At 41.0% G+C, this 72,089-nt stretch overlaps 2 protein-coding genes and 1 pseudogene across 5 annotated transcripts in view; all 3 read left to right on the top strand.

Moving 5' to 3' along the window:
* Positions 1-10,139, top strand: part of Atad2 (ATPase family AAA domain containing 2) — a 79,052-nt gene extending 68,913 nt beyond the window's left edge. Inside the window, 4 exon segments of the mRNA XM_008838007.3 lie at positions 649-1,035; positions 4,967-5,100; positions 7,589-7,717; positions 8,906-10,139. Of these exon segments, the coding sequence (XP_008836229.1) occupies positions 649-1,035; positions 4,967-5,100; positions 7,589-7,717; positions 8,906-8,950 (695 nt within the window). The 3' untranslated portion in view covers positions 8,951-10,139.
* Positions 2,123-2,771, top strand: LOC108491084 (annotated as a pseudogene).
* Positions 10,140-34,381: 24,242 nt separating the features above from the next.
* Zhx1 (zinc fingers and homeoboxes 1) lies at positions 34,382-70,162 on the top strand. 4 transcript variants are annotated; one of them, XM_029565873.1, is made up of 6 exons: positions 34,382-34,722; positions 45,361-45,473; positions 51,417-51,522; positions 55,173-55,254; positions 60,639-63,478; positions 68,307-70,161. In XM_029565873.1, exon 5 carries the CDS (start codon positions 60,854-60,856, stop codon positions 63,473-63,475), a length of 2,622 nt encoding a protein of 873 aa, XP_029421733.1. In that variant the 5' UTR covers positions 34,382-34,722; positions 45,361-45,473; positions 51,417-51,522; positions 55,173-55,254; positions 60,639-60,853; the 3' UTR covers positions 63,476-63,478; positions 68,307-70,161. The 4 variants fall into 4 exon arrangements, with proteins under 4 accessions (XP_029421733.1, XP_029421732.1, XP_008836225.1 ...); XM_029565872.1 differs by lacking the exon at positions 55,173-55,254; XM_008838003.2 differs by lacking the exons at positions 51,417-51,522; positions 55,173-55,254 and having other exon boundaries at positions 68,307-70,162.
* Positions 70,163-72,089: the final 1,927 nt, after the last annotated feature.

The raw sequence follows: 72,089 nt of genomic DNA, 5'->3' as shown, positions 1-72,089 counted from the left end.
TTAATGGTTGAGTCATCTCTCCAGCCCCTCCATATAGATTTTGACAAATATATTTGTTCACAAAGCCCTTGGATTGTTCTTAAGTTCCACTTTTTTTTTTTTTGTCTTTTTGAAGCAGGATCTCCCTGTAGCCCCAGCTGTCCTGGAACTCACTTTGTAGACCAGGCTGGCCTTGAACTCACAGAGATCCACCTGCCTCTGCCTCCCAAGTGCTGGGACTACAGGTGTGCGCCACCACGCCCAATTCCACTTCTTTATTGCGTCCCAACATTCAGCCATCTTCTAAGTCCTGTGAAATCTTACTTCTTTAACTAAGGTCTTTGAAATTTATCCTATATTCTCTCTTTCTAATTTAATAATTAACGATAAGTATTTCAACTTGAATCAAGTCATTATGTGTTCTAGGCTTTGTCCACATCCCCGTCTTCTCAGAGGACTCCACTCATGTTTCTGCATTTCAGCCATACAGAAGTGCCCTGGGTTCTTTACCATCTGGTGCAATCTTAGCATGTGTTTGTGTCCCGTTCCCTGCCGCCCTCCACTCCCCGACTCCCCTTAACTCTTCTTTCTTAGAGTTTAAACAGTTGTTACGTGGTCTTTATCTAGTTTTTTGTTTGTTTGTTTGTTTGTTTTTTCAATTTTTTGAAGCTCAATCGAAGAGGAAAATTCATAAAAAATCCAAGTGGTATATAGGCAACAAAACAAAGCGAAGGAAAATTTCACAGGCAAAAGATAGCCAGACTGCAGTGAATAATCAGATCAAGAGTGACACAGAAGAAACTCAGACTACAAGTGTAGAAAACACTGAACTTGGAAACACAGGAGAGTCTTCAATGGAAGAAAATGAGAAGCAAAATGCCTCTGAAAGAAGAATAGACTTGAAAAATAATTCAAGTACTTCTAATAACATTGAGAATGAACTCAAAGAATCTAAGAAAACTACAACATGTACACAATTGAGAAAAGATGTTGATTGCAATGGAGATGATTCTAACTCCCAGATCATAGACATTCCTGATGAAACTGAAACAAAAGGTAAGTCCCATTTAAAAGATGTTTTACAATAATTCCTAAACAACTGATAATATGCCAGTTCATTGGTTTTTTTTGTTCTCTTTGAGAGTACAAATGTTAACTAAGTAGAAAAATAGCATTATGTTAACCTTTTCAGCTAGTGTTGCCTTGGATGTACTTCGGCATTGAACACACCTGGATTGGAGCCTTTAGTCCACTGCCTAGTAGCTTGTGACTTTGAGCAGTGCAATTAACTTGTCAGCCTGTTTACTCATCTGGGGTACTTAGTTGCTGGATAATGGGACATTTTGCAGACTAAAAGAAAAAAATTCATTTAAATCCTATAGCCCAGGGCCTGTTTATGTAGCTTAAAACACCTCCAGGATGCTCTATCATTTTTAAGCAGATAAACAGTATCTTATGATTTCTTGCTTAATGATAGAGAAGAATTTTTATCCACCCCTATTATTCTTTAATCCCTTATGACTATATTACCCCAGTGATATTCTCCCCATGTTTTCCATTTAGAAAATTTCATTTGGATCTTGAACATCTCTTTTTTAAAACTGTAAAAAGCTAAACATTTAGTCATTAAAGCAAAAGGTTGGTAATGAGATCAAAATTTTATTTGATCAAAAATGAGTATCAACTAAGGTGGTTTGTTGTGGGTTTTATTTTGTGTGTGGGGGGGTAGGTTATGTTGATTTGTTTTTTGTTTTTGAGGCAGGGTATAGTAGCCCCAGCTGGCATCTACTCACTGTGTAGACCAGGAAGGCCTGGCTCTCATAGAGATCTCCCTACCTCTGCCTCCTGAGTGCTGGAATTAAAGGCATGTACACCACCATGCCTGGCCTTGACTAAGTTACTGAGACTGGGTGTTTGGGTGTTTGGTTTTACTTTCTGAGCTACAGCCACAGCTCTAACTTAGATAATTTTGCATTTATATGTAACTTTAAAAAAAAAATTTTTGAGTATTATTTCTTTTTAGAAAGACCTTTTTTTGGTTGGAATAAAATTATTCCATCTATGCTGGACATGGTGGCACACGCCTTTAATCCCAGCACTCGGGAGGCAGAGGCAGGCGGATCTCTGTGAGTTCAAGGCCAACCTGGTCTACATAGTGAGTTCCAGGACAGCTGGGGCTACAAGAAGACCCTGTCTCAAAAAGACCAAAAATATGAAAATGGTTCGTTACTCTCTTGACCCAGAAAACTCTACGAAATCATGCAAATCAAGAGGTTCCACCCTTCATGTTCACTTTAAGAACACACGTGAAACTGCCCAGGCCACCAAGGGTATGCATATCCAAAAAGCCACCAAGTATCTGAAAGATGTCACTTTAAAGAAGCAGTGTGTGTCATTCTGGCATTGTAACGGTGGAGTTGGTAGTAGGTGTGCCCAGGCCAAACAGTGGAGCTGGACACAAGGTCGGTGGCCCAAAAAGAGTGCTGAATTTTTGCTGCACATGCTTAAAAATGCAGAAAGTAATGCTGAACTTTAAGGGTTTAGATGTAGACTCTCTGGTCATTGAGCATATCCAGGTAAACAAATCGCCCAAGATGCACCACAGAACTTACAGATCTCATGGTCACATTAACCCATACATGATCGAAATGATCCTCACTGAAAAGGAACAAACTGTTCCTAAGCCTGAAGAGGAAGTTGCACAAAAGAAAAAGATATCCCAGAAGAAACTGAAGAAACAAAAACTTATGGCACGGGAATAAATTGAGCATAAAATAAACGCAAATAAAAGTGAAAAAAAATTATTTCATCTATAAACAAGGTATTTTAACATAGTATTTTTTTAAATGAATATTAAATCAGGTGAGTTAGACCGTATCCCAGATGTAACAAAGTGAAAGAAGCTGAGTGTGGTAGCCACGCCTTTAGTCCCAGTACTTGGGAGGCAGAAACAGACAGGTCTCTGTGAGTTCCAGGCCAGCTGGGGCTACAGAGAGACCTTGTCTCAAAAGGACAAAAATAATAATAAGGTTGTTACATACAGTGGTTAACTTGCAAATGATCGTTTGGGCAAACAGGAATCATGACATTAGAAAATGAAGAAAAACTAGCCATCTACAGTCTAGGGAGGTGATGAAGACAGTTACTAGGTAGATGCTGAGAGGCAGTTAATGCATCAGACCTTCTCAGATATAAAGCTAATTCATACTTTCTAAAGTATGTTTCCATGGTCACCTTCCTTTCCCATGATTATAACCAATGCTCTGCCAACAGCAACATCGTTTGTTGGCTCCACACCTTGACCTTTGTCCAGATGTCCATTGTGCACTCACCACCAACATTATAGACTGTCTCTGTTCATTCTGTTGGTGTAGTGCTCTACAAGATGCCCATGGCCAGACTACTTGGCATTGCAGTAGCCACTAATAGTGGTCTCCTGGCAGCAACTATTATATATCAGTTTATGCACATAGTTCTGCCTACAGACCATCTTTGAACCTATTGCCCAAAAGGCCTCTATTTAGAGAGACAGGTTCTTGCTTAGATAACAAATAGGATTCTTATCCCTGTCCTGCTTCTTAGAACTTTAGAAGTCTCTTTATACCCCTTGCAGCATGTTCATGTTCTTCCCCTCCCCTCTTTTCCCCTCCCCTCCCACTCTGTTTTATTGAATTTTTTTGTAGTGAGATCTCACTATGTGACCCAGGCCACCCTAAACTTCTGTATCCCAGGCTAGCCTTCAACTTACAGTCCTGCCACAGGCTTCCAAGCTGGGGTAGAGCATGTGCCACCAGCCCAGCTTACTCAGTTCTCTTACCCTCAGTTTTTCCTCATCTTTCAGAGAATAAACTGTTCTAAATCAAAGATCAGAAAAAAATTCTTTTTTATATTATTTTATGTATATGAGTATATTGCCTACATGTATATAAGTGCACCCGTGTTGGACAGTGTTGATAGAGGTCAGAAGAGGGCATCAGATCCCCTGGAGCTGGAGTTATGAATGGTTGTTAGCCTTCATGTGGATGCTGGGAACCAAGCCCAGGTCTTCGGCAAGAACAGCCAGTGCTCTTAACTACTGAGCCATCTCTGTAGCCCCCAGAAAACTCTTTAAAAGGCCAGATACCAGCCATTAAATACTTTAGGCTAGGTAGGGACTGTTATGTCTTCTTTGTCACATCTCGTCAGCCCTTGTTGGGAAAGGTAAAATGCACATGGTTCTGTGAATCTTTCCCAGCACTTGAATTCTGTGTCTTGTTGCCAAGATAGGCTGATCTGTTGAGGAATGCTCTTGGATTTGGGGCGGGGGGTGCTTGTCTTCCTTTTTTTGAGCCTTTGTAATTTCATCATACAACAGTTCTTAATAAAATTTAGACCCCATTCCCCCCACCAGACCTCATGTATTTTGCCATACATGTTAATGCCTATTCATTCAGGTATTTGTACCCAAATGTCCTTCAGTGTAAATTTCACCCACTGGAGTCTAGTCAGCCCATCTTCTGATTGTATGTAAGTCATACTCTACCTCACCCAGCAATCAGTCTCCAATAGTTCTTAGTATAATGCCAGCCCACCACCTATTTCTCTCCTCCCCTTTGAGCCCTTCTTTAATTGAATTGACATGGGTTCTGTGCTCAGTGCCACCATTGCCACAAGTTCACATGTGCAAGCTTCAAGTGGCCTGGAAGCCTCGTCCCTGTGTTCATGGTTTTTTTGAGAAAGGGTCTTACTGTGTAGATCAGGCTGGCCTTGATCTCACAGAGATCCACCTCCCTCTGCCTCCTCAAGTGCTGGGATTAAAGGCATGTGCCACCACACCTGCTGTACATTATTTTTTAATGTGAATAGTATGTCATGATCTTAGAACAGAAAGATTAGCTCAGAATTATTGTTACGTCCTAAGGACATATTCTCGGTGATTTCTGTCTAATATTTGTCTTAGGCATTATGTCTGTGAACCAAATACTAATTACTTACCTTCCCATTTTAGAAACGTGTGTTCTGCGAATGACTCGAGCTAGACGTTCCCAGGTAGAACAGCAGCAGCTCATCAGTGTGGAGACGGCTCTGGCAATTCTCTCTCAGCCTACCCCCTCACTTGTTGTGGACCATGAGCAATTAAATGTATGTAAACTGCAGTTAATGCTTTCACTAGTCACATCATCCTCAAGCCATGTATTGTAGACCGAGGATAGGCTGGCTACATAGGAATTCCTCTAGCTTCCTTTTCTTGCTCTTCTTCCCTTAATCACATGTAAGACTTTGTATTTGAGGATCTGTGGTAGGAACCAGAAGGAAAATAACTAAATGATTCTGATTTGCGGCTTCCTTTTCCCTACCAATTCCCCTCAGTTGAGGCTTCATCACTGTGTAAATAAAGTGACACTCTTGTGGGTCTTATTGTTAAATTGAATTCTTTGTATCAGATATGTAACATTTGACACTATTGATAGCTTTCTTTCCTTAATTCTTCTATCCTTATACCATCTTTGCCTTCACCTACATTGATGATCTTCTCAGGGGGTAGATAGGGTGGTTTGACTTACTATTTTCTCTACTTTTTTGTCCTATTGGGCCATTTCCTTTGTAAGAAGGGCGATTGTGCCTCAGATGCCCTACTAACACCCCTAAGTCTTCACTTGAGTATGTTAAAGTTGCTTGAAGAGAACTAATTTATTTTCTTTCCTCATCAAAATAAAATTTGGGGACTGGGGATCTACTTCTGTTGGTCCACTGCTTATCTAGCATGCATGAACCCTACTAGCCCTGCATAAAAATGGGTATGGTGTCACATACCTATAATCCCAGGGCTCAGGAGGTAGAGACAGGAAAAGCAGAAACTCAAGGTTATCCTTAGCTACATAAGGGAGTTTGAGAATAACCTGGGCGCAGAGCTACTAAGAATGTGATATCTGGTCGGGGGTGGTAGCACATGCCTTTAATCCCTATAGCATCTCTGATTTCAAGGCCAGCTTGGTCTACATAATGAGTTCCGGGTCACCTGGGGCTATAGGGAGACCCTGTCTCAAAAAGACCAAAAAAAAAAAAAAAAAAAAACCCAAAGACTGTGATGTCTGTATTTGTTAGAGAAAGCAGCCATATTCTTTGAGCAGTTTCTTCAAAAAGAAACATCTGAAAATTTTTACTTATTATGAAATGAAGTCCTTATAAATTTCATGGTTATAAAAATAGGGCCTTTGTATAGTTCACTATATTTGGGGTTAGGATTAGTAATTACTGTTTCAGTAATTAGTTTTTATAAATGTTACAGTTTTATTCTACTAGGTATATAGGCGTATATCATTTAGTCCATTATAAGCAGCCGTTTATTGAGACTACATCAACTTGTGTATTCTCTGATAATATAACCCACCAAGAGGGACTATAATTATGCAATGTTTCCATTAGACAAGCAGTAAAACAGTGACACTTTTATGAGTGGATAAACTTGCTATGGACTAGTTTGCATAAAGACAGTGGTTGGAGGTGACTAATGTATTGATTTCTAGGTTTTCGCATATTTCTAAGTTACTGTTCCTATTTTTTTTTAATGTGTATGAATGTATTGACTGCATGTATGTATGTGCACCCATGTCATGCAATGCCCACAGAGGACAAAAGAAGGCACTAGATCCCCTGGAATTGGAATTGAGGACAGCTGTTAGCTGCCATATGGGAACTGAACTCAGATCCTCTTCAAGTTCAACCAGTGCTCTTAACCACTGAGCCATCTCTCCAACCCTCATTCCTTATTTTTATGACCATTACTTAACCATTGCAGTTGGTTTTTACTTACTCTGATATCACAGCTTTGTAGGATCACACTTCAAGAATTACAGAAATCAAAACAGGCATTTTGGCTTATACCTGTCCTAGCCCTCAAGAGACTAAGGTTAGGAGGATTTCTACAAGTTTAAGGCTAGTCTGGATTATTTAGTGCGCTCTGGGCAGCCTGGGCTACAGAACGAAAGCCATTTCAAAAAATGTGAAGCAGGGCTGGGCATGGTGGCGCACGTCTTTAATCCCAGCACTTGGGAGGCAGAGGCAGGTGGATCTCTGTGAGTTCAAGGCCAGCCTGGTCTACATAGCGAGTTCCAGGTCAGCTGGGGCTACAGGGAGACCCCTGTCTCAAAGAGAAAAAAAAAGTGAAGCAAAACCAGAAACCACCAAATCTACCATTTCAGTCCTAAGAAAAAGCACCAGATGGAAACACTGTTTTATAAGAACCCTGAAGTGGCAAGGTAGTTTACCATTCATGCAGTTACCTTTTTTGGTTTCACATAATGAAATTCCTTAAAATATACTTAGTCTGCCATGATGTACACCACAGAAATGTTCTGTTAGTCTAATTTGAGGTTACCTGTAGAGGTTTGTGGATACAATTGAAATTGGCAGCCTCCACTGTAGGTTTTAGAATGAGAGTTGCTCAAGGCAAAGGCCAGTGTAGGAGAGTGCTGACAAAGTAAGAGCATTTCAGCTCCTCAAGTCTCCGGCTCTCAGCAGTGGCTTAGTCTACCCACACTGGCTTTATGATAACAGTTCCAAAGCATTCAGAATAAATATCTGTCGTAAGGAATTAATCTTACATTTGTAAACACTCCTTTTCTTTTAGAAGCTTTTGAAGACTGTTGTTAAAAAAAGTCAGAAATATAATATATTTCAACTGGAAAATTTGTATGCTGTAATCAGCCAGTGTATTTATGAGCATCGCAGGGACTATGATAAAACAACACTTATTCAGGTAAAAACTTTTATGCTCTTTTTGCCACATAATATATCTGTTCATTGTAAGAATTTAACTGATGATGTGAATTTATAATTTAAAGACCAGCTGAGGTATGCTGACACACACCTGTAATCCTGCCACTTTTCAGTGTCAATGAAACTGAAAAATACCTTTTGTTTCAATAAGGGTATGTAGCTCCTTTTAAAATAGCTTTTTTTAAAAAAAAATTTTATGTATATGAGTGTATTGCCTGTATGTTTGTAAGTGCACTGTGTCATGCAGTGCCCTTGGAGGTCAGAAAAGGTTATTTAATTCCCCTGGGACTGGATTTAAGGACAGTTGTTCGCTGGGAACCAAGCCTGGGTCCTCTGCAAGAGCAGTCAGTGCTCTTAACCATTAAGCCATCTCTCCAGTCCATGATAGCTTTTATTTTTAAATGTGTGAGTGTTTTGTCCTCCGTGGTGGCCAGAAGACAGTGTCAAATCCCCTGGAACTGGTGTTATGGATGGTTGTTAGCCACCATGCTGGGAACCAAACCCAGGTCTTCTTGCAAGAGCAGCCAGTGTTCTTAACCACTGAGCCATCTCCAGCCCTCTGAAAGATTTTTTTTTTTTTTTTTTTTTTTGGTTTTTTTGAAACGGGGGTCCCCTTTTCCCCCCAGCTGCCGTGAACCCATTAGGTAGCCCGGGGTGGCCTTAACCCCACAGAGCCCCCCCTGCCTCTGCCTCCCAAGTTCTGGGATTAAAGGCGTGCACCACCACGCCCAGTTTGAAAGATAAATTTTTAAGCCAGGTGTGATGGTGTTATCCTAGAACTTGGGGGCTGAAGCAAGAGACTCATCACAAGTTTAAGCAAGTCTAGTAATATAGTAAGACCTTGTCCTCCAATAAATAAATAAGCCTACTTGTCTTTACTTAACCTTACTTTATAGAAGGTCTTAGAATATTAATTTTTTTAAAAATTTTTTATCGGCACCTACAAAAAAAGTTACTTGCTGTATACCCACTATATATATATATATGTAGATATATAGATACTTATGTTCTCTAGAATGTGGAATACTATTATTAACTAATACTACACCAGTAATTGATCAGATACTTACATGAATATTAATATCATTAAGGGTATTTATTGAAAAAAGCAATGAAATGTTTTTAGCTTTTTTTCATATTAACTATTTTCTTTCTGCCCTTTATATAGAAAATGGAGCAAGTGGTAGAAAACTTCAGTTGTTTCAGATCATGATGTCATTGCAGCAAGTGTTTTTATATTCAACCATATTAAATTCTCTGACATGTCTGCATAACTAATGGAAGATGAAATCCTGCACCTTTGAGGAAAGGCTAAAAGGAAGAGATAACTGATGAACAAAGCACTGTAATAATAGATATAGTTGAAGTTTTGCCAGAACTTAATAAAGCTGTTTTGATAACTGATATTTTATGGCATTTACAAATAATTTGGCAGCATTGACTTTTTTTGTCATTTGAAGCACTTAATTTCACCCCTTCTAGTAGGTTTTTGTATCAACCTAGAAACATGTCTGTTGTGTCTTCACCATCTTTTCTGTCTTCTTTGTGGACCCTTTTTTCTTTGCTTTAATGCCTTTCTCCCACCTGCCTGTGGCTTCCTTTGGCTCTGTACTTGAAAGCCAGAATTCAAATTGTGATTTGCAGGAAGGCCTCAATACAATATTGTACTTAAATATCAAAATTAACGTTTTAGGTAAACATTTTTATAATTCTAATTTGAGTTAATAAAGATTTAAAATTTTTGGCTTACTTTTGTAATTATATACACAGCAAACATATTAGAAGCTAGTTTTTGTATTTGAAGACTTTCTACCATTGTGTTTAGATTATATTCTATAAATACCTTTTATATGCATACGTAAGACTATAAATATAAATTTTGTATTACTGATACCAAAAATATACTTCTTAAAGCCATTTTCTTCCATACAATATTTGTGGGTAGGGCATTCAAGCATCAGTTTGCAGAATAGCTTCTGTTGGAAACCTCGTTGGAGAGAAATATAGAACAGTCGTCTAAAGTTTGATATTGTGGTGTTTTCTTAGTAATGGTGGTGGTAGGGATTGAACCCAGGGCATAGTGCATGCTGAGCAAGTGCTGTACCAGTAAGCTACACACTTAGCTTAAGGTTGTAAATTTTAATGCAGTTTGAAAATGGAACTGCCTTTCATTTATTATCTGGATATTTAAAGCTTTCCAGAATTCAGTAATTTAGATACCTTAATTAATAAATGCTGCCTTATGTTATACCTATAAAAAGTGCCAAACACAAATAACATTTAAATATATGCATATTGTGGAAGATAATATGTGTGCAAGTTAAGGGTATACCTGTCATCTTAGCACTTGAGAAGCAGAGGCAGAAAGATCAGGAGTTTGAGGCCAGCCTGCCTACGTGAGACCTTGTCTCAAAAAAGCAAAACTAAAACCAAAAAAAGGAGAGGGGGCACATATTTATGCATACTAATTTTTATTTGAGTCTATTATAATTTATTCCAGATGCATCCTTTCATTTTGTACATTTTGTGTAATAAATTTTAAAGATGAAAACTCATTTGCCTCTAATTCTTTTTTTAACGAAACATTATTGTGTATGTGTGTGCCAAATCATACGGAGGTCAAAGGGCAACTTTGGAGTCTGTTCTCTCCCTGCTTTGTATGGGTTCTTGAAGTCAAATTCAAGCCATCAGGATTGTGGGCTAAGTGCCTTTAAAATTAATTGAAAATAGGGCTGGCTCAGCGGGTTAAGAACACTGGTTGTTCTTGCAGAAGACCCGGCTTTGAATCCCAGCACCCACATGGCTGCTAACAACTGTCCATAACTCTAGTCCCAGGGATTCTGACAGCCTCTTCTGACCTCTGCAGGCATTGCAGGACACGGGTGCAGTTACCTACACCCAGGCAATACACTCATACATATAAAAAAGTAATGAAGGTTTTTTTTTTTTTTTAATTGAAAATAAAGCCAGGCATGGTGGCTTACTTGTAATATTGGGCCTTGGGAGGATATAGGCAGGAGGATTGCCACAAGTTCAAGACTAGCCTGACCTATATAGTCATTCTGGGGTGGCAAAGCCCTTAGTAGTAAGACTGTCTCAAACACAAAAAAAATGTAATGCAAAACAAATACAAGTGCTCTTTCACACATCACTGCCTAATTTAAAGTGCTGTGGACTTGCCAGATACCATGGCATGTGCCTCTCACCCCAAGTACTGAAGGCTGAAGCAGGAGGCTCACTTAAGCCTAGGATTTTGAGACCAGCCTGAGAGCACACACCTTTAATTCCAGCACTTGGGAGGCAGAGGCAGGCAGATCTCTTGAGTTTGAAGCCAGCCTGGTCTACACAGTGAGTTCCAGGCCAGCTGGGGCTACAGGGAGACCCTGTCTCAAAAAGAAAAATTGTTTGATAAATGTATGTAATTAAATTGCCATCAATACTTGAATTATTTATATGGTTATGGTGTCATCCATTCTTAAGAGACTACAATGTTTGACCTTTCTGTGACATTGCAGATTTTGAGAGTGATCATCTGCATTCTTTTATTGCTTTCAAAGTCCTGTAAAAAGTCCCAAAGCTGGGGCTGGAGAGAGGACTCAGTGGTCAGCAGCACTGACTGCTCTTGCAGAGGACCCAGGTTCAGTTTCCAGCATCCACACAGCAACTAACAACCATCCATAACTCCAGTTCCAGGGGATCCAATGCCCTCTTCTGACTTCTGTGGACTTTGTACATGATGCACTTACATACAGGCAAAGCACTCACACATACAAAATAAAAGTAAAATTTTAAATCCCAAATTAAGCCAAGTATGGTGGTGCATGTCTTTAACCCCAACAACTTGAGAGGCAGATACAGGTGGCCCTCTGTAAGATCAAGACCAACCTGGTCTACATTGTGAGTTCCAGTCCAGGTGGGGCTCCAGGGAGACCTTGTCTCAAAAATAATAAAATACCATAGTTAGTGCTTAGGGATTAAGAGCAGGTACTGCTCTTCCAGAGAACCCAAGTCCAATCCCCAGCAACCACAGAGTGGCCCAGAGCTACCTCTGAATTCCAGCTCCTGGAAGATCAACACCTCTAGCTTCTAGAGACACTTGGACTCGTACACATTACCACACATTTTTTTTTATTTGAAAGTGTTTTTTTGTTTGCTAAAAGGCACACTATTTAGAACAATTAAAGAATGAATAGTCCATAAAGGAAGTTAAGGAAGCAATTCAATTTGTAATAGTTTTTGTTGCTATGACTAAATACCTGGAAAGTAAGTAAAGATTCTGGCTCACAATTTTGAAGGTTTTAAACAATGATTAGCTGGCTTCATTGCTTTGGAGTCTGTGGGAAGGCTGCTCACCTCCTAGCTGTCAGGAAGCAAAGTAAGAACCCCAGATAGTGATGTCCTATTTGGAGGCTAACCACAAAGCTACACTAATCAAAGCAGTGTGGTACAGGAATGAGGACACAACTCCATGGGACAGATTTGAAAGTCCAGAAGTCGGCCAAAATGTGAGTTGTACAAAAGTGCCCAAGTTCATGAACTAGGAAAAGGACAGTTTTTCCAATGGGGCCAGGACGACTGTCCAGGTGCAAGTCAAGTTGGGCCTTTGTTTCGAGTCATAAAAATAAAATGAATCAAAGGCCTTATTTCAAGAGCTGAAACTACAATACCTTGATGAAAATGGGCAAAACTTCATGAACTTTGATTCCGCAATCATATATATTAGCACCAGAAACCAGGGGCAGAGATTTTTAGAATTTAGCTTCATTAAAAGTTTAGAACTACTTCAAAATTTCAAACCATGTATTTTTTTTCTGTGTATGAGTGTGTTACCTGCATGTATGTATGTAAGCGCACCCATGTCATGCAATGCCCATGGAGGTCAGAAAAAGATGTTGGGCCATCTCTCTAGTCACTCAAATCATGTATTTTAAAGGAATCCTAAAAAGAACACACTGGATGTGCTTGCTTGACTGTTGGCAGTCCAGGAGTGTTCGGGGTATTCTGGAAGATCCCCCTCTTGGAATTTGTCTGATGTTTTTCTCAAGGGTAGACCAGAATTAATGACTTTTGGAAGGTCTTGGAGTTGCAAGCGAACAGGTCACTGTTGCTTACTTCCAAATCTGAGTTGATTGTTTATTGAATTGGTCACTGATGCAGTGTTTCTCAGGCTTCTCCACTGAGAAATTATTTTCTCCCTCTTACTATTCTCTGGTGAGAATGATAGTTTCTAGCTGATTTGAGGTGGAGGTTGCTTTTTTTTTAACCTTAATTTTTAATTTTTTAACATTTTTATGTATTTAAGTGTTATGCCTGCATGTATGTAAGTGCACCCATTGTCACGCAGTGCCTGAGAAGGACAAAAGAGGGGGTCAGATCCCCTGGAATTGGAATTACAGACAGTTGTTAGCTGCCATGTGGGTGCTGGTATTCAAACCCCAGTCCTCTGCAAGAGCAGCCAGTGTTCTTAACTACTGAGCCATCTCTCCAGCTCCGATTTTGTTTTTTGAATCAGGGTCTCCCGGTAGCCCCTTTTGGCCTAGATCTCTCTATGTAGACCAGGCTGGCCTTGAACTCATTGATATCCACCTGCCTCTGCCTCCAAAGTGCGGGCATTAAAAATGAGCTACCACCCAGGCCATTTTTAGCTGATTCCATTAGGAATACCAATAAGTGTTCTGTAGGGTTAATTGAACTTATTTCAGAGTCCTGTTTCCTCTACACACAGCACACACTGACAGAACATTTTGTTGCTCAAATGATGCAACATTCTAGGTATATTACAGGAGTGAAAACTCACTTTATGTTAAGGCATTAGGAAAAGATGGCCAGTGGGGCTCCTGGTATTCTCCATGTTTTGTTCCTAGTAGCCACAAGCAATATTTTCAAGTAGAAACTACTTGTTTCCACTGAAGCAAAATGTGACCGCATGTCTTAATTCTGGCCAATGGGATACAAAAGGAAGTGCAGTTTCTAGGAAAGCTCCGTGTGGGGGTCAAGGGCTGAGACTCCAGAAGCCATCAGACTATGAGAAGACTTTAAAGATGGAACTTGGGCCTGAGTTCATAAAAGAAGGATGGATCCTTACTCCTGATAACCTTGGGCAACCACTATTTAAGTGCTCTTAACTGCATTTGGATTTCTTCAGAGTACATTTCTACCTCGTTCTCCTGGGTCTGTTCCTGATAGTGAAATGCTGTTCTTAACCAGTGAAGGCATATACGGCACTGAGTTGAAAACTGTTCTGTGAACTGAACTCAAAACCTCTCACACTGTACCACTGTACTACATCCCTAGCCTGGAGACCATTTTTTTTTAACTTTAAAAAAATTTTTATTTTATTTTTTTATTTACTTATTTATTTTTTAGAAAGGGTCTCCTTGTAGCCCCAGCTGTCCTGGAACTCACTGTGTAGACCAGGCTGGCCTCGAACTCACAAAGATCCGCCTGCCTCTGCTTCCCAAGTGCTGGGATTAAAGACATGTGCCACCACGCCTGGCTATTTATTTTATTTTGTGTGTATGTGTGTGTGTATTGCCTGCATGTAGATAAGTGCACCTGTGTCGTGCAATGCCGGCGGAGGTCAGAAGAAGCTGTCAGATCCCCTGGGACTAGAGTTACGGACAGTTGTTAGCTACCATGTGGGTGCTGGGATTCTAACCTGGGTCTTCTGCAAGAACAACCAGTGTTCTTAACTGCTGAGCCATCCCTCCAGCCCCTGGAGACCATATTTTTGATGTTCAAAGTCTCTAAAGGTGGTTTTCATCTGCTACTTAATCGGAAGTGGAGGTTGGAAAGATGTAGTTACTGAGCCCTTGAGTACACAGGACGTGGCATCAAGTGGACTTGCAAAAAACTTGTGGAGAGGTCCAGCAGAGTAACCACTGCAGGCATGAGAGTCACAGGGAAGTGTTTTTCTAAAGGAAAAGACCCACTTTGGGAAACCTGCAGGGTAAAGATCCTTCCAGAGTTGTAAAGATAGGTACCCGAAGATTGCCAGGGACAGAAAAGTTGCCAGTTAAGGTCTGAGTTGAATACAGTTGGGAATATCTGGACTTTGCAGCAGTGTAGGGAAACTGGAAAGGCAGGAGGGAGCAGACTCTGGTTCACATTCCACACTTTATGGTTACCTCAAAAATGACGCCCCCCCCCAAAAAAATCTTTGTCCTAATCTCTAGAACAGTGACTGTTACATTATATAGTAAAACAAACAGGGACTGAGCACAGTTGTCAGGTCAGATGTTGAGATGGGAGATGAGCTCCACTTAGCACTATAGGCTTCAGTGCAATCACATGCAAACTTGTAAAGCAGAGAGGGAGGCCACACAACACAGCTGGCATTGCACCCGGCATCACATCAGCATCATATGGCCACGAGCCCAGAAAATGCCACAGCCAGCCACCCACACCTGGAAGAAGCAAGGCCCAGATTCTCCTGGACTTCCAAGAGGAATCTACTTAAGCTGGGATTGGGGCACAGTGGCACTGAGTTTCTGGCCTCCAGAACTAAGGGAATAATTTTCTGTTACTGGCCACCAACTGTGGTAATTTGTTACAACACCCTAGCCAATACCGCCATACACAAACATAAAATTGCAGTATTATAATGCCTTTTCTCATCTTGCGGGGTGTTTTTTTTTTTTCAGTTTTTCTTCTGCTGGCAGCAATTTTCCCCATCCAGCCTCAGTCCCCTTTACTTGGCTGCTTTGAGCATCTTAGATGGTCCAGGAAGACCTCCCTAACTAAACTAGGACTTTCCTCTCACTTTTCCTGCATAAGTCACCCTGTAATGGAACTTCAGGTATATGAAATTGAGTTAACCATAGTGCTTTTTCATCATTGACTCATGCAGCTCCCCCAACTTGGTTTTGGTTGCCTTTGGTACTAAAAACCCATAAAGAATTTCAAAAGGAAACTTGGGACCGTCATTTACATCCAACCAAGTTTTTCACCCACCAGACAGACACACCCACCCCTGCTGCTATGCACAGAGGTAACTAAATTCCTGAGTCATTTCCTTGCTTACCATCTATGTAATTTTATTATATTGCTAGAGATTATATTTTATCAATTTTTTTACTTTTTAGATAGTAAGTTAGGTTACCATATGTGTGACATCTTTTGGAAAGTACGCTTTTGCTAGAATTTTTCAATAATATTTATTACAGGTTTTGACTGCTGTATGATATTCTATTTTGTGAGTAAGCCCCAGTTCATTAATCTGCTTTGCTGCTGATGGGCATTTGGATTATTTCCTGGTTCTGGAAGCTATGAACAGTGCTTTTAAAGGCATTCTTGCACCTCTATCACTGTTGCATGGGAGTTCCACTTGGGCGTTAGGCAGAAATAGAAAATAGGATAATTCAAAGGACCGCCATGTATAAGTGGTAACTTGCTTGCCATCATCCCACAGCAGAAGTGCAGCAGGTATCCAGGGGTTGCCAAAACCAATAATAGATTTTGTGTAATTTTCCACATTGAGAAGAACCATGGCCCGTAGGCACTGGAGCCCATCAGCCTCAGCAGGTGCAGGTGGAATGAACTAGGAAAGCAGACGGCCTGATTTCACTCTTCCCCTTCAAGCTCTTACTGAAGTTCTATTTAGCCAAACTGGAGTAGAGGTGAGTGAAAAAGGGGTGGAAATGAGCCTCCTGCCACCATCCAGCCTTTTGCCCCTCTGCAGCTACTGTTATTCTTTGTCCAGGTGAAAAGCTTATGACCTTAACACCAGGGAGTCAGTCAAGTCCTGGATCACCACCAAGTACGTGCTGAAGAATACCCAGGTGCTAAGAAAAAGTCTCCCCGCCAAACTGCCATTGCACCTTTGCAAAAATGAGTTTTGATTCCATTCCCGGAACCTGTCCTGTTCCACTGATCTATTTGACTATATGTTACAGTGTCCCAATTGCTGTAGCAATGTAATGAAATCTCATGGTGTTAGTTCTTCTACTGGGAAGTGTGTGTGTGTGTGTGTGTGTGTGTGTGTGTGTGTGTGTCTGTGTGTGTGTCTGTGTCTGTGTCTGTGTGCAAGCGGGTTCATAGTACATATGGAGGTCAGATGACAACTGTACTTTCTGTCCTCAGGCACCTTCTACCTTTTTGCTTGAGACAAGGACTCTCATTGGCCCAGAACTTTGCCACATAAACCAGGCTAGCTGATTCATGAGCTTTCAGGGATCTACCTATCTCTGGCTCCCATCTCACCAGCACTGAGATTATAAGCACCTGCCATTGACCTAGGTTTTTGGGGGAGGTTGGGTTGGTTTTTTTTGTTTTGGGGGTGTTTTTGGGGGGGATCTTTTTGAGACAGAGGTCTCCCTGTAGCCCCAGCTGGCCTTGGACTCACAGAGATCCACCTGCCTCTGCCTCCCAGTGCTGGGACTAAAAGTGTGAGCCACCATGCCTGGCTACTTTGGATATTTTATGTCCTTTAAATTTCTATATGAATTTTGGGTCAGCATGTCCAATTTCTTTCCCCAACAAAAGCCTCTAAGAATATGGATAGAGGGCTGGAATGATAGCTCCATTGGTAAACTGCTTGCCAGGAAAACATGAGGACCTGAGCTTGTTCTCACAGAGCCCATGTTTAAAAAAAAAAAAAGCCAGACATGGTAGTATGCACTTGTAATTCCAGTGCTAAGGAGGCAGAGGCAGGCAGGTCCCCGAGGCTCACTGGTCAGCCAGCATAGCTTAAGTGGGTATGTTCTAGGCCAAGGAGAGACCCTCCCTCAAAAAATCAAGGTGGACTATACCTGAAGAATGACAGTCAAGGTTGTCAAAAACAACCCAACACCCCACCCCCCAATGGCAGGTGCTTCTAATCTGGTCTTCACACACATACCCACACTCGTGTGCACCCACACATGTGTACCTGCACACAACACAAACACAAAGGAGGAAATTGACATTCTTAACAATTTAAAAATATTTTATTTTAATATTATGTATGTATGTGAGTGTTTTGCTTTCATGTATGTCAGTGCACCCTTGTGTTCAATGCCCAGAGGCCAGGAGAGGGCGTTCGATCCCCTGGAACTGGAGCTGTGGACAGCTGTTAACTGCCATGTAGGTGCTGGGAACCAAACCCAGGTCCTCTCTAAGAGCAGCTAGTGCTCTTAGGCACTAATCCATTTCTCTAGCCCCCTTAAACAATTTTGATTCAGTTCATAAGTACAGTATAATCAGGGCCTGGAGAGATGGCTCAGCAGTTAAGAGCACTGACTACTCTGCAGACCTGGGTTTGATTCCCAGCACCCACATGGCAGCTGTGAACCGTCCTTGACTCCAGTTCCAGGGGAATCTGAAGCCCTCTTCTGACCTCTGTGGCATTGCACGACATGGGTGCACTCACATACATGCAGGCAGTACACTCATACACATTAAAAAAAAATACTGTATAATCAGTTATCCCTTGGTATCTGAGGGGGATTGCTTCCAAGACTCCTTTTGGATGCTTCAATCTGCTTATGCATTATATAAATCCTTTATGCAAAACAGTGTGGTGTTTTCATATAACCTACATGTGTCCTTCTGTATACTTAGGTCAGTTACATCTCTAGGTTACTTATAATCCAAGTGCCTTGTAAGTATACATGATTAATAAAGCATATTCTTCTGAAGAGATTAGACCTGTGTTTTGTTGAGACTGCAGTTGTAAAACTTATAGATGTGGAGGGCTGGCTACACATCTCTCCATTTACTTACATCTGGTTTCTCTCAGCAATGGTTTGCAGATGCAAATTTTATTTGTGTGCATGTGGGTGCAGGAGCATGTGCACATGGATGTGCATTTGTGTGGAGGTGGGAGGTCAACATCAGGTGTCTCTCAATCCTTCACTTTAATTTTGGAGACAGGGTCTCTCCTTGAACCTGAAGTTTACTGGTTTGGCCACAATGGCTGCCCAACAATCCCTGGGCATCATCCTGTCTGCTTCCCCAGTACTGAGATTATAAGCACGTGTCCACTGCACCTAGCTTTCTTCATGGGTGCTGGGGGTTGGACTCTGGTTCTCATGCTTGAATGGCAAGTACTTTGTCAACTAGGCATTTTCCCAGCCACTTTTTTTATAGAGGCAAAATAAATAATCCTCCTTTAAGTTGTTTACATCTGGCATTTTGGTCACAGCTATACAAAATGAACCAGTGAGGGAAGCCCAAACTTCAAGGTGGAGCTGAATGTGGTGGTTCTCACTTGCAATTCCAGCGTTCAAGAGGCTGAGGCAGGAGGATTATGAGTCTGAGACCAGTCTGAGTGACACAAGACCCTGATTCAAAAAGAAAGAAGAATAGGGGCCAAGATGGTTCAGTGGGTAAGGGTTCTTGCTACCAAGCCCAATGACCCAAGTATGATCCCCAGAACCCACAAAGTGGAAGGAGAGAATAGACTCCTGCATATGTTGTCCTCAGACCTCTGCATATATACCTTGGCGTTCTCTCTTGGAACTGCCATCAGAGGCCTCCTTCAACTGATTCTCTGATACTTGCGTTATTCTCTTTTCTCTCTCTCTCTCTGTCTCTCTGTCTCTTTGTCTCTCTCTCTCTCTCTCTCTCTCACACACACACACACACATACACACACATAAATGTAAAAAAATTTTTTTGAAAAACTAGTGTGGGATCTCATTAACAGTCTTTTAAAGAAAGATACAAGATCATCTTTATTATATTTTTAGAAGCTGCTTCTGTTATATTTATCTTATTCTAAGGCTATGAAAGAACCAATTTTTGGCTTGCTTAGCTTATAATTGCTTACATATTATGCATTCTTATGCATTTGAAACCCATCTAATTAATTGTATAGTGTAAACTTTGCATAGTCCGTCTGCAAAATGACTGCAGAAAGGACTGGAAGGTTTAGGGGGGCGCTTTTTTTTTTACTAGCTCTGGGAACAAGAACAAAATACCAAGAAATACTATATTTATGTATAAATAGAGATGAAGGAAGACAGCAGCCATCAGTTAGTTTGTTGGGTTAGGAACAGATGGGTTTATTTGGTTGAGATTCTTGGGTTGCAAGTAACAGAAATTCTTTCACATTTGTGTGTGTGTGTGTGTGTGTGTGTGTGTGTGTGTGTGTCTAACTTTAGCAAAGTGACATATTTTGAAAGAATGGCTGGAAAAACCAAACGGTAATGGAAGAGAACCAGGGTTGCTCCAAGTCCTTGGCAGGAATTCTTAAAGTAGTTGTCATTAGTGTGACTCAGCAAAGCCAGATCACCCAGGCTTGGTAAGTCGCTATTCTAAATTGAAAACTCTGAAGCTAAGGATATGGCTCAGGCTCAGTTGCTACAGTGCTTGCCTAGCATGCAGGAAGCCCTGGGTTTGATCCCCAGCATTGCTTAAAGAAAGCATGGTGGCATACCTGTAATCCCAGTACTTGGGAAGTAAAAGCAGGAGGATCAAAAGTTTAAGGTCATCCTCAGGGTACATAGTGAGTTTGAGGCTAGCTGAGATACATGAGACCCTATCTCAAAAAATAAATAAATAATAAATAAATAAATAAATAAAGGGTTGATTCTAAGCTGGGCATGGTGGCACACTCCTTTAATCCCAGCACTCGGGAGGCAGAGGCAGGTGGGTCTCTGAGATCCAGGACAGTCTGGTCTACATAGAGGTTCCAGGCCAGCTGGGGCTACAGGGAGACCATGTCTCAAAAAGACAAAAATAATAATAATAATAATGATAAGCTTGGTTCTAATGTCTAATTTACCTCTGTCCAGAGGCCAGGGTTGCATAATTTAGTCTGTACTTTATGAAACTCAGATTATAAGTAAGTGCCAGCCCAGCAGCCAGTCCTGGAGTTGTCTGTCACAGGCAGCAAGGCCACAATTCACCAATATAATCTCTAATGTGCACAGTCAGTTCTCTGATACTTTTAATGAAGTCTGTCCTCACCTGTGGTTTATACGCCACTGTGTCTCATCAATACTCCCAAAAGCTCCACAAAGCTTAGTAGATAGGTTTGAATATTATTTTTATTTTACAAATAAGGAAACTGAGGTTTAGATGAAGTCATTTAGGCAATGTTACAAATAAGAGGAAGAAATAGGACTCAGACTAGGCCTGTGTGACTTGAAACTCACATTCACTTTTGGGGATTTCTTTTTGTTGTTTTTTTGTTTGTTGCCCCAGCTGGCCTGGAACTCACTATGTAGACTAGGCTGGCCTTGATCTCACAGAGATCTGTCTGCTTCTTCCTCCTGAGTACTGGGATTAAAGGAGTGTACCACTGCTCCAGGTAAAACCCACATTCTTTAAAAAAAATCTTTTTAATTTTATGTTTATGAATGTTATGCTTGCATGTATGTAAGTGCACCCATGTCATGCAATGCCCATGGAGGTAAGAAGAGGGTGTCAGATCCCCTGGAACTGGAGTTATAGATGGTGGTTAGCTATGTGGGTACTGGGATTCAAACCTGGGTCTCCTGCAAGAGTAGCCAGTTCTCTTAATGACTAAGCCACCCCTCCAGACCCAAAACCCATATTCTTAATCACTTCCCTTGAACAGATAATGTAGATGCCCCCTCATCTCCTTTTTGCATTCAGCATTCCAGAGTGGGCCAGTGGGATCTTCTCTAGCATTTGGAAGCTGCCACTTAAGGATTTCCCATGATTCATCTGGAGGTAGGTTCAATTGGCAGGAGCCCACACCCCAGTGAACACCTGCCAGCTAGAAAGACATGGAAAGAAGTTGGTGAATCAATCCAGTCATTTTCTTGTTGCTCTGGACAGTTCTGAGGTATCTTCGTGTAGCTTCTCCATTCAAGTTCTAGCCTCCTTGAAGCTGTACCCTTGGTTGATACCTCCTCCTTCCTTCCTTTCTGTATGTCACCACTCCTCCAGAAGGACCTTGCAGCCTCACCCACCAACCTGCTTTCACAGTCGTTTTCTCAGCATCTCTTTTAGGAGGAGCCTGATCTAGACCACTCCATTTATAAAATAAAAGTAGACAAGCATGAAAGACTCCAATAACTGTACATTTTTTGTTCATTTATTTTATGTTTCAGCATTAGTTACTTTTGTGTTACTCTGATCAAAATACCTGACAGAAACAACTTAAAGAAGTTAAGATCTATTTTGGCTCATAGTTTCAAAGTGTTCAAGACATGGTTGCTTAGCCTGATGCCTTTGAGCAGAACATCATGGTGGCAGAGGACAGCTAGTCATATCACAGCAGAGGGAACCAGGAAGTGACCAGAGATAATATGCCTACCCCTAGTGACCGCCTACCGCAGGACTCTACCTCCCAAAGGACTCCACCTCCCAAAGCTTCTAGAGCCTCTCAACATAGCACTACCAGCTGAGTACCAAGCACTCAAAACATAATTCCCTGGGGAACATTTCTGATTCAAGCCATAACACTCAGCTATTGAACCTCACAAACCAGCATTGATTTCCTCAGTGTTTCATTGTGACACCATAACAATTTTATTTTCAAATTTCTTCCCATTGTAAAAATTGTTTTATTTTGTAGTGATATTGTGTTTTTATTCTGTTTCTAAAAGAAACAAGTGTTTAAGCTATGTAATTTTGGCGTGCAAAGGTTGGAAATGAAATCGCTTACATTTGTGCAATCAAGTCTGCCAACATCAGAGCTCTGGCTGGGAATCAGAGAACAGCACTTAACATGCAGTGAGAGGGCTCTTGGAATGCTTTTACCTTCAGAGCACATGCTGAATCAAAATGATCTAAATGCCCAAAAGAGATGGAACTAAAACGCTTCATGGATCAAAGAGAGCCAGACATGGGTATGCTGGACATGCAGACATTGTGAGCTACAAGGACTGCTGTGAAAGATCATTGTGGCCTTCAACTGGCTCAAAGATTGCCTTGGAGGAAGAAAAAAAGGGGCTTGTTGCAATAGATAATGTATTCATGAAATAATTTGGAAACTGATTACGTGTGATGAATCTCAATTATGGCTATTTACTGTGGTGACTATTTAGGAAAATCAGTGTTTGAAAAAATTTAAAAAAGGTTTTGCTTTAATTATTTAGGAAGAAAAATAAGTCCCCCCTCATCTTACATTCCATAATTACTTTTTTCACTCAGTTTACATGTTTTATATTTAGGACTACAACATATGTGTCTCTTCTGTTTCTTCCTTAATTTTTTTCCCATCTCCCCACCTCACTAGGGAAAAATGTAAATTACCACCATTGCTCATGTGGATTCTCTGGTTTTCTCTGAACCTTCACCTCACAGCTGTGCCATGAAATATAATCACCAAAATGCTAGCTAACTGAAAATGTCTATCCAAAAGGCAGTTTCCTAATATTCTTAGACCAAAAAACCTTGTAGGAAAAGAAAGAGAGATAATCTAACATTTTCTTTCATCTAAAAATAGCCAATCTGAAAACACTAAAATGCTAGTAGTGATGAGGACAGAGAAAACACAAACGAACCTCTTTCTCTCTCTCTCTCTCTCTCTCTCTCTCTCTCTCTTTCTCTTGTTTCTGCAATGATTATACTCCTTTGTTTAAAAAAAAGTAATTACTCTTAGCAATTATGAAATCTGAAATAGCTAAAGGAAGACAAAAATAATCAGAAAAAATCCTTGTATATCTGAACTGAAAAACTAATATTTCATACATTTTTATACTTTCAACTGTCTTTGGGTAAGAATTTTTCTTTTTAAGGATATTTTCTTCATTATTATTTTTTATGTATATGACTATATTGCCTGCATGAATGTCAGTGCACCCATATTGTGCAGTGTATGAGGAGGGCAGAAGAGGGTGTCAGATCCCCTGAAAGTGGGGTTACAGACAGTTGTTAGCCACCATGTGGGTGCTGGAAACCGAACCCAGCTCCTCTTCAAGAGCAGCCAGAGCTCTTAACCAATAAGTCATCTCTCCAGTCCCAATGGGTAAGAATTTTTCAAGAAACTTATTAAAGCCAAATGTGATAGCACATGCTTATAATCCCAGAATTCAGAAAGCCAAGGCAGGAGGATTCTGAGTTCAAGGTCAACCTAGGCTACATAGCAAGGCCCTGTCTCAAACAGGGGGGTGTTAACCATTGAGTATGTGTGCAGTATAGTAATTTTAAAAATTGTGTGTGTGTGTGTGCGTGTGTGTGTGCGCACGCTTGTGTAGAGCACAGCTTGCAGGATTTGGTTCTTGCCTTGTGGGTCCCAGAAATAAAACTCAGGTCGTCAGGCTTGGCAGGAAGCACCTTTACCCATTGAGCCATCCCACTAGCCCATATACATACTTCGCTTGCTATAAATAGTGTACCTCTCATCCAGATATGAAACAGTGGAGGAGTAGATTATAAATGCAATTTTTGGGGAGGTCTTTTTTTTTTTCTTTTGCGGTAGAGTCTCCTTGTAGCCCCAGCTGTCCTGGAACTCACTAGGTAGACCAGGCTGGCCTTGAACTTATAGAGATCTGCCTGCCTCTGCCTCCCAAGTGCTGGGATTAAAGGCATGTGCCACCATGCCCGGCATGAATTGGAATTTTATTTAATGAGAAGTTAAAGCTAATGTGTCCATATTTTTAGCTTGTAAAATTCTTAATAAAAGTGAGATCATAGTAGCTAAATCAAATTACAAATGACAAGACATAATACTAACATAGTTATTATTTAGGTATTATAACTGTAATCATATAAATTATAAGGAGAAAAATGAGATGTATCCTTTCCAAGGAGTTAAATATAAATTTAACCTCTAAACACCTAATTGCCTTGTTCTTCAGTAGAGTTTCAGTTGCCTTGGCAACTTTGTAGTGGACTGTGGCTTCATTGTGGGGTGGAAAGGAGGGCCTATGGAGTCAAACCTAAGTTTCTGTCTTCTTGAATACAGTCTCCAAAAACATGCATTCAGCAGGGTAGCAGGCAATGACATTTAGTCCTCATCTAAACTTTTATCAGTTCCCTCATCCTTTTTTTGTGAATGGGCAAAAAGAAGAAGCAATCTGGATGCCCATGTCCACTACTTGCAAGGGAGCTGCCCTGACAGGTCCCCGGCAGTGCTAAGAATCTGCGATGAATGATATGCTAAGCCTTGAGTATTCAGAGCTTGATACAGCAGCATAACCTGTACTGGCCTGACAAATGGAGGCAATATATTCACATCATGTTCACTAACCCAAGATGGAAATTCATTTGCAGGCAAGTCTGTGAGGTTAGTTTTAAAAGGTGGTCAGGGACTGGAGAGATGGCTCAGTGGTTAAGAGCACTGGCTGCTCTTGCAGAGGACCCGGGTTCAATTCCCAGCACCCATATGGCGGCTACAAACCGTCCTTAACTCCAGTTCCAGGGGAGTCCGAAGCCCTTTTCTGACCTCCGTGGCATTGCATGACACGGGTGCACTCACATGCATGCAGGCAATACGCTCATACACAGAAAATAAAAATAATAAGTAAAAAATATTAAAAAGGTGGTCAAGGGCTGGAGATATGGTTCAGCGGTTAAGAGCACTGGCTGTTCTTGCAGAGGACCCTGGTTTGATTCCTAGCACCCACATGGCAGCTAACAACTGTCTGTAAGTCCAGTTGCAGGGGAATCCAATGCTCTCTTCTACCTCCACAGGCATTGCATGACACAGGTGCACTTACATACCCGCGGGCAATACACTCATACACACAAAATAAAAATAATAATAAAATATTTTTTAAAAAAAGGTGGTCATCCCATGTTGGCAAATTCTTTGGTCTTTGATTTCTTATTCCTACTCCCCCCCCCCTTAAACTTCATTGTATATACATTTTTATGTAACCTGCTTCAAGTTATTTCTGGAAAAATGTGTTAAAAATTGCCTCTCTGAGGAATAATAAAAATATTCAAATAAGCCAGGCATGGTGGTGCATGCCTGTAGTCCCAGCACTTGGGAGGCAGAGGCAGGCCGATCTCTGTGAGTTCAAGGCCAGCCTGGTCTACATAGTGAGTTCCAGGCCAGCTGGGGCTATAGGGTCAAAAAGACCAAAAAGAAAATTCAAATAAATAAATAAATTAATTAATTAATTAAAAAGGTAGTCAAAAGTCCACGTGTCTTTTTCAGTGCTAGACAACAGAAATATTCAGTCACCCTCCAGCCTCTCATAGACTTCTGCTATTCAGCATTTGAACTTTTGTCTCTACAATTTCTCAATCTTCCTGACTCTCCGTTTTCTTATCTAAAAATATGGGGCATGTAGTCCTACTGCTCACAAGATTTTTTTTGTGTGTGGGGGCATTAAATTATATAGCTGAGTCTGGACCCCAGAGCCTGTGAGGGAGAGGGTTTCTTAAGAGTGAATTGCCTTCTCTCCTTTTACTTGAGGCCAATGGTTCTTAATATTGACTGCACCTTAAATATTAACTTTTATTATTTTAAAATTATGTGTACATGTGTGTCTGTGTGCGGGTATGTGCATATGCATGCAGGTGTCTGTGGAGTCCAGAAAAGAGCATTGAACTCCCTGGAGCTTGAGTTACAGGTGGTTGTGAACTGCCCGATGTGGGTGCTGGGAACTGAACTTAGGTACCATGGAAGCTCAGCAAGTGCTTTTTTTTTTTTTTAAGACAGGGTCTCACTATGCATATCTAGAACTTGTTATGTAGGCCAGGCTGACCTGGCACTCACAGAGATTTACCTGCCTCTGCCTCCTGGGTACTGGGGTTAAAGGCGTGTACCATCATGCCTGGTTTCAGCAAGTGCTCTTTACTGCTGAGCAATCTCTCCAGCTCCCACTGATTCACTTTGGAATCTTCAAAAACAAAAGAAGACACCTGTATTCCTCTTTATAGCAAATAAATTAGAATAGTTGGGAGTAGGGGTAGGGAATAGATGTTTTTTAAAGCAATAAGTGATTTTATTGTCTAACTAGGTTGAAAGACATTGCCTTACTCTATGAAATGCAATTTAATTCTACATAATTTAAAATAAAGGCTAGCCAGGCATGGCAATGAATGCTGGCAGTTCCAGCTCTTGGGAGGCAGAAGCAGAGGAAGTAAGATTGTGAGTTCAAAGCTAGCCTGCACTACACAGTGAGACCTTGTCAAAAAAGGCTTTATATTTCAAAGTCTTAAAAAGTATCTGGTATCACTACCTATTCATTGACTTCAGCTTTTTTTTTTTTTTGGTCTTTTTGAGACAGGGTCTCCCTGTAGCCCCAGCTGTCCTGGAACTCACTATGTAGACCAGGCTGGCCTTGAACTCACAGAGATCTGCCTGCCTCTGCCTCCCGAGTACTGGGATCAAAGGCGTGCGCCACCACACCCGGCTGACTTCAGCTTTTTAAAAGGCCCATTTAAAAGGCTTATTATAAATAACAGACCCAGAGAGTCAAGAGAGTTACTGAATACTCTCTGGGACTGAAGGCCATTCCCAGATACAGAGCTGCAGATAAGCCCTTTGGTGTTCCAAACGTCTGTAACACCAGTTCCAGGGGATCTGAGGCCCTCTGTTGATCTCTGTGGCCATTGAATGACAGAGGTGCACTTACATACATGCAGGCAATACACCCATACACACAAAAATAAGAAAACAATAAATAAAATATTTTTTTAAAAAGAAATGTTCAGAGGGAAAGTGGGTAGTTATATGAGTCTTGAAGGTAAGTGTTTTGACTATTTGATGGGAAGGTAATTTCAAATGTATGAGGAGGCTGTACATGCCCAGGAGGGGTGAGCCATTGTATTGGCTGACTTGCAGTCCAAAGGAATTGTCCTTGCTCATGTGCAGCCTCTGATGCCCACACAAACCTGCTCCCCAGGCTTGTCCTTTCTCCCCAGGCTTGTCCTTCCCTCTTGCTATGGCAGATTGAACTACATTTTTTTTTGCAAGTCCTAGGGCTTGATTCATGCTAAAGAAGCATCCTATCATTGAGTTACATCCCCAGTCTACAAAGGAATATAAACAGTCTTTATGATCTTCAAAAAATCAACTCAAAATAGATTGTAAACCCAAATATAAAACATAAAACCATAAAATTCCTAGGTGATAAGATGGGGGAATCTAAATGCCCCAGGGTTTGTCCTCAGCTGATCTATTATGAAAAGATGTACTGGACCCCACAGATTCTCTAGATTTTGGAACTATGACACTAGTAAACAGAGCCTGGGGTCACTTGGAAGGATGTGTTAGTCACTTTTCTTTTGCTAAGACAAAATATCTGAGATAAACTATTTAAAAGAGGAAAGATTTATTCTGGCTCATTCCATGGTCTGAGGCGCCATTGCTTTTGGGCCTGTGGTGAGGTAGCATATTATGGGCATATCGTGGTGGAAGGAGCAAGGAGAATGTAGCTCACTTCAAGATAGCCAGGAAGTCAAGGCAGGCTGGGAACAAGCAGGGACAAGCTATGCCCTTCAAAGGCAGGCACCAGTGACCAGGCTCCTCCTTCTGACAGTGAATTCAGCCATGAATTCACCAAAGGATTAATCCATCAATGAATTTAATGTCTTCATAATGCCATCATCTGTGGGGGAATCAAGCTTTTCAGTTGAAGGGAAAGTTCATGTCCAAACCTTAGCATGCTCTAGGGGGTTCTTGTGTGTGTGTGTGTGTGTGTGTGTGTGTGTGTGCGCGCGCGCATGTGTGCATGTGGAGTCCAGAAGTTGATCTTGAGTGTCTCTCAAGGGTCTCCACCTTGTTTTTGGAGACAGAGTCTCCTACTGAGCCTGGAACTCACTGACTGGCTACACTGGCCGACCAGTGAGATAGTCTCTGCCTCCTGACTCCCAGTGCTAGAGATCCAGATGTGTGTTGACACCATACCAAATGTTATTTGGGTTCTGGGGATCTGAACTTAGGTCTTCATGCTTGCTTGGCAGGTGATTTACCAATGAAACCAGGTTCCCAGCCCTCTAGAGGAGTATCCAAAAGATAGGAGAGCTGAGGCTAGAGAGGGCATGCAGAGAACTTTGACTCTTGACTTGAGCTAACTCCCATGGATGTCCATCTCTCATATGCAAAGTACTGTCAGCTGGAAGAAACTCAAGGGGGAGGCAAACAGGGTCATCATCTTTCCCCAAAGATATACATTGATCCTTTTATCCTGACAAATTCTGAAGACTGTCAGGCTGGAGAAGCTTTAGCGGACTCAGCACAAACACAACTAATGTTTTTTGAAAAATGAGGATGAGGGCTGGAGAGATGACTCAGCAGTTAAGAACACTGGTTGTTCTAGCAGAAGACCCGGGGTTTGAATCCCAGCACCTACATGGCAGCTAACAACTATTCGTAACTCCAGTTCCAGGGGATCCGATGGCCTCTTTTGTCCTCTGTGGGCATTACACCACATGGGTGCACTTACTTACATGCAGGCAATACACTTATACACATAAAATAAAAATAATAAATAAAATATTTTAAAAAGAAAAATGGGGATGAGTGAGGCCCTTTGTGTAAACTATCAACCCTTCAAGATAGGCTACATCAATTGTACCATTATCTTAATGGTGAAAAAAGACATAGACAGGTCAAGACATCTGCAATGTAACTTTGCAGCTCTTCTCACTAAGAGGTGAAATCTGGGCTGCTTTGACTGGCGATGGCCAGGAGAATGTGGCAGAAGTAACATGTCAGCCCTGAGCTTCAGGAAGCATTGAACCCTGCTTTTCACTTTGTTTGGACTCCCGTGGCTTCGGGGGAATAAGTCTGGGCTATCCCACTGGGAGAAGAGACATGTGGCCAGTCATACTTGTGATTAGCACCTAACTAACCACTGCATGTGCAACTGAGGATGCTAGATGTAGCTCCAAGTCACAAGAGTGCAGTTATCTGCACCAGAGTGTTCCCCAGAAAACCCACCTACTGACTACAGATACCTGAGCAAATCCAACAGAGATCACTCAAACCTGGTCCAGATCGGCAGAACCACCCAGTTGCTCCAGTCTCGTAACTCAAAAACTGCTTGGGCCAGGTGTGGTGGCACACACCTGTAGTCCCAGCACTTGGGAGGCAGAGGCAAGGAGATCTCTGAGTTCAAGGCCAACCTGGTCTACATAGTGAGTTCCAGGTCAGCTGGGGCTACAGAGAGACACTGTCTCAAAAAGACCAAAAAAACAAAAACAAACAAACAAAAACCCTGCTTGGTCCTTTGTGGTGCTGGAATCAAACCTAGGGCCTTGTACATTCTAGACAAGCACTCTACTACTGAGCTATCTCCCCAACCCCATACTCAGTCCTTTAATATTTTGTTTTATTTTTATTTTATGTGTATGTGTGTATTGCATGCATGTATGTGAGAGCACCCGTGTTGTACAATGCCTGTGGAGGACAGAAGAGGGTGTTGGATTCCCTGGAACTGGATGGTTGTTAACCACCATGTGAATGCTGGGATTCGAACCCAGGACCTCTGCAAGGGCAGACAGTGCTCTTAACCGCTGAGCCATCTCCCCAGCTCCCATACTCAGTCTTTTTTTAAAAAAAATTTTATTTACTTTTTTGCTGAGTATGGTGGTGCATGCCTTTAATCCCAGCACTTGGGAGACAGAGGCAGGTGGATCTCTGTGAATTCAAGGCCAGCCTGGTCTACAAAGGGAGTTCCAGGCTGGGCCAGCCAGGGCAACACAGCAGTCTTGCTATTTTTTAAAAAATCAACATCAACAAAAAAAGAGAATTCACAGCCTCATGCCAGACCTACTAAATTTGCATCTCCGACCAGGAGTGGGATGGGTCTGAGTATCTATCTTTAAGTAAAGTGCCTGGTGATTTTCGTGCATACTAAATAAAGCTCAAGAAATGCTACTTAGGACCCTCTGCTAGGACCGTGAAACAGCAGATCACTGCACTTCCTCAGCCTCCTGCTGCCAGCCAGTTGTGTGTTCCCCCAAGGTTATCTGTGTCCTAAGCCTTTTTTATTTTGTTTTGTTTATGTTTTGACACAGGGTTTAAACTGGCCTGGAACTTACACAGTAGTCTGGACTAAAATTATAGGCATGAGCCAAAAGTTCTAGGATTTTACTTTAAAAAAGATACATGCCCCTTAGTTTTCTACACCTGCACTGACACAGCCACTAAATTTGTGTGTGTGTGTGTGTGTGTGTAAATGATTGTATACACTAATATGTGACTCAACCCAGGGTGGCACCATGATTAAGATATAAAGTCTACCCAAGTGTTACTCCTTGGGGTTGGAGAGATGGCTGCACCTACATGGTGGCTAACAACCATCCATAACTCCAGTTCCAGGGGAATCCAGTGCCCTCTTCTGACCTCTGCTGGCATTGTGCAACATAGGTGTACTTACATACATGCAGGCAATACACGTATACATATAATAAAAATAATAAAATATTTTTTAAAAAGGGAGAAATAGAGTGGCAAGGACATTTTACAAGTGGACTCCCCCCCATTTTTTTAAAAAACATGTATAAATGTTTTGCTTGTATTGTATGCACATGTACCATGTGCATGCCTGGTGCCAGCAGAGGCTGGAAGAGGCAGTCTTACTCCCTGGAAGTGGAGCTATAGGTTGTGAGCCTCCATATAGGTGCGGGGAACTGAACTCAGGTCCTCTGTAGGAACAGCAACTGCTCTTAACCACTGAGCATCTCTCCAGTAGCCAATGACTTCTTACTGTTGTTACTATTGATAGGTTTATTATTTACACAAGCAAGCAGTAAGAATAGGAAAGGACTTGACCCAAAATTGACTTTGAAAGTTTGTTCAGCCCAAACTTTTTTTTTTTCTTCTTCTTTTTGTGACAGGGTCTCCTTGTAGCCCCAGCTGGCCTGGAACTCACTATGTAGACCAGGCTGGCCTTGAATTCACAGAGATCTGCCTGCCTCTGCCTCCCAAGTACTGGGACTAAAGGCGTGTGCCACCATGCTCAGCTAGCATGAAAATTTTTATTCACAGTCTGAACTAGCCATTAAAGAATGATAGTACCTCTTCATGACAACTAAATTCTCAACTTCACCTAACTACAGGCAAATGTTTGAAGTGTCTTAGTTTGATGTCTTTTTTGGCCTGTTTCATAGTATCATGTTTTTAAAGTGGCTTTTTCACATAAGGTAGAGAAAGGAAAAATAACAGAAAGAAACTTCTACAAAAAGTACTTTTGGAAGCCTATTCTTCAGATGATCCCAGCACTTAGAACTTTGTACTCAAAGCTCTTCATTTCTTACAAATATTTTTTTCACTGTTCCAAAGGTGGAAGAGGCTCTAAAGAGTAAAGTGCTGTGCTTTTAAAAACCTACTGAACAACTCCTCATCTCTAGCAGTACTGAAGTTTTACCCATGCCAGTCTGTGTATGACAAGACGCCAAGCTTATGCATAAAAACCCTAGACTTCTAACTGTGCCAATCCCTGGGTAAAGCTTGCTTCTGGCGCCATGGCAGCTGTTAAAATCAGTCATATTTACAATTTTTTTATAAATGAGTTTATTTTAATAAAAACAAGTTACTCTGTAAGTATGGTCTCTAAACAGATTTATGTAGGCTGGCACAATCTGCTATGTGAAACATATATGCGTATTGCTTAAATCTGCAACCAGTTCTTTCAAGTGGTGTTAATAGTCTTGCTTTGTACAAGGATACCAGATAATTGGCAACACTTCAGCTAAGGACATTGTTCTCAGCACTGTGCTATTGAAATTGTTTTCCTGGACAGAAATGCCCTATGGGTGTGACCTTAAATTGGGAAGATTCTGGGCTGCTGGTATTAGGCAGTGAACCAGGCTGACAACTTAACAGAAAGGAGGAGACTGGTGCTAAAAGGAGGAATAAGAAAAAAAAAGTGTGGGCTGGGGACAGAGAGGTGAAGTTCACATTATCAGTCCACACCCCTAAACCACCTCTTTCTGTTTCTTATCTTGATCTCTTCTCACTTTTCACTTGGATGCATTTTATACAGGTTTTGCTTGGCATCTAAGCTGTAACTCTTGGGAGACAGAACACAGCCTTCTGGATCCATGGCCTCCATATCCACGACCAACTGTGGATCAAAAGTGTTCAGTAAAAAACTGCATCTTGTTGAACGTGTCAGCTTTGTTTTTATTATTCCCTGAGCTGTTACAGTATGACAACTATTTACCTAGCATTTTACACTATGCTAGTTGTTATAAATAATCTAGAAATGGCATGAACTCATGGGAGGATTTGTATAGATGATGCAAAAATACTATACCAGTTTATACAGGGGCTTGAACAACTCTGATTTTGATGTCCTGGAAGGTTCCAGAACAGTCCCTTTTAGCTATGAAGGGATGACTGGATGGTCTAACAGCTTTACCTCTCCCACAGAGCCGGGCACACATAATGCTCAATAAGCAGTGGCTGAGTGCATGAACAAAAGAATGCACTTCTGTATGTGAAATATTTTCTTTCCTCAGAGATAAATCCTAAACTGAGGTTCTCAGTTAGCACTGGACTGTCTGTAGAGGAGCATATTAAGTGTGTGGGGGTCACTTTTTGTTTTGTGGTTCTCTTATGAGGGGCCAGAGTACATGGTGAAAAAAACACTACTTTTTCTGATGTTAGTATAAGATTATAAATTTTCTTTTTGTCCTTACTAGACAATTACATTGATTTCTTGACTTTTTAGAAATAGTTTACATTCTGAATTTAATTCCAAGAGGCTGAAGTGCTGTTAAAATGTTTAGTCCAAGCCGGGAGTGGTGGCGCATGCCTTTAGTCCTAGCACTCGGGAGGCAGAGGCAGGTGGATCTCTGTGATTTCAAGACCAGCCTGGTCTACATAGTGAGCTCCAGGCCAGCTGGGGCTACAGGGAGACCCTGTCTCAAAAAGACCAAAAAAAAGTTTAAGTCCAGAGGTCCGAGTAGGGCAGTGCTGAGCACCTCTGCTGGAAGGATCATTAAACCTCAGCATGCACAAATTCTAGGATTTTAGGGTGAAATTAAAGACGATTTGAGCAGCAACTACAGACTTTAGGACTGATGTGGCTTGGTGCAGCTCTGCTATCAAGGCACAAATGGTCCTTGCATGGGATGGGGGCGGGGACTAAACACCCAGGCGCCAAAGCGCGCTCACATCCAGGACCGCGAGGGCACTCAAGTAGCCTGGAGGGAGAGCTGTTTCTTTTTGCTTTCGTTTACTTTGGTTTTAACAATGATGCGGGGGGCTGAAGGGAAGGGGAGGGGCGGAGGGGCGGAGACGCCGTCCGCTTTCCCGAAAGCCTAAGTCCTCGGCCGGCCAAGCGGCTGGTGCCCACGGAAGGCCGGGGCTTGAGCAGACAGCTCGGCGAGAGAGTGAGTGGCTCGCAGGGGACACGGGGCCCCTGAGGAGCGGGGCGCAGGCACAGGCGGCTCCAAGCCGGGCCGAACTCAACTTTTGGTGTCCGCGGCCGGAGCTGTGGCTGAGCTGGACTCGGGCGAGAAGAGGCGGAGCTGCAGTTGACAGGAGCGCGGGACTATTGACAGCGGGCGGAGGCGAGGCTTCTAGTGACAGAAGGCGTGGCTCAAAAGGGGGGCGTGGCTTTAGGAGTCCGGCCCCCGCGAAGAACCCGGGCGTTTCAGTGGGAGTCCCGAGCCTACCTCTGGGATCCGGCGTTGACAGGGGGAGGGCGGAGCTCCCGGAAGGCGGGGCGGCCCTCGCAGCCTGACCCCAGCGGGGCCCAGCTTCTGACGACAGAGGGCGGAGCGAACGCGGGCTGGGGGCGGGGCCACGGAGAGGCGCTGGAAGGCGGGGCTTAGCCTGACAGTGGGCGTGGCCCCTCCTGACAGGGGGCGGGGCGCACACCTCCAGCGGCTCGCAGACCTGGGGGAGCGGCCAGGGTCCCCTCCCTGGGGAGCGGTGTTGTCCTCGCGTGGGGAGTCAAGAGTGGCGCCGGGTGTAGGCGCGCGGCCGGTCCCACCTCGGCCGGCTCCTCCCCGCCGCTCCCGACCGGCTTCGGGCCCCGCGTGTCCCCTCGCACCCCCATCCGGGGTCCTCCAGCTCCCGCCGGGCCGCGGGGCTCCAGGGGCCCTGTGCCGGCCCGCAGAGTGGTTCCGGGGTTAGGGTTCACGGGTCAGAGTTGACTCCCTGAAAAGTGCAGTCGCTTTTTGAAATGCAAGATGGCGGCGGCGAGGCGCTGAGAGGCGCGGCGGCCCCTGCAGGTAGCTGCGCGAGCCGGCGGGGCGACGGGACTCGGGGCCGCGGGGCTGCGGGTGGGAAGCGGGGTGGGAGCCCGTGGCGGGTCGAGAAGGCTAGAGGCTCAGGACGGGCGTGGGCTCGGCCGGGGGCGGGCGGCCGCGGGCAGAGACCCCCCGAGACCGGCGCGCGGCATCTGACGGGAGGCACCCGGCCTGCCCCGCAGCCTGGGAGATGCAGCTCCAGGCGAGGAGGGAGATCGGGGCGGGGTCTCCGGAGGGAAAGCCTCAGCGCCCAGCTTGGGAGAGGACTGAGCAACTTGGGGGTGCTGAGGGGATGGGGACCTGGTCTCTCTGGAGAGGATGCTGCAGGGACCGGGGACCCCAGCTGCCCCGCCGATCCCGAGAGGAATCGCGAGCGCTGCCCACAGGGGCGTGGGGCTCCTCTAGGGGACACAGCGCAGCCCCTCGGAGGAGTCGGGGAAAGGTCTCCCTGTTGGAGCCGGTGCGCTGGCTTTGGGGTCGCAGCCGCGGGAAACCTTGGCGGGGAAGACTCGGAGTTACATCTTTGAGAACTGTATTACGATTTTTGAGAAAGGTCTGGATTTTAGGGCAGAAGTTAATAGAGGATGGAAACACATCTGTCTTTCTGTAGGCAGACGGGGTGTGAGTGCAGAGACTTGGGGTGGGGAGGAACCGATGGCCCAGAGGAATCTCCAAACCTTGGGGCCTAAAGGGAACGACTGATTCCTTGAGGGGGACGAAGGACTGGCAAGGCGCAGGAAGAGGAATGGGGTCTGATGCAGGAAAGCCAAGCCTGGCACATGCCCTTTTCTGTGCATTTACTCCAAAGTTCCAAGTGAAGGGACTTAAGATTCTTTGTTTCAGTACGTCTGCGGGTTTGATATCCTTAGCTGAGGGATCAAGCCTCTGGGAGAGGAGTCAATGAGAGACCTAGGGCAAGGCAATTAGGAACCAGGAATGGGGTTGATAGAAAAATGAGGGTGGAGAGAACAGAATTCAACAGCACTTTTCTGTCATCAGCCCGGCTCTCCTAAAACAAAACAAAACAAAAAAAACCCAGCAATAACACAAAACCAAATAAGAAAACAAAAACCAGAAGAGCTCGTCTAGGAGAAAAATGTGAGAAGACTGATAAAGAATTTGAGGTGATTAGGTTGGGGCTCTGTGTAATTTGAAAAGAAGCAGCAATTCTCTAGAAGGCAACATGATAGCAAACAAATTAAAATCTCATGCCAGGGGCATGCACAGTTGGTGCACAGTGGTTCACGGTTAGGGAGGAAGAAGCAGCAGTCTCCTCCCAGGAGAAATACTGTATGTTGCGTTTGCTGTGTTGTGTGTGTGTGTGGTGTGTGTGTTGTGGTGTGTGTGTGTGTGTGTGGTGTGTGGTGTGTGGTGTGTGTGTGTGTGTGTGTGGGTGTGTGTGTGTGTGAGAGAGAGAGAGAGAGAGAGAGACAGAGACAGAGACAGAGACAGAGAGACAGAAGAGACAGAGAGACACAGACCTAGAGACAGAGTGGAGACACACGTGTAAGTGTACCTTTACATTTGTTGGTGTCCATCATTGTTTTTCAGTCTTTGAAAGCTTTGACTTGTGTGTTATAAGGTGCTATGTGACTTATCTTTGTTTCTGAAGAAAAAATAAGTCCTGAAAAAGTCATTTCTAAACTTTCTCGTAATGGGGATTAACAAAAGATGGTTCTAACAGGGCTATTGGCACTAGTATATTCATAGATTATTTTAATTCCTACAGTGCCGATTCTGAAAGAAAAGTTGGGTGTTGCCAATGACAGTAATTTTGTAACAGGGCATAAAAGAAAAAGGGCTTTCATGAAATTTTTTTCTCCTTCCTCCAAGCATTTTAAGGATATAGACACTAATTTTAGGCAAAGTAAAATGCATGATCTTAGATTTTGTTTGGAGACATAGGCTTAATATATAGCCCAGGCCGACCTTAAACTCATGACAATCCTCCTGCCTCCTCCTCCCTAGTGTTGGGATTACAAGTGTATACCACCATTTCAGCTAATCTTAGATATTAAAATTTTTTTCTATTTTATTATTTTTATTTGGTGTGTATGAGTGTATTGTCTGCATGTATGTGAGTGCACCTGTGTTGTGCAATGCCATGGAGGTCAGAAGAGGGCTTTAGATTCCCCTGGAACTGGAGTTAAGGACGGTTTGTAGCTGCCATGTGGGTGTTGGGAATCGAACCTGAGTCCTTTGCAAGAGCAGTCAGTGCTCTTAACCGCTGAGCCACCTCTCCAGCCCCAGATGTTAAATTCTTTTACACTTATTTATTGTCTGCCTGGTGTGTATGTGTATGTTAGAGGACACATTTACTCTTCATTCATCATGTGGGTTCTGGGAATCAAACTCAGGTAATCAGGCTTGGTAGCAAGTTCTTTTACCCACTGAGCCTTTTCGCTGGCCCTTAGATATTTTAGTATTAAAACAAATATTTCATTTAGCAATGACTTTTTTGTAGCACTGCCACTTCACATATTTTATTTAACAGCTGAGATTAAAATGAGGGAAACTGCTAGTTACTTGGGTAACTAATGACAGCTATGATTCATTCAAAGTTCTTGAACCATTCTCGTATTTTCAAAAGTGCTTTTTGTCTTCAGTGGAAATGTTTTAAAGACACAGTTCAAGTATAACTAGCTTCCAGCTTCATATTCAGAACATTATTCTACATGTGTGCTGGTCTCTGGTTTCCCCACAATGCATACAGCTCTAGTTTTATATTCAATTTTGAACAGATTAGGCTGGCAAACCAGAGAGGCATTGATGCCAGATGGTTTGAAAATATGCTAAGGCTGAAAACATAAATGTGCCTGTGTGGAGGATGCTCATTAGTAGCTTTATTTCCCTTATAGCTGAGCTTATTATTTTACTGGATTTGGGGAGCACATGAATGATGCCTCAGTGATTTCACCTGTAATGATATTTATTTTTTCTTAATAGGAATAAAGAGAGTTTTACAATTATTGATGAAATCAATAGCATATCTGTGGTGGCTCATTTTGAAGATTTTTCTGTTTTGTTTAATTCACAGTCAGATGGAAAGGTCATGTGATGAAGTGTTTTTCTTTCTTTTTTAAAAAGTTTTATGTGTGGGGCTGGAGAGATGGCTCAGCAGTTAAGAGCACTGACTGCTCTTGCAGAGGACCCAGGTTCGATTGCGAGCACCCAGATGGCGGCTACGAACCGTCCTTAACTCCAGTTCCAGGGGAATCTGATACCCTCTTCTGACCTCTGAGGCATTGCACAACATGGGTGCAGTCACATACATGCAGGCAATACGCTCATACGCATAAAATAAAAATAATAAGGGGGCTGGAGAGATGGCTCAGTGGTTAAGAACACTGGCTGTTCCTGCAGAAGACCCAGGTTCGAATCCCAGCACCCACATGGCAGCTAACAACTGTTGGTAACTCCAGTCCCAGGGGATCTGACAGCCTCTTTTGACCTCCGTAGGCATTGCACGACATGGGTGCACTTACCTATATGCCAGGACTACAAGCATACACATAAAATAAAAATGAAAAATTTTAAAAATAAAATATATTAAAAAATTGTATGTGTGAGTATATTGCCTGTGTATATGTAAGTGCACCTGTGTTGTGCAGCACCTGCAGGGGTCAAAAGAGGGCATCGGACTCCCTGGAACTGGAGTTACAGGTGGCTGTTAGCTGCCATGTGGGAGCTGGGAATTCAACCCAGGTCTTCTGCAAGAGCAACAGTGCTCTTAACTGCTGAGGCATCTCTCCAGCCCCTTTTTCTTATTATTTTATTGTCATGTACTCTTTTTTACTGTTTTCTTAGAGTTTATTTAGTTTTACTTTACACGTACAAGTATTTTGCCTGCATGTATGTAAGTGCACCCATATCGTGCAGTGCCCAGAGAGGTCAGAGGAGGGCATTGGATCCCCTGGAACTGGAGTTACAGATGATTGTTAGCTGCCATGTGGGTGCTGGGAACTGAACCCAGGTCCTCTGCAAGAGCAGCCACTGCTCTTAATACCTGAATCATCTTTCCAGGCCCTAAGTTACTTTTCTTTTGGTGTGTGTTGGGGGGAACGGGACAGAGTATCCCTGTAACCTCAGTTAGCCTGGAACTCAATGTGTAGGCCAGGCTGGCCTGGAACTCACAGAGACTCACCTGCCTTTTCCTCCCATGTGTTGGAATTAAAGGTGTGCACAACCTGGTTTTTACTCTGGTTTTTAGTAAAAACTGCTTAGCCCGCATGTTGTATTTTCTTATGTTGAGCACAAGATGTATTTGAGACTTAGTTTACTGTAAGTTATATCTAAATACTTAAATAAAAGTGCTCTTAAAGTTGATCACAAATGTAGTTGAGGAAACAGCCATTTTATTTATGTTTTACTATTGTAGATTTGGGTTCAAAAGGCCCTGCTTATTTGAATTTTTTTTAACAGTGTTGAAAGTTCAGTACCTAAGCTTTAAATCAAACATTATAGTTGCAATTATTCAAGAGGATGCTTGGAATTATTTGTTGTATTGTTTATGATCATAGCCAGTATTACACATTTCTGTGTGTGTGTGTGTGTGTGTGTGTGTGTGTGTGTGTGTGTAGGTGCATGAGCACATGCATGTGGAAGTCACAGGATGTATTTCTCCTCCTTCCTCCTCCTCCTCCTCTTCTTCTTCATCTTTATCTTCATCTCTTTGAGACAGGGTCTCCCTGTAGCCACTGCTGGCCTGGAACTCATCGTGTAGACCAGACCAACTTCAATCTCACGGAGATCTGCCTGCCTCTACCCCCTGAGTTCTGGGATTAAAGACATGTGCCACTATACCCAACTCTTTAAAAAAATTTTTTTATATGTATGAGTATTTTGCATGCATGTATGTAAGTGCACCCATGTTGTGCAATGCCTGCAGAGCCAAAAGAAGGCATTGGATCCCCTGGAACTGGAGTTACAGACAGTTGTTGGCCACCATGTGGGTGGTGGGAACAGAACCTGGGTCCTCTGCAAGAGCAGTAAGTCCTCTTAACTGCTAAGCAATCTCTCCAGCCTCTGGATGTCTTTTTCAGTTGCTTTCTACTATTTATTTATTTACTTATTTTTTTTGTTGTTTTGAAACAGGGTCTCTATATAAACCAGAATGGCCTTAAACTCACAGAAATCTGCCTGATTCTGCCACCCATGTGCTGGAACTACAGGTGTACACCACTATACTCGGCTTCCACCTTAATTTTTGAGATAGGGTCTCTCATTGAACTTGGAGCTTGCTGATTTGACTAAACACTCTGGCCAGCAAACCCCAGAAATCCTCCTGTCACTGCCTCTCCAGTGCTGGGTGCCTACTTTTTCCATGGGTGCTAAAGATGGAGCTCAGGTCCTCATGCTTATGCATCAAGCACTTTATGGACTCAGTCATCTCCCTAGCCTTGGTACCCATTTAAAAATCTCAGAACTTTAATTTACATTCGGGTAAGCATAGTTACTTAAATTTTTTTCAAGCATAGAGTTCTTTAAAATAATATGTGATTTCAAAAGTAAATTAAAATATATTTATTTTTAGAACTTTGATGATAGCTCTTGAATAACAACTAGTATTTCTGTGAAATTACTGAAATATTTGTTGTATCCTTGTTGCTCTGATATATCTGTACTCATGAAAACCAGATTTGCCTGAATAAGGTTGGTGGCTTAGATTACTAATCAGAATATACATTTGATTTTACATTTTGGAGCTCTGTATTTTACAAAAATTTCACTGTATAGTCCAGGCTGGCTTAAAAAAAAAAAAAATCACTCTGTGAGTTCTATCTCTGGTGAACATAGCAAGTTCTAGGCCAGCTGGGGCTACAGAGAGACCTTGTCTCAAGAAGACCAAAAAAAAAAAGTTATTTTAAATAGGTGTGTGTGTGTGTGTGTGTGTGTGTGTGTGTGTGTGTTGCCTGTGGAGACCAGAGGTATTGGATCCTCTGGAGCTGGAGTTATAGGTGATTGTGAACTGCTGGACAAAAAACTTGGGTCCTCTGTAAGAGCAGTACACTTTCTTAATTGCTAAGCTGTCTGTCAAGCCTCCTCAGGTTTTATTCTCAAAAGATATTTATTGGCATTTTATGTAATCAGTAATCTATAGTGTGTTTAAGAAGCATGAAGATACGTGCACACACAAACAAAGGCATGAAGTTGGCATGTACCTTTGGCTTAAACAAGTAAAATGACAGATATTAGAAAACAGGTGTAGATGGGCAGTTTCAGACTGGTAGTCAAGTCAATGAATAAATCTTTTTTATGTATATGGTTTTAAAAAAATTTTATTGAGCTGGAGAGATGGCTCAGCAGTTAAGAACACTGGCTATTCTTGCAGAAGACCTTGGTTTGAATCCCAGCACCCACATGTCAACTAACAACTGTCCATAACTCCAGTTCCAGGGGATCCAGCAGCCTCTTCTGCTCTCTGAGGGGATTGCACAGCACAAGTGCACTTGTCTACAGGCAGGCAATACACTCATACACCTCTTCTATTTTATGTGTATGAGAGTATTGCCTGCCTGTATGTGCCATGCAACAGTCATGGAAGTCAGAAGGCATCAAATTCCCCTGGAACCGGAGTTAAGGATGGTTGTTAAGCATTATGTAGGTGCTGGGAATCAAACCCAGGTCCTCTGCAAGAGCAGCCAGCACTGTAACTGCTGAGCCAACTCTCCAGCCTGTATACGTATGTGTTTTTGAGACAGTCTTGTTATGTAGCCCAGGCTGGCCTGGACCTTTTCATCCTCCTGCCTCTGCTTCCTGAGTGCTAGAATTACAGGAGTGTACCATCATGCCTGGTTCCCTGCATTTTCCTTAATGTTTCTGAGCGATGTTTCAAAGTTTTCCACGTACAAGTCTTTCCCATCCTGGCTGAAGCTGGCTAAGCATATTGTTCCATCCGCCTGCCTCTGCCTCCCAAATGCTGGGATTAAAGGCATGTGCCACCAGGCCCAGCTTGAATAAATCATTTTTAATGCAAGGCTTTTATTTTCAGCTTTTAGATTTAGAATTAAAAAATTATATCAGAGTCTATCCAATGAAATTACAGTAGTAAATGGTAGCCATAAGTATATATTTATCATTTAAAATAACAGCTCTCAGGCAGGTGAGATTGCTCAGTGGGCAAAGACACTCACAGCCAAGCCTGATGACCTGCTTTCGATCCCCAGAATCCACATGGTAGAAGAGAACTGACTCTGGAAAGTTGTCCTCTGCGACGTGGCACACACACCCCTCCCCCACCTAAATAAATAAATACAAATAAATATAAAATAACAGCTGTCACTAATTTTGGGTGATTTAATATTTTTCATATGATGTGACTCTCCTCTTTCTAAATTGGGTCTTTTCCCTCTTTTTTTTTTTTTTTTTTTGGTCATGAAAGGTTTTAGTATGTTATATCCACTCATAATTATGTTTGTATTCTATCCTAAATCTACTTCAGGTATGGACTATATTTGTGAATGTAAGCATTAACAAGAACAGTTTTTCCTCTTCATTGGAGGAATGTTTATGTCAAAGATTTGTGAATTTTTTTAAATACCCCTTAAAATGTGTCATATAGTAATTTTTTTTTTTTTTTGTCTTTTTGAGACAGGGTCTCCCTGTAGCCCCAGCTGTCCTGGAACTCACTATGTAGACCAGGCTGGCCTTGAACTCACAGAGATCTGCCTGTCTCTGCCTCCCAAGCGCTGGGATTAAAGGCGTGCGCCACCATGCCCAGCCTCATATAGTAATTTTGAAGGTTAAGTTAGAGTATATTTATATATAAGGGGATTGAGTTACGACCTGTTGTTTATCTACTGTTTGGTTCAACTGTTCAAGCCTGATTTGTATGCTCAGGATAATAAAATGGGAAGTAAAATTTACTGATTGATTGTTGTCCAGATTTTAAAAATATTTTATTATTGACACCGACCAAATTTTAAACAAAGACTTCCTTTGTTATGTAAGTTGACAATAATATAGTAAATAAAATCCAAATAAAATTCATGTTCTTACCAGGAAATATTCTGAAAACTAAATGTATTACTTCTTTCAGTCACAATAGCCCTATTAACTAAGCACTATTATTTGCTCCATTTTATAAATGAGGGAGATAAGGCACAGGCAGGCAAGGTCACTTGTCTAAAACCCAGTAGTAGTGAATGTAGTGCTGGGATTTGAATCTAGTTTGTTCTAGAGCACAGGCTTTGGATCTTTGTATCTATTGCCAGAACAGTTTATGGATTTTCATTATGTAATGCACATGGTTGAGCGTTTTTACTTTTAAATCCACTCACCTTAAATTAAAAAAATATATACTCTGACTTAGAAAGTTCCTAAAGAATCTCAGTGTCAGGAAGTGGAGCAGTGTCAGACAAAGTGATTTTCCCTCAGAAGTATCAAAGATCTCATCTCTTGCTCGTCTGGTTGCTTTGTGCTTTCACGTGTCTTGGCAGCTCATCTCAGAGACTCTCGTTGGTAAAACACCCTGCACTTTCTGTGATCTAAGAATGGAATGAAATAGGTTACCAATTTCCTACAAATTAATAATTCATTTTGGAAAATAACCTCCCTCTTTGGCAGCTGCTTTCTATTCTGTCTTCTAGTCCACATCCTGTGGATACATAGCAAGGAGTGGCTGAGTGTGGAGATACAGAAAGCAGAAGAATTGTAGAAGCCCACGCTACAAAGGCAGTACAGCGCTCTGCTGGCCTGCCAGAAAAATGCTCTTTTGCTTTTCATGAAAACAATGTGGTTATTTGGCCTAAGCTTTTACTCAACTTAGAAGTTTTTCTAGAAGATTTTTTAAAATTAGTTACACATATTTTCTTTTAAAATTTTAAAAATTTATTATTTTATATGTATGTGTGTATTTATTGCCTGCATGTAGGTAAGTGCACCTGTATTGTGCATGGTCACAAGAGGCTGTCGGATCCCCTGGGACTGGAGTTACAGACAGTTGTTCGCTGCCATGTGGATGCTGGGATTCAAACCCGGGTCTTCTGCAAGAACAGTCAGTGTTCTCAACTGCTGAGCCATCTCTCCAGCCCACTAGAATATGTTTAATGTATTTACATTGTTTCTTAAGAGGGCTCCTCATAAACTTGCATGTAATATTAGCAGGAATAAAAAGATAAGGTATTTGGAAAAATCATCATAAGATGATTTTCCATTTCTCTGAACTTTAGAGTGTCTTTGTTTTAAGAACAGCAACAAAAATATTTTCACCTCCAAAATTATTACTGTTATTCTAGTAAGACACAGAGTTTTACTAAATTTTTCCATTTCAGATACTTTGGTAATATACCAAGCATTTTTAGAAATTATTCTGAATTTTCAGACTGATTAATTTTTTAATTAATTAATTAATTTTTTGTCTTTTTTTGAGACAGGGTCTCCCTGTAGCACCAGCTGTCCTGGAACTCAACTATGTAGAGCAGGCTGGCCTTGAACTCACAAAGACCCACCTGCCTCTGCCTCCCAAGTGCTGGGATTAAAGATATGTGCCACCACGCCTGGCTGTGAGAATGATCAATTTTAATCTTTTAATTATACAATACTAATACTTCACAACACAATGAAATGCCATTTGATAGTACCTTTCTATTTAAAAAATGTTAGGATTTGAATGTGCAGTGTCCCCCACAGGTTCATGTGCTTGAACATTTGGCCTCCAGTTGGTGGTACTGTTTTGAGACGTTGTGGAATCTTCCGGAAGTTGGACCTAGCTGGAGGAAATGGGTCTCTAAAGGACAGGTCTTGTGGGTTATGGCCCAGCCAGGCTTCCTGCCCAGGCTTTTCCTTTCCTGATCCATGGCTGTGTGAGAAAGCTACTTCACACTCCTGTTGCCATGAATGCTATCTTGCATTTGTCACCTTGAAACCGTGAGCCAGAATGAGTTCTTCCTCCCTTAAATGCTGCTTCTGAGAAGTAGTTTTTCACAGTGACATTTTGAAGTTGAAAATAGTATAATAGTTACTTGGTTACTTGGTTATTGTTTATAAGCAGATTAAAAAAATGTTCAAAAAAAAATTTTTTTTTTGAGGCAGGGTCTCCCTATAGCCCCAGCTGGCCTGGAACTCAGTATGTAGACCAGACTGCCCTAGAACTCACAGAGATCCACCTGCCTCTGCCTCCCAAGTGCTGAGATTAAAGGCATGTGCTACCATGCCCAGCTTTGTTTTTTTTTTAATTTTTTTAAAGTTTAAAGTATTTTTATATGTATGAATGCTTTGCCTGCATGTATGTAGTGCACCGCATACATGAAATGCCCATGGAGGTCAGAAGAGGGTGTTGGATTCCCTGGAACTGGAGTTAAGGACAGTTCTTAGCTGCCATGTTGGTGCAGGGAACTGAACCCAGGTCCTCTGCAAGAGCAGCCTGTGCTCCTAACTGCTGAGCCATGGTGCTCTAGCCCCTATAAGTAGATTTTTTTTAATGTGCACTTAAAATTTTGTGCTTCCTATCAGTATTGAGTTTGGCATATATAATATATATGTGGATATATATTTCTGTAGGGAATTATGTTTTCCCCCAGAATTATGTTTTTGAAAAGTCAAGGCATGAGCTGTAAATTTTCTTTAAGTCTAAATCATATCTAGAATAACAAAATAATGTTGTTGTTTTTTTCTTTGTAGGAGAAGACTGCTAGCTACTTTGGGATTATTTGTAATGATGGCCTGAGCTAAGCACCTAATTTGAAGGGATACCCTTCCCTTTAATGAACAGAATGCTGAGGAAGCTATGGCAAGTATGTATTTCATTATTCAGGCATGGAAAAACTCCAACACAAAGGTACTCACTTTAGATTCCATGATAATTTATTTCCCTAAAGTTTTAAGAACTTTCCTTAAGGGGCTGGAAAGATGGGTCTTTCGGAAGACCAGAGTTTAGTTCCTAACACCCATGTTGGGCAGCTCACAATTGCCTGTAAACTTCAGTTTCAAGGGGATCTGATGCCCTTTTTTAACCTTTGTGTGACACACACACACACACATGCACACACATGCATGCGCACATACCACATGCACACACGCAGGCACATGCACATTAAAAAGAGAAGTCTTAAGACAGTCATTCTCTTTTTAAAATGTTTCCCTTAAAAACAACTGATTCAGTGGTTGGGTTAAAAGTGCTCACTGCTTTTCCAGGGAACTCGAATTTGGCTCCCATCATCCTTGTGGGGCAGCTCACTACCACCCTTAACTCCAGTGCCAGGGATCTGACACCCTCTGTCTTCAACAGGTGCTTGCACACATGTGGGATACACCCAAACAGACACACCTATCTACATATGAATAAAAAATCATTTAAAAAACAACAGCATCTATATGTTTAATAGTTTTTTAAAAAGCATTTGCATGGTGGTGCAGGCCATTAATCCCAGCACTTGGGAGATAGAGGCAGGCAGATCTCTGTGAGTTCTAGGGAAGTCTGGTCTACATAGTGAACTCCAGGCCAGCTGGGGCTACAGAGAGACCCTGTCTCAAAAAGACCAAAAAATAAATAAAAAATAAAAAGCATTCGCTTTCAAACTTTAACAGCTATATGAATATCGACTGCTTTAATTTAAAAGGAAAACGCATATTTTACAGATTTAAAATAAAAAAGATTTATTTATTTTATGTGTGTGTGTGTGTGTGTGCGCGCATGTGTCTGAGTATATATATGTGTACCACATGTGTGCAGATACCTGCAAAGGACATAAGAGAGAATTAGAGCGCTTGGAACTGAGGCTACAGATGGTTGTGAGCCATCATGTGGGTGCTGGGAACTGAACCTGGGTCCTTTGTAAGAGCAGCAAGTGCTCTTCACTTAATCATCTCTCCAGCCCCTCATAGTAAATTTTATATGGCTTATTTATCATTGATTTTTCAAGTAATTACCAAAATCTACCATGTGTCAGGCACTGCACCAGATACTCTAGTAACAATAGTAAAATGACAAGGGATCATCATCATCAGGGCAGGACCTTTTTGTGGGGAAATTAGTCTAGAAATTTTACTATTTCTTTGTCTTATTTTAAAAATGTAGAGGGATTGACCAATAATGTAGTGGTCACTTTCATTTAAAATATATTCATAGAGTTCTTAACAATAGAAAATTGTCAATATTAATTACTATTTTTTCTATTTTTAAAAGTCAAATAAATATATCTTTACTGAAGTAGGTAATAGTTTATTTTATAAAAATGGACTATAATGGTCAGATGAATGATTTTTCAGCTTCTCAAAGATAATCTGACTTAGAACTAAGAATAGCATTTTTGTGTGAAAGATAACATACCTTGAGGAAAGTAGGCAAACCATCTGCAGGAGAAAAGTACTTTTGGGCTATATTCCTAAGCTCTCAGAGAGCCTCAAGTTTTCATAATAGTGCTAGTTTATGTGTCTTAATGGAATATGCACCTCCCACACCCCATGTGTGGCACTTCACAGCAGTGTGTGGAAACTGGGGCTTATGTCCAGAGATACTTCTCTCCTCACATCTGCGAGCAGAGCCTTCCGGGAGCAGTCTGTCCAACTAGGATTCTTTAGTCTTCAGCATCTTTAAGGTCCCTTTCTGAGTTGAACAGAAACAGGTAGGAGAGTTTCTTCACCTTTCATCTTTCATTAGCATTAGGAAAGGGATCCTCTGAAATTAGGTTACCTTTGGCCCCAGCTTTAGACACCTTCATTTTTCTCATGTCCATTCCTGTCTATTCACTTTATTACTTGATTTCCTTCCTCCTCCCCGCTCTCTCCCTTTCTTTTTTGTCTTGGCAGTTTTCTTGAGATTTATTTTTTAGATAATGATTCTAGGTGCCAGTAATTTAAAAAAATTTTTGGACGGGTACAAATTTGTATTGTCAAAATTTTAATGCTTTTTTAAGAACTTGACAATTTCAAAATATTTTTGTGTTTTAAATGTGAAAGAGCCTGAAGTCTGTGAAGACCATGGTACCTTTATATTTCTGCATGTCTGTCTGTTGCTCTCTCTTCTGTTTAAACAGTGGCTAGATACCTTTTGTTTTAATTGGATCCCATTATTCTTTGCTTCTGCTATTAAGCATTTTGTGATCTTACTGGATTTGTAACTTTTATTTTGAATGCAAACATGAAAATAAGTATTTTCAGCTGGCTAACTAGAGCTCAGGGGAACAGTGAAACAGGGAACTGTCATCCAGAGACATCTCAGAAGCAGGTAAGAATGCAGAGCCCCAGGATTCTCAGTGTGCATCTCTTTGCTCCATGACAACGGTTTTATATAGTTGATGCTAGGTAAAAACTAGTGCGAACTTAAGAAACTATAGTATCTTCTAAAACATTCATTTTTTTTTTTTTTTTTTGGTCTTTTTGAGACAGGATCTCCCTGTAGCCCCAGCTGACCTGGAACTCGCTGTGTATAGAGATCAGGCTGGCCTTGAACTCACAGAGATTCACCTGTCTCTGCCTCCCGAGTGCTGGGTTTAACGGTGTTTTTAACACCAGAATTGGTGTTAAAAACAAAGCTGTCTTTATTCATATAAAATCTTACCAAAATTACATACTTTTGTGGCTAACTAGGCCAACTTACTGTTATCTGTTAATCATTTAATTTGAAATATAAGACAGGTCCTCCCCCTCCAAAAAGTCTTGGAGAATACAGTTATGCTTTGTCTAAATAAACATTGTTTGAGTATTTTTATTAATGAGCATATAGTTTGAAACAATTACTAAATTTTTATGTGTAGTATATTGAGAATTTACTTTTTAATATTTAAAAAAACGCACTACCTCATTATAGTTTTTCATGGAGCAGAGGTAACGATTCTAAGTGCAAATTACGTTTACTCCTTACCAAGGACTATGCCATTTTCTTCTGAATGTCAGTGTGGGAATCGTCCTTTGAATGATTTTATCTCTCTTGTTTCACTCTTTGTCTCTAAATTTAGATATACACTATTTGAACAAAAAACTGATTTTATTACTAGCTTTTCCATAAATGGCATTTAATGAAGTAACATGCATATAGAGCAGAAATATATTTTGAAGATTTTTTTGTTTGTTTTGTTTTTAGCCTTTTTGACACAGGGTTTCCCAGTAGCCCAAGCTGGCTTGGAACTTGCTGTACTGTAGTCCAGGCTGGCCTCAATCTCCCAGAGATCCTTCTTACTCTGTCTCTCGAGTGTTGGGACTAAAGGCATGTGCTACTTACTCTGCCTGGCTAGACTTTGTTTTGTTATTGTTTTTGTTTTGAGACAACATCTCAAAAGAACTGCATCCCAGGCTGGCCTCAGACTTGTTATGTGGCCAAGAATGACCTTGAATTTATGATTCTCACTCTTTTACCTCCAGTTTTCCAGGATTACAGTCATGTATATCACCACACCTGGCCAGGGATCAAACACAGGTCCTCCTGCATGCTAGGCAAGCACTCTACCACCTGAGCTATATCTAGCCCCTCAAAAATTTTTTTCTTAAATATTGCTGGGCCCTAATAAACTCTTTTGTTGAATTCTAGAGATATAATGGAAAGCCAAGTGCATTCTTTCTGGCTGTAAAAGCAGAAGTTGTTTAAGAACTGCCAAAAATTTTATGCTGTAATAAAATAAAATTTGCTTTCGTTAAGTCTTTCTGTAGAGAAACTTTTTTTTGAAATTATTTTGGTGAGTTCAGAATCGTGAGTTGGTTGAGACGCTTCTTACCCTTAGGAGAAGATCCAGGGTGTGAACAGATCTATAGAAACTGGCTTGGCTAAATCTATACCCCAGAGAACTGGGGGATTTGAAGGGCTCTTAGAACAACCCCAGCTTTTCAGAGCATAGGACAGTAACTCAAAAAACCAAAAAAAAATCTTAAAATATCTGAATGCGATGCAATTGAGTCCTGCTACCCCTAGAAAAGTTTTGTGTAATACATGTTCTTTCCCTTAAAAATAAAAAGAAGACTTGGACATGGTAACATAGTCCTGTAATCTCAGAACTCAGGATGAGGTGGGGTAAGGTGACGGAGACAGGAAGATTATAAATCTGAGGCCAGCTGGGCATTATAGCAAGATCCTGTCTGAAAAGACAAACACACAACCAAAAAGCCTGGTTTATTTAGTTGGTGCTAGGTCTAAACTAAGGTGAACCTGAAAAACTATAGCCTGTTTGCAATTTCAAGGCCTTAAGACTGTTATTTGTTATAGTTTACAATAAAACAATATACAGATAGTAGAGAAATTATATAGCTATATAAACTCCACCTATGATGGAAAGTTCATTTATTTTTCATCTACTCTTTGTCCATAAGCACACATATTCTTCCTAATTATTATAATTACTATGCAAATTTTGTTCATATTTTTAAAAAAATATAATAGCCTGGGTAAGCATTTTCCATGCTCCTTTAGGTTATTGTTTATAATGGCATCACACCTACTAATCTAATCGGTTTCAAAAGACATATTTCTCTATGGACAGGCTAACCAATACCACTTTCCAAGTGTAATAATTATATGTATAGTACTAGATGTATTTAGATAGTACTTTTTGTTTTAGTTGCAGAGCCACCCAGTTGTGCAACTGACCTTTAACCTCTTTTTACAGGTAAATAGTGCAAAGTCCCCCAATTGATTTGGAACCATTTTTAGTTGACCTTCAAATGGAGGGAGGAGGTGCTTGTCACCTAACAGTGATTTATCTACAGCAGTTTTCCTATCCCAGAGTTGTTACACTTTAATAACAGAGGGAGACTGGTCAGAACCACACCATCAGCATGTTTTTTTGTGTGTATGTCCACATGTATGTTGGCACATGTGTGTTTGTGCATGTGCACACATGTGGAGGCCAGAGGTTGATGTTATGTATCTTCCTTAGTCTCTTTCTACTCTATTTGCTGAGGTAGAGTCTTTTGCTGATTGAGCTAGTCTAGCTAGCATTCCCCAAGGATTCCTTGCTCTGCCTCCTGAATGTCGGAATCACCAGTGGCTGGCTACATCCACCCAGCTTTTGTATGGGTTCGGGGGAATCTGAACTCTGGTTTCATGCTTGAGTGGCAAGTGTTCACTCACCAAACCACCTCCCCACCTCCTTAGTTATTTTTTTCTTTATTGAGCTAAGAGTCTTACATACATAGCCCAGGCTGGCCTCTAATTGAACTCTCTGCAGTAGAGGATGATTCCGAACTGATTCTCTTGCTTCTAACTCCCAAGTGCTGGGATTACAAGTGTATGCCTGACTCGATAGTAGTAATTTTGCTGTTTCTTTTTCATTTAATGTCTTTGTCAGCTAATTAGTTTTAAAAAGAGAAAGTATATAATATGCAAATGCTATTTCTTATTCTCCCAGAAGAATTTTTCAGAGACTGAAAGATAACCTCAGTGTGACTGTTACTGTGCATGAGTGTTGTAAAAAGCAGTCTTGCTCACTCAGCCTTTGAGGCAGACTGTTCCAGTCCCCCTGGAGAGGTCTTCCCTGCTGCTTTTCCAGAAGTGTCCTGTGCCTTGCTCCTAAAAGATCTACTGCTGCTTCTTTTCTCCATTGGTCATAGTTATCCCAAGTAATTGTTGACTGCCTCTTTTCCTTGCTCCACTGCTAATGCTTGACTAAATAGAGGCAGTCTGTCTTAGTCACCACTGCATCAATGCCTGACACAGTGCTTGGCACCCAGTTGACATTCCACAAATTGTTGTTGAATGAAACAGTCTTATACGTGAGAAAACTTAGGTTGCAATTGAATATCTTTTCCAGATACTTAACTACCAAGAGAAGAAACTAAACCTGTGATTTTACTCAGAACCACAATGTCACTGTGGATTAATTATTCTGTGCCTGACTTTCTTCTTCCATGAAATGGGTCAGTTGTACTAAATTTCTTGTTTCCTCCAAAATTATGACTTTATAATAAGAGCCCTGAAGATATATATTCTTGTGTGTGTGTGTGTGTATGTACATGTTCGTATGTGGGGGTACATTGTGTGTGCTGATATGAATGTGGGTGTACATGTGTATGTGTGTAGGTGGAGACCAGAGGACAACCTTGGGTGTCTTCCCTCAGGCACCATCTGCCTTGTTTTTTGAGACAGGATCTCTTAGTTGCCTGTAACTTGCCAAGTACCTTAGGCTGGTTGGCCAGGAGCCCCAGGGATTGCCTGTTTTTGTCTCCTTAGTGCTAGGATTGCAAGCATGCCACCACATCTGGCTTTTTTATGTGAGTACTAGAGATGGAATTCAGGTTTCCAGGCTTACTCAGAAAGTACTTAACTAGTTATCTCCACACCCCCCTCCTTTTTTTGTTCTTCGATCTATTTTTAGGCTAAGTGCATTGTGCAGAACTGAGCCTTTTGGCAAAATTTTACAGCTTTTGGGTGGATTCTCATATTTTCTTTAGAACTCTGCTAAATAATATAAGGACTCGAGTTTTATTAGCAAAGACATGGAAAACTGAAGGGAGACTGTAGTGAGCAAATAGCTTCAGATGAAGAAAGTGTGTCATAGGTCTGTACAGTTGGATATAAAAGTAACCAGAGGCTGAAGCAATTTGAAGCACCCAGGGGAATCAGGTTTTGTTTCAATTTTTTATCAAGTCTTTTTTTTTTTAAGCCAGTTTCTTTCCCTGTATAGCTCAGGCTGGTGTTGACATCACTATGCTGCCCAGGCTGGCCTTGAGCTCACTGTGTAGATCATGCGGTCGTAAACTTGTGATGCTCCTGCCACAGCTTCCTGAGTGCTTGGATTTATAGGTCTATGCTAGCATGCCTGACTGAAGCCTTTTTTTTTTTAAATACAAATTATTTATTTATTTTTATTTGTAAAAGTGTTTTGATTGCTGGTATGTTTACTGGTATGTGTGTAGTGCCTGTGAAGGCCAGAAGAGAATAACGGAAGTGCCATGTGGGTGCTGGGAGTCAAACCCAGGTCCTCTGGAAAAACAAGTGTTGTTAACCCCTGAGCCACCTTTCCATCCCCTAAAGCCTAGTTAATTAATTAATTAATTAATTATCTTTTTGAAACAGGGTCTCCCTGTAGCCCCAGCTAGCCTGGAACTCTATATGTGGCCCATGCTGGCCTGGATCTCACAGAGATCTGCCAGCTTCTGTCTCCTAAGTGATGGGATTAAAGGCATGTACCACCTTGCCCAGCTATTTTTTATTTTTTAGGATTGATTGTTACTTATGTGTGTGTCAGTGTGTACCACAGGTATGTGGGTGCTCATGGTGGCCATAAGGGGCTGTTTGAGGGGGCTAGAGAGATGGCTCAGAGGTTAAGAACACTGACTGTTCTTGCAGAAGACCTGGGTTTGAATCCCAGTACCTACATGGCAGCTAACTGTAACTCCAGTTCCAGGGGATCTGACAGCCTTTTCTGTCTTCTGTGGGCACTGCACGACACAGGTGCACTTACCTACATTGCAGGCAATACACGCATACACATAAAATAAAAATAATAAATAAAATATTTTAAAAAATAAAGAGCTGGGTGTGGTGGCGCATGCCTTTAGTCCCAGCACTCGGGAGGCAGAGGCAGGTGGATCTCTGCGAGTTCAAGGCCAGCCTGGTCTACATAGTGAATTCAGGTCAGCTGGACCTTTTTGAGACCCTGTCTCAAAAAGAGAGAGAAAAAAAAAGAAGACAAAAAAAGAAGAGGCTGATTGATATTCTGGATCTGGAGTTACAGGCAGTTGTGACCTATCCAACATGGGCACTGGGAACCAAACTCAGGTCCTCTAGAAGAGTAGTAAGTACTCTTTTTTAAAAATATTTTGTTTATTGTTTTAATTTTATGTGTATGAGTGTATTGCCTGCATGTAGGTAAGTGCACCCATGTCGTGCAATGCCCACAGAGGACAGAAGAGGCCATTGGATCCCCTGGAACTGGAGTTATGGACAGTTAGCTGCCATGTGGGTGCTGGGATTCGAACCTGAGTTTTCTGCAAGAACAACCAGTGCTCTTAACCACTGACCCATCTCTCCAGCCCCGAGTAGTAAGTACTTAACTACTGAGCCATCTTTCCATTTTATTTATTTATTTTATTTTATTTATTATTTTTATTTTATGTGTATGAGTGTATTGGCTGCATGTATGTGAGTGCACCCTTGTTGTACAATGCCAAAGAGGTCAGAAGAAGGCTTATGATTCCCCTGGAACTGGAATTAAGAATGCAAGCGGGGGCATCTCAGTGCTAGATATGCTCCTCTTTATGGGGTCCAGGTGAGAGTGTTGTACCCTTCCCTGGGTCTGATGTCCTCAATATTTTATTTTATTTATTTATTTTATTTTATTTATTATTTTTATTTTATGTGTATGAGTGTATTGGCTGCATGTATGTGAGTGCACCCTTGTTGTACAATGCCACGGAGGTCAGAAGAGGGCTTTGGATTCCCCTGGAACTGGAGTTAAGGACAGTTCATAGCTGCCATGTGGGTGCTGGGAATTGAACCCAGGTCCTTTGAAAGAGCAGTCAGTGCTTTTAACCGCTGAACCATCTCTCCAGCCCTCTCCATTTTATTTTTACAGTTAAAAAATATTTTATTATTTTTACTTTATGTGTATGACTATATTGCCTGCATCTGTGTAGGTGCACCTGTGTCATGCAATGCCTACAGAGTCAGAAGAGGGCATTGGATTTCCCTGGAACTGGAGTTACAGACAGATATTACCTGTCATGTGGGTGCTGGGAATCGAACCCAGATCCTCTGCAAGAGTAGTCAGTGCTCTTAACTGCTGAGCCATCTCTCCAGCCCCCTTAGTTTTTTTGTTTTTTTTTTTAGCCTCTCTTTTCAGTAACTTGATTTAAGTTATGTGTTCCTGAGGCCAGTGTTTTCAAGGGAGAAAGCACAATTTGGGTATAAATCACTAGATTATAATATAGTATGGATATTTTATATTTTTCATGACCATAGCAAAAATATTTACGCTTTCAAAAATTTATCCTTATTTTTATTTTATGTGTGTATGAGTTTTCCCTGTGTGTAAGTGCTCCACATATGTGCAGTGCCTGCAGAGGCCAGAAGAGGGCATCAGATCTCTTGAAACTGAAGTGAAGGACCAATGTTGGCTGCCATTTGGGTACTGGGAATTGAACCCAGGTCCTCTGGAAAAGCAGTAAGTGTTCTTAACCACTGACCCATCCCTCCAGTCCCCCAAATATTTAAACTTTTAAAATTTGTTTAAATCTCCTTAAATTCTCACCAAATCAGAATTAGTAGACTAATAGGAAGAGAAGTAAAAGTAATAATTTGGGGGGCTGGAGAGATGGCTCAGCAGTTAAGAGCACTGATTGCTCTTGCAGAGGACCCAGGTTTGATTCCCAGCACCCACATGGCAGCTAACATCTGTAACTCCAGTACCAGGGGATCTGATGCCCTTTTATGGTTTCTGTGGGCACTACACAGCACGGGGTGCATCTGTATACATGCAGGGAAAATACTCATACTCATAAAATAAAAAATAAAATTTTGAAAAAAAGGGCAATAATATGATAACATGTTCTTATTTATATACTAGGTAAGATGAAAAAGTGAGACGTTTGACCCCGAGAACTGAAGAGCCGGAAGAGTAAAGAGACCTGGGCTGCGTAGCTTCTCCTGTGACTTTTGTTACTGCCAGCTACTTTACTCCAACCCAGATGCCCTAGGGCCTGGCCTCCCACCCTACCCCACCCCACCCCATCCCATCCCACCCTGGGTTCTTCCCCCTAACAGCAACCTTCAGCCCTTTTTTAAATTTAAATTTTATTTTGAAACTGGGTCTTGCTAAATTGCCCAGTCTGTCCAGACCTTCCTGTGTCAGCCTCCAGTTGGCCTGCCTTCCTCAGCTAAGTGAAAGGTCACACTGAGTTTACTCCAGTTAGTTTCATGACACAGCAGTGACATAGTAAAAAGACTTAGATGAAATTGATAGATTGTCCTGAAAGTATTTAAGTTTTTAAGGAATTTCTTGGAACCCCTCAGAGGTGGAAGTGGTGGTGTGGGATCCATGGACTTGGTCAGGAAGTAGTTTAGCTTCTGCCTACTCTAACAAATTTCAGAAGAGTAAAAAAATTCACTTTTTAAGCCAGACATGGTGGTGCACACCTTTAATCCCAGCACTCAGGAGGCAGAGGCAGATCTCTGTGAGATGGAGGCCAGCCTGGTCTACATAGTGAGTTCCAGGCCAGCTAGGGCTACAGAGAGACCCTGTCTCAAAAAAAAAAGCAACCAATTTTTTTATGTGTATGAGTGTTTACCTCCATGTATATATGTGTGCTTTGTGTGTACAATATCTGCAGAGGTCAGAAGAGGGTGTCAGATACCCTGGAATTGGAGTTACAGACAGTTATGAGTATCTTTGTGGGTGCTGGGAACTGAGTCTGGGTCCTCTGCAAGAGCATGTGCTCTTGACCACTGAACCATCTTCACAGCCCTATTTCTCTCTCTCTCTCTCTCTCTCTCTCTCTCTCTCTCTCTCTCTCTCTCTCTCTCTCTCTGTCTTTTTTGAGACAGGGTCTCCCTGTAACCCCAGCTGTCCTGGAATTCACTATGTAGACCAGGTGGGCCTTGAACTCACAGAGATCCGCCTGCCTCTGTCTCCCGAGTGCTAGGACTAAAGGCATGCACACCACGCCCGGCAATTTCTCTCATTTTTAAAATGTATTTTGGCATATGTTCATTGTACATGGGGATGGGTTTCATAAGGACATTTCCATACACCATACACAAAGTATATGAGGTCCTTTGACCATACTAACCCTCCCAGTGTCCCCCACCCCCCTACTCCTGTTACTCCCATTCTTTCCCCATCAGATTTGCTTCTTTCATATCCTATATAGGACGTATATCTATACCTAAATGGTTTTATGTATCTGCATAAAGTCTAGGATTCATAAATGAGAAAAGAGTGGGATATTTGTCTTTCTGAGACTGATGTATTCCTCTAAATATGATCTCCAGTTGCATCCATTCATAAACATAATTTCACTGCATTAGGGCTTCTCAGAGTATTTTGTTTGAAGAAAAGGCTCCCTTGCTTAAAACAAGTTTGAAAACTATCACTTTCAGGTGTTTTCAGAAAAAAAAAAAAAACCTCTCTGTCTTTGACTTCTAGCTATTAGTATAATCCAATTAAATATAGTGCCTCTGTGATCCAGGAGAATAATAGTCGCAAAGTAGCTTACTCTCCTGCTTTCAGCAACTGTCCTTTATTTTTGTCTGGGGTATGCTGTTAGTACATTGCTCTTCTCCTTATTTAGAGCTATTTGAAGAATTCCCTGTGTCCTTTTTTCTTTTTTATGGTTCTGGAGACTGAATCCAGAGCCTCATTGCTACCACTGAGCTCCAAGAATTCTGTTTTTAATGATAAACAGTGATCAAATAGCTGTTGACAAACTTGAAAACACCAATGACCCCTATTTGATTAAGATATATTTACTTTTTAACATTTATTTAAGAAATAGTTGTTTGTTTTGTTTTGTTTGTCTTTTTTTGAGACAGGGTCTCCCTGTAGCCCCAGCTGTCTTGGAACTCACTATGTAGACCAGGCTGGGCTCGAACTCACAGAGATCCACCTGCCTCTGCCGCCCAAGTGCTGGGATTAAAGGCGTGTGCCACCATGCCCTGGCAAGACATAGTTTTAAGGGAATAGAGAGATGGCTCAGTAGTTAAGAGCACTGACTGCTGTTCCAGAGAACTAATGACTGCTGTTCCAGAGAACTTGGGTTCAGTTCCCAGTACCACATGACAGCTAACAACCATCTGTAATTCCAGTTTCACGGAATCAGACATCCTCTTCTGACCTCCGTGGGCATTGCATGACATGAGTGCACTTACGTACATGCAGGCATAACACTTATACACATAAAATTAAAATAAAAACTAGTAGGAAATAGTTTAAATTTTAGAGATTCTTTATAATCACTTAGAAATCAAGAGTTTTGTAGAAAAAACTATTTCAACTAGTTATCCATATTTTCTCTATTTTTAAAATTAGTACACAATGTAATAGATTTTATTATGGTACTTTGTGTGTATTTGTGTGTGAGGTACACATGCACACATGTATGGAGGCCAGAGGACAATACCAGGTGTTGTTCCTTAGCTCTCTCACTGACCTGGAACTTACCAAGTAGAGCTAGGCTGGCTGGCAACAAGCCCCAAGGATCTGTCTGCTCTGCTTCCACAGCCTGGGATTTTCTTTTTACATGAGTCCCCAAGCCAAACTCAGGTCTTAATGATTGCTCACTTTACCATCTGAGCTATCTCCCCAGGCCCACTATGGCACTTTCATACATATCTGTCATTACATTTTGTTCTTATTCATACCCCTTTCTTGTGCTCCTCCATCCCCCTCCTTCCTGTCCTCAAATGGTCTTTCCTTCTGCTTTCTTGCCACATGCATTCCATCTTTCTTTCTTTTCCCTTGAGATCCGTCCTTCCCTCTCTTGGTTCCCTTTCTACTTTGATGACTCACCAACACCGCCATCATACACACAAATCTCAATTCCGTATAGGAGAGAAAATACACAGTATATGTCTATATCTTATTTCACTTAGCATAATGATAGTTTGTGCATCTTCTTGCAAATGTTATGATTTCATTTTAAAAGAACATTTTAAAATATTATTTTTTGTAGATGAGTATATTGGTCTGTGTGTATATAATTTTTTATTTATTATTTTAGGTAGATGAGTGTATTGTCTGCACCCATGTCATGCAATGCCCATAGAGGTCAGAAGAGGGCATCAGATCCCTTGGAACTGGAGTTACCAATGGTAGTTAGCTGCTATGTGGGTACTGGGAACCAAACCTGAGTCCTCTACAAGAGTAGCCAGTGCTCTTAACCACTGAGTCATCTCTCCAGCCCCTAAAAGAATATTTTAAGAGTATAGATTCAGACTATTGATACCATATATCACTATGCTGATCTCTTTGTTTCATATCTTGGGAAATGAGGGAGCAAGGGGCATTCACTATGACTTTATATATCTGCTGCTTCGATCTGTCAAATGGGTATATGGTCTGTTTGAGTGATCAGATGTAGGGATCATAGTGCCTTCAAAGTCAGAGCATACATCTCTGTTTTCTGGAAATTACTGAGTCAGTGCATCTTCTCTTAAGGCCCTAATTTTGTTTCATAGTCTTTGAAGTGAACTCTTTTTTTCTTTACCTTATCTATGAAAAGGATGATGCTCATAAATGAAATTAGCTAGAAATTTTGGTGGCAAATATATGAGACTACTAGTTTTATTCATTTGAATATGGCTTAGACTTCAGAAACCATAAACCTCGACTGACTTAGCCTCAAATCTTTATAAATTCTTCAACTGCAATTTTATTAAAATGAATGCTTTTTTTTTGTCTTTTTTTTGAGACAGGGTCTCCTTGTAGCCCCAGCTGTCCTGGAACTCACTACGTAGACCAGGCTGGCCTCAAACAAAGATCCGCCTGCCTCTGCCTCCCAAGTGCTGGGATTAAAGGAGTGTGCCATCATGCCTGGCAAAATGAATGCCTTTTAATTTTAATAGTTTTTACTGAGATATAGTTCACATACTATGAGATTCACCCGTCTCAAGTCTATAGTTCAGTAATTTTCAAATAAATTTGTATGAGTGTAATTCATATTGCTTACTCAATATCAGTATTGTGAATTTCAGCTATTGTTGTTTATGGTAATGTCCTCAGACCCAGCTGGTTTTGAGGAACTATTTCTTGTCCCTGTTCATTCAATTTAATAAACACTTAGCGATTACCTGCTTGAGTGCTGGTTTCTTATATGCACTAGAGATGCTTACAAGAATGAGAGAGGTCAGCCAAAGTAGCTCAGCTGAGAGAGTGTTAGATGGAAGATATAAGGTCTTTTGCTTAGTCTAGAGTTTCAGAGACTGTTTTATCATAATAAAGTTGTTAATGGGAAAAAAGAATAGGGCATGGTGTTTTTAATAAGGAGCCCACAGGTGAAGGTAAGGAGCAGGAACAAATGCTAACAGTGGTCTCCTATAATGTGCTAAGTGCTGGACTAGAAAATAAATAGAAGTGATTTATAGTGCAGAAAGATGCCATATCAAGTAGACAAGTGTTCTGAAATAAAGTACAGCCTGAGCAAAGCTGTGAAAGTACATTGGATGTCCCTGGAATGACAAGTATTTCTGGTGTGTAGAAAACATAGGAACATAGAAGGAGGGAGAAAGATGGCAAGAGATGAGGCAGAAAAGTGAGGTTGGGACCAAAGAGTGAAGGGAACTGCATGCACCATAAGGAGCTTCAATTAATTCTGTTCTTTCAGTATTGGGGGTTCATATCAGAATGGTGAGCTTAGACATGTTTTATAAATTCTGATAGCACTGTATAGAATGATTAAATATAGTATTTCTGAAACATGGACCACTCATCTTCCATCTTTGCTATTTTTGCCGTACTTGAGCTAGCTTTTTTTTTTGGTCTTTTTGAGACAGGGTCTCCCTATGGCCCCAGCTGGCCTAGAACTCACTATGTAAACCAGACTGGCCTTGAACTCAGAGATCCATCTGCCTCTGCCTCCTAAGTGCTGGGACTAAAGGTGTGCACCACCATGCCTGGCTTTGAGCTTGCTTTTAAGTTAATGAGACAGACAGTAGGAAGACCTAACTAATGGACTGAATTTCCTAACACGCCACTGTTTTTGGTATCTGTGACTACTTTTTATACCTTTAAAGTTCCTTCCTTCTTAACAGATTGCTACTTTACACAGATACTAGTGACTTACTATAGCAGGCTCTTTCCCTCCTTTCTAATATCTAGCTGACTAAAAGATCCAAATAAACATGTTTGTTCTGACCCATAAATGCCTCATGCACCAACTTAGAGTCAGAAATCTATTTAGATTCTCAGAACATTTTTCCTGATTCTTGTGACGTTGTAGATCTTTATAACTAACTTGTGCAGCAGCTTAACGTAAGCAAAATATAACTGTGATATGATTAAGAATCAGTCACTCATTTTAAATTTATTTCAATGTAGGTGATTGGATTTGTGCTTCAAACATTTCAGCAGTTAAGCAGTATTTCATCTGCCAACAATAAGCTTTTTTGCACCATGCAAAAGCTGCTAATGAAACTTGAGCACAAAAGTGGACTTGAAGAACCAGAAGCCATTGTTTTTAAATGAAGAATTCTAAACAGTTTTAAGCCTCAGTGCTTTTAAATCACCACTAAGATTTTTCCCCTAACATCGAAATGGCAAGCAGACGAAAGTCAACAACACCTTGCATGGTCCTTGCCAGTGAGCAGGATCCAGACCTTGAGTTGATATCAGATTTAGATGAAGGTCCACCTGTCCTCACACCTGTAGAGAATGCCAGAGCAGAGAGTGTTTCCAGTGACGAGGAAGTTCATGAATCTGTGGAGTCTGACAATCAGCAAAATAAAAAAGTTGAAGGGGGCTATGAATGTAAATATTGTACTTTTCAAACTCCAGATCTAAATATGTTTACTTTCCATGTGGATTCAGAACATCCTAATGTAGTGCTCAATTCATCCTATGTTTGTGTTGAATGCAACTTTCTTACCAAAAGGTATGATGCACTTTCTGAGCATAATATGAAATATCATCCAGGAGAAGAGAATTTCAAGCTAACTATGGTGAAACGTAATAACCAGACAATCTTTGAACAAACAATAAATGATCTGACTTTTGATGGTAGTTTTGTTAAAGAGGAAAATACAGAACAAGTAGATGCCACAGACATTTCTTCTTCAGGAATCTCTATCAGTAAAACACCTATCATGAAAATGATGAAAAATAAGGCAGAAAACAAACGAATTACAGTCCATCATAACTCAGCTGAGGACAGTCCTGAAGAGAAAGAGAATGGAATCCAAGCAGACCGGGAAGAAAACGTAGAAAGTACAAGCACTTCAGCCTCCGAATCCAATACTAGTACCTCCACTGTCAATAGAATCCATCCGCATCCTGCTGGCACAGTAGTGACCCCTGCAGCTGTTCTTCCTGGACTAGCACAGGTGATAACTGCAGTATCTGCTCAGCAGAACTCGAACTTGATCCCGAAAGTCTTAATCCCTGTTAACAGCATTCCTTCCTACAATGCTGCATTGGATAACAATCCTCTTCTACTTAACACCTACAACAAATTCCCTTATCCTACAATGTCAGAAATTACAGTTCTTTCTGCTCAAGCAAAATACACAGAGGAACAGATCAAGATATGGTTTTCAGCCCAACGTTTAAAGCATGGTGTGAGTTGGACTCCTGAAGAAGTAGAGGAGGCAAGAAGGAAACAATTCAATGGAACAGTACATACTGTACCTCAGACCATAACTGTCATTCCTACACACATTTCCACAGGGAGTAATGGTTTACCATCTATTTTACAGACATGCCAAATAGTTGGTCAGCCAGGTCTGGTCCTTACTCAAGTAGCTGGAGCAAATACCTTGCCAGTAACAGCACCTATAGCCTTGACAGTGGCAGGGGTTCCAAATCAAACAAATGTACAGAAAAGTCAAGCACCTGCTACACAGCCTGCTACAGAAACAAAACCAGCCACAGCTGCAGTTCCATCTTCTCAGAATGTCAAACCTGAAACTGCACTAGTAAACCCTGATTCATTTGGTATTCGAGCCAAAAAGACTAAAGAGCAATTGGCAGAATTAAAAGTTAGCTACCTTAAAAATCAGTTTCCCCATGACTCAGAAATCATTAGACTTATGAAAATAACAGGCCTGACAAAAGGTGAGATTAAAAAATGGTTTAGTGATACAAGGTACAACCAGAGAAATTCAAAGAGTAATCAGTGCTTACACCTCAATAATGATTCCTCCACCACCATCATTATAGACTCCAGTGAGGAAACAGCAGAACCCCCTCCTGTGCTTCCTTCACAGCATAAACAATCCTGGAATCCCTTTCCGGACTTCGCACCCCAGAAATTTAAAGAGAAAACTGCAGAGCAAATTCGTGTCCTTCAGGCAAGTTTTCTCAACAGCTCTGTACTTACAGAGGAAGAATTGAATAGGTTAAGAGTGCAAACCAAACTTACCAGAAGAGAAATTGATGCTTGGTTTACAGAGAGGAAGAAATCAAAAGCTTTAAAGGATGAGAAAACAGATGTGGATGAAAACAATGCAGGTAGTTCCAAAGAAGAACCTGGAGAAACTTCTCCTGGAGATGAATCAGTTGCACCTAAGCCAGGAAATACAGGAAAGATATGTAAGAAAACTCCGGAGCAATTGCACATCCTTAAAAGTGCGTTTGTCCGAACACAGTGGCCATCACCAGAAGAGTATGACAAGTTGGCTGAAGAAAGTGGACTTGCGAGAACAGACATAGTCAGTTGGTTTGGGGACACCCGGTATGCTTGGAAGAATGGGAACTTGAAATGGTACTACTACTATCAAAGCTCCAATTCCAGCGGTATGAATGGCCTGTCTTCCCACAGGAAAAGAGGAAGAGGCAGACCCAAAGGACGGGGGAGAGGGAGACCACGTGGGAGGCCGAGAGGAGGCAAAAGAATGAACACCTGGGACAGGGTACCGTCGCTCATAAAATTTAAAACTGGAACTGCAATACTTAAGGATTATTACCTGAAGCACAAATTTCTTAATGAGCAAGACCTCGATGAACTTGTCAACAGATCACATATGGGCTATGAGCAGGTCAGAGAGTGGTTTGCAGAAAGACAGAGAAGATCTGAGTTAGGTATAGAATTATTTGAGGAAAATGAGGAAGAAGAGGAAGTTATTGATGATCAAGAAGAGGATGAAGAAGAAACAGATGATAGTGACACTTGGGAACCCCCACGACATGTGAAGCGGAAGCTTTCTAAATCAGATGACTGAAATGTAAGTTTTTAACCCTTAATATTTATCGTCAACCAGGTACATGTTTTAATAGTCAACACACTGTATCATTCATCTTCACTTCATGCATGCGTGTGTGCGTGTGTGTAGGCCAGAGGTTAGTATTAAATGTCTTTATTATTCTCCACCATATCTTTCTTTCCTTCCTTCCTTCCTTCCTTCCTTCCTTCCTTCCTTCCTTCCTTCCTTCCTTCCTCTTTCCTTTTTTTGACAGTCTCCCTGTAGCCCCAGCTGACCTGGAACATGCTATATAGATCAGGCTAGGCTGATTTAATAGAGATCCACCTACCTCTGCTTCCAAGTACTGGGGTTAAAGGTGTGTGCCACCATGCCTAGCTTCACCATATATATATTTTGGTCTTTTTGAGACAGGGTCTCCCTGTCGCCCCAGCTGTCCTGGAACTCACTATATAGACCAGGCTGGCCTTGAACTCACAGAGATCTGCCTGTCTCTGCCTCTCAAGTGCTGGGATTAAAGGCGTGTGCTGCTACGCCCAGCTTCCACCATATTTTTCAAGGCTGCATCTCTCACTGAACCTGGAGCTCACTGATTTGGTAAGACTAGATGGCCAGCAAGCTCCAAAGATCCTCCTGTCTCTGCCTTCCTGATTTACAGGTGTGTGCTGCCATGCCCAGAATGTGGGTTCTGAGGATCTGAACTCAGGTTCTCAAGTTTGCACAGCAAGCACTTCACTGTCCTGAAAAATCTCCCCAGTCCCTGTCTGCACTTTTGATAATTTTTTTTCTAAAACACTGTTGAGAGAATCAGGTGTCACTGGTATAGCTGTGAAATGTATGATCAGCATGTGTGGCTTGATTATTATATAGGATATGATGTCCTAATGTCCTTTTAGTTACTGATTTTTCATATAAAATGTTTTTGAGTTTGTGTCAAAGGAAAGTTACCTATCTGTAAGAAGGGAGACAGGAACCAAATACCAAGAATAATTTTTGTGAACTTCTCTACTAAGGCTTCATTTTTGCCTGTTTAAGGAAATAATTCAAAAACAAAAAGTAAAAAGAAGTGGAAAAGGAGAGATACTAAAGGAGAAACCACAGAGGAGAGTACTGTTTGGTCAAGAAAACCTGAGTAAAATTAGATTATTTTTTCTTCTTGTCTTTACCCTAAGTTTAGACTTTAGAGTTTGAAGTACATTATGCAGGGTTGAACAGATGGCTTAGTAGTTAAGAGCACTGGCCACTCTTTCAAAGGATCCAGGTTCTGTTTCTAGCACCTACATGGCAGCTAACAACTGTTCATAACTTCAGTTCCCAGGGATCTGATATCCTCTTCTGGCCTCTGCAGGCATTGCACACACATCCATGCAGGCAAAACACTGATACACATAAAAATAAATACATAAATAATTTTCAAAATAAAATGTATTATGTATTCAATATCTTTTTCTTTTAAAAGACAGAGGTGGGGCTGGAGAGATGACTTAGTGGCTAAGAGCTCTGGCTGCTCTTGCAGAAGACCTGAGTTTGGTTCCAACATCCACATGGCAGCTAACAACTATCTGTAACTCCAGTTCCAGGGGATCTGATGCCCACTTCTGACCTCCTTGGGCATTGCACAATATGAACGCACTTACATACATGCAGGCAATATACTCATACACATAAAATGAAAAAAAAAAAGAGAGAGGGGCCTGAGGCTGAAGAGATGGCTCAGTGGTTAAGAGCACTGGCTGCTCTTGCAGAGGACCCAGGTTCAGTTCCCAGCACCCACATGCTGCTTATACCTGTCCTTAACTCTAGTTCCAGCAGAATCTGAGGCCCTCTTCTGGCCTCTGTGGGCATTGCATACATGTAGGCAATAATAAATAATAAGATTAAAAAATAAAAATTTTAAAGGGGTCTGCTATAGGCCATATGTAAACTCATTTGTGTTTAGGTGGCATTTGTTATTGAGGAACTACAATAAAATGATTTATGTATGTCATAGAGATCAAAAGGTAGGTAACAGATTTGAGATTAAATTAGCTTAGTTACCCAAAATATCTTTTGTTCTTTGATAAGACAAACTTTCTACCAGTATAAGTACTATGTTTGGTTAAAAAAAAAAATTTTCCTGCTGAGTGTGGTGGCTCATGCCTATAATCCTAGCACTAAGAAACTGAGGCAGGAGAATTACAAGTTTGAGGCCAGCCTGGGATGCATAGCAAGACCCTCTCTCAAAACAAAATAACAAATCTCCATAGTCTTAGAAGTGCAAACAAATATGGTTTAAATTTGAAAAGTTTTGTCATGTTCGTTAATAGGTTATAGATAAAATTTTAATACAGTTGCAAATCAGTTACCTGTTTTGGAGTTAGGACTTGAATTATTTTTTTATTTATTTTTACAGTATTGAGAGCTGAATTAGGGCCTTGTTCATGCTAGGCAAGAACTCTCCACTAAGCTACATTCCCAGCCCAGGACTTCTGTTCTTAACACTTCTGGAATTCAAGAGCATGATTTTCTTATTCTCTGTTTTGGAGTGTTCCAGAATGAAAGCACACTGTTGAAAACAGTACAGTTCATGAAAGGCCTGAGTACGTCTCTCCATAGGCTAAATGGCCTCTTGCTGTCAGGAATCACTGTAGGTTCCTCAAATATATGAGAGGAAAGAGGTCTAGATGCTCATGATGATTTCACATCTGAGCACAGTTCCTTCTTCCCTTGGATTCTTACATCTCTAACCTGCTTTTATGTTGTCTTATTCTGCAAAGCATTTCTTTGAGCCTCCAATGGCTTCTTCGTCGTTTATTGGAGCAATTATTTATAGAGGCCTTAATATAAACTACACACTATTTTTCCTCACTAGCAGTTCTTTTTCAAGCATTCTTTCTATTAACATTCTTTTAAAATTTTTTATTTTCATTTTATGTGTATGAGTGTATTGTTTGCATATATGTAAGTGCACCCATGTCATGCATTGCCCACAGAGGTCAGAAGAGGGTGTTGGATCGTGTGTAACTGGAGTTACAGGTGGTTGTTAGCTGCCATGTGGATGCTGGGAATCGAACCCAGGTCCTCTGCAAGAGCAGCCAGTGTGCTTAACTCCCAGCCATCTCTCAAGCTCCTCATTAATGTTCTTAAGGCAGAAAAGAACAGATGAACACGCTATACCTATTTAAATAAACTGGAAAAATCATTTCAGGTTATAGAGTGTAATGTGATCATTTTAAGTCACAAGAAGCTCAAGATTCTGTACGGCATTATCTGAACAGCAGCTCTCTACCTCCTCATGTCAGAAAGCTTCAGGACAGGCTTTGTTCTGACCCAGATGCATAAAATATTTGTAATAGGCATTTTTTATTGCTAAATACAAGAATATGTATTCAGCCAAGATTAAATCAGCAAATTTGTTCCTGCAGTGAATTGTTATTGCAGCCTCTGTAGTAATTTTCTAGGAGCTGTAATTGTCTAAAAATAAGTGAACTTTTCTGTGAAGTTTATTCGGAGCTGACTTAAATTATGTAATGACATGGTTATAGATGCTAATTATGGTCATAAGAGTCACATAAGGCTAGTTTCCAAAAGTTTGCATTATATGTGGTATATGTGCTCACTGGGTTCATACAGAAGCATGTTCTGCTTTTAAAATACACAGAAGTCGGGGCTGGGAAAATGGTTCAATGGGTAAAGTGTTTGCCTGAGTTCAGATCCTCAGCACCCATCTAAGGGTAGGGGAGTGGAGACAGGTGGGTCTCTGAATTCACTGGACTAGTGTAGCTGAATCAGTGAGCTAGCTCCACTGGGTTCACTGAGAGACCCTGCCTCAAAAAATAAGGTGAAAGAAAATACCCAACACCTACCTGTGTCCTGCACATGTGTGTGTGCATACCCTCACATGCATGTGCATACAACGAATATGTATATAGCATGCACCATACACACAAGATTTAAGAAATACTCCGAAGTCTAAAATTATAAGACACATTAATTAACATGTTATTGTTGGTTTAACAAAATTTTTGTTTCGAAAGGCATTCAACATAGTTTTCCTCTTAAAAGTTTTATTTAAATATGGTTCAGCTTATTTAAAAAGTTACCAGGGCTGGAGAGATGGCTCATCAGTTAAGAGCACTTGTACTCTTCCAGAGGACTTGAGTTCAAGTCCCAGCATCCATATCAGATGGCTCACAACCACCTACAAGGTTCCAGGGGATGTAACACCTTCTTTAGCCTCCTTCAGGCATTATATATGTACACACACACACACACACACACACACACACACACACACACACACTACACATACAGAATTTTAAAATAATAATAAAAATAAATCTTTTAAAAAGTTATCAAAATCTTCCCAAAGTAGTTATTGCAAAACAAAGTACATATATATTTTTTGCACATCCAGCCTTGTGTATAAACAGAAAAACTATAGATCTTTAGACTTCATATATATATATTTTTTTGTCTTTTTGAGACAGGGTCTCTCTGTAGTCCCAGCTGGCCTGGAACTCACTATGTAGATCCGCCTGCCTCTGCCTCCCAAGTGCTGGGATTAAAGGCGTGCACCACCACGCCTGGCTAGACTTCATAATTTGTTTATTACAAGTGCTGACAATGACAATTATTATCACCTAATAATTTTCATAAATGATTACAGAAAGGCAATAAATGTCTAAAAGCAAATGTGGCATATGAAGAACATATGATTTACACAAAATATGTGAGATGTGGTAAGTGATTTCATTATCAAAGAAAACACAGGATGTATTTTGTAGATAATTGGTTATGATTTTTATTTTAAAAGCAAAAATTTTAAATACGGCTTTCTTTAAAGTTTCAGGGTTTTTGTTTTCTTTTATAGCTGCTTAAAATGTTGAAGGAGAGTCAGCTCTTCAACTCAAGATGTCTGAATTACTGTGAATGGGCCCAATCTTTGATGACACTGAAAATGCTTTGGGGCATACACACTCTCAAAAAACAGGATCCAATATCCAAAAGAAATGGAACTTAATGTGCCAAAGTTAAACTACTGCAGTTGTTGGAAGTTCTGCAATGTAAATAGAACACTAATTAAAAAACAACTTGTAAAAAGTGACATTTTAATACAGCTCATTTTTATTCCGGTAGGATAGAGATGCAAATCTTCAGCTTTCTAAGGGGTTAATGACCACTAAAGCTTGTCCTCATATTTAGCCCAGCTTCCTGCTGTGTGTCCAGTATGATGGGCTGTATTGCCTCTATGCTTTGACATGTGATTAAGCTTATAGCTTTGAGTGACCAAACATTTTACAGAGTAAAAACTGTTAGAAATGGAAAAAACCAAATCCTAATTTACTTCTGTGTCTTATTTATCAGATCCTATGCCAAAATTTTAAATTGTGCTTGGGCTTATTTGTGTAAAAGTGGCCTATTTGCACGTTGGAACAGTAAGATTCTGTAGTGTTGCCAGCCCTTAATGATTGGATGGATCTTTCATTAAACACACCTATGTATACCACTGTTTCCTCATGTAATACTTTAGTTCCTTTTTTCATTAGAGGCTGGTTTGCTTTTTATTAAACTGAAGGTACTACCCAAGAAGGGAAAAATGAAAAAACAAAACCACAAGACGTTGAATAAAGTGAAACATATTGTACCAAAAAAAATGTGAACAAGTATAACATAATAAAATATATGTAAGTGTTTTCTTACAATTGTGGAAATCAGAAATATTGGAAAATTCTGATCTGACACCTATATTTCAGAATTACCTTTTGGCGAAATTCTAACTTGTGTAACAATTTCAGTGAATAGAGAAGGAAAATTCTGAACTGATCCTAATGAGTTAAAAGTTAGCTTTCACTTGTGAATGATGGCCTTGTTAGCTGGTAACTCTTGCCAATCAGGAGTTCTAAAGTCCCTCCGAGTTTATAAACTGTCAAGACAGATGCTGTCCTTCATGTTGGGAAGGACCCTTCCTTTTGTGATCATAGGACCATTTTTCAAAATGTGCTTTCCTCATAGAACAAATGTCCAGTTTAATTAGATATGGTCTTTTGAAATGTTTTTCTGAATGATCACATATAGTGGGTTTGGCCAGTTTACTTTATCTAATTTAATGATTAATAAATATTAAGCTCTTGGTTAAATTTTTGTCAGCTAATGAAGATGTTATGAAAAAGCCTTGACTCTGCATGCTGCTTTCATTTTTATAAACTTTGTATTTTTTAACTATAGCTTTATTAGCAATCCCAAATGCTACAGTTTGCTGGTTTCTTCAGGCAGCTGGCTTTGTGGGCGGCTTTTTCATACTACTGTTCACTTTTTTAAAAAGAAGCAATGTAAAGACTGTAACAGTTGAATGCACTAAACTGTTTTTTCTTTTACACATTTAAAAACTTCTTAAAGTACTCTGTATTATAATGATTAAATCGCTCCCCTTTTTAAACCATTGCTAATGTGGTCTGACTATTATTTGACAGAATTTTAATGTTCTCAGAATCAGAAATGTCAAGTAATGGAGGCAAGCTTTTGAATATATTTATGGTTCCTTTGCAATATGTTGACTCTGTATAGTTGTAAATAATATTAGTGATTTTCCCAGCTCTTTTGTAGGCTTGATTAAATTCTGCTCTGATGTTTGTTAGCTTTCGAATATACTTATCTGACAGAGCAAAAGAACCTTTCTCTCCTGGTTGATTGTGTTCTTGAAAACAAAATAAAAGTTAGCAGTGATTAGCAGTTTTCAGTGATTTTTTTTCCTGTTTTACCAAGCCAGTTTAAAAAATTCTGGTGAAATAGACGTAAAATTTGCCGTTATACTAATTTTAAGTATACAGTTTAATGGCACTAAATTATATTTACAGTGTTGCACAACCAGCACTTATTTCCAAAAATTTTCAGCACCCCATACAGAAATTTGTAGCTATTAAGCAATAACTCCACATTCCCCCCATTCCCCTAGTAACCTCTGATCTACTTTTCTGTCCTTGTGAATTTCCCTAGTCTTGGTATTTCAAGTAAGTGGAATCATACAGGTTTTCCTTTTGTGTCTGCCTTATTTTACTTAGCATAATGTTTTCAAGGTCATCCATGTTGTGACTTATATCAGAACTTTCCCTTTTGATGGCTGAATTATATTTCCTTATGTGCTAATTTTTGACTATCCCCTCATCTGTTAATTGACAGACACTAGGTTGTTTCTACCTTTAGCATATGTTTAATTTTTTTTTTTTAGATAGAGTCTTGCTATTAATATATATAGCCCAGGCTGGTCTCAAACTCACTGTTGCTCAGGTTGGCTTTGAACTCACAATCTTTTTGCTTCAGCCTTCTGAGTTGCTAGGGTTACAGGAGTGCACCAACATACCTAGCATTATAACTGCTTGCTTAACTTTATGAGGAATCACCAAATTCATTTACACAGTGCTAAAATGTTTTCCACGTTATTAATACATTTTCCACTTAACTAGCAATGTCAAGGGGTTCTAGTTTCTCCCATCTTTGTCCATACCTTTTATTTTCAGTTTTAAAATTTACTATATAAAGCTGGGCATGATGGCACATACCTTTAATCCCAGCACTTGGGAGGAACGGACAGGCAGATTTCTCTTAAGATCGTGGCCAGCCTGGTCTACACAGTGAGTTCCAGGCCAGCTGGGGCTACAGGGAGACTCCATCTCAAAAAGACCAAAAAAAGGTTATTATATAATGTAGTAAACCTAAAGTAGAGAACAAAAATGATAGCCACCTTAGTGGGTGAAATATTTTATGGTGTTTTAAAAAATATAATTTTTATTTTATGTATATGAATGTATTGCCTGCATGTAAGTGCACCCATGTTGTACAATGCCCACAGAGGTCAGAAGGGGGCGTTAGATTCCCCTGGAATGAGTTATAGATGGTTGTTAGCTGCCATGTGGTGCTGGGAATCAAACCTGAGGCCTCTGCAAGAGCAGCCAGTGCTCTTAATGACTGAGCCATCTCTCCAATCCCTATTTTCCTATTTTATTGAGACAGGGTCTCATATAACTTAGGCTGGCTTTGAACTCACCACGTAGCCAAGAATGACCTTGAATTCCTGAACCCCCTGCCCCTCTACCTCTCAAGTACTGGGATTAAAGGCATGTTCTACCACATCTGCTTGTTCAATATTTTCTTTTTCTTTTCTTCTCTTTTTTTTTTTTTTTTTTTTTTGGACAGGGCCTCCCTGTAACTCCAGTTGACCTGAAACTCACTATGTAGACCAGGCTGGCCTCAAACTCACAGAGATCCGCTTGCCTCTGTCTCCCAAGTGCTGGGATTAAAGCTGTGCACCACCATGCCTGGCCTCAGTATTTTCTGTTTTATGGGACTTGTTTTTATTATAAAAAATTATTATGTGCATTATGTGTGTCTATGTTTAGGTCTGTGCACATGAGTGCAGGTGCCTTCAGAGGCCAGAAGAGTGCATCAGATCCCACGGAACTGGAGTTAAAGGTGGCTGTGAGCTATCCAGTGTGGGTGCTGGGAACTGAATTTGGGGCCTCTGCAAGAGCAGTGTACTCTTAATCACTGAACCACCTATAGAGGTGCCTTTGTAGAAAATAACCATTGTGAGCAATGAGAATTGGTTGTAATTTCCCATTGGGTAGGTTGTATTTTCACTTTATTGGTAATTCACAAA

This window comes from Nannospalax galili, unplaced genomic scaffold (genome assembly GCF_000622305.1).
Source record: "Nannospalax galili isolate Female #2095 unplaced genomic scaffold, S.galili_v1.0 scaffold17, whole genome shotgun sequence".
NCBI lineage: Eukaryota > Metazoa > Chordata > Mammalia > Rodentia > Spalacidae > Nannospalax > Nannospalax galili.
This window is presented reverse-complemented; position numbering and strand designations above follow the sequence as displayed.

Bases quoted from the DNA above. Each gene is read 5' to 3' on its own strand.
- Zhx1 (XM_008838003.2), top strand. From the start codon at position 60,854: ATGGCAAGCAGACGAAAGTCAACAACACCTTGCATGGTCCTTGCCAGT.